Raw genomic sequence first — 72089 nt, forward strand, 5'->3', positions numbered from 1 at the left:
CCATGAGGGCCAGGGCTTGTGAATGTGCGGCTGCTCCTATCTGTCTATATAAGGCCTCCTCTGCTTAGTTTTCCTGGTCAGTTGGCCTGTAGCAGACCCCCACTATAATGTCACCTATCCCTGCCCTCCCTTTAATCCTGACCCTTAACTTCTCGGTCAGCTCCTCATCCATCCCCAGGTGGAGCCCCATCCACTCCAGCTGGTCATTGACATAGAGGGTGACACCCCCTCCTCATCTCCTCTGTCTGTTCTTCCTAAAGAGCCTGTATCCTTCCATTCCAACACTCCAGTCATAGGAGCCATCCCACCACATCTCCGTGATGTCAATAAGATCATAGCCCTGCAGGTGTGCACACATCTCTAACTCCTTTTGTTTATTCCCTATGTTATGTGCATTTGCATAGAGACATTTAAGTTGGGCCCCAGATGAAGCTGACTTACTGGCTGGAGTGGCTGCAATTCCTTTGTGATTCTTTTGAGGTGCTCTCCTGCTGACCTGTGATCCTTCTAGACCTCTTGAGGGAAGATCCATTTCCCCAGTTTGTCAAGATAGTTTTGAATTCCACTCCATATCCCAGTATGCTTGTACCCTCTCCTAAATTAGCAGCATCAGCAAATTCATTAGGTACACTCCATTTCACTACCTTTTAGAAAAATTCACAGATTTATCTCCTAATCCCTGTGTTTGAATTAATTTCTGTTTGTATAAATCCCGAGTTAAATAAGACCCCTGTTCTTTGAGAACACAATTTGGGATACAAAGATGAGAGAGGGACAATTTTTTTTTGAGAAATAGCTGAGCTAGCCCCTTAGAAACTGTAATTTTACTTGGAATGAACACAGATGTTAACTAAACAATAAATAGGTACCATCATAAACTAATCTTGTAGGTTTATAAATGTATATTCATATGTAAAACTCCCTGAGTTATTTTCTCAGGAAAAATACAAATTAATAATACCACCTATGAAAAATTTAAAGAAATCTGTCCTGGATATTACTGCCCGTTCCCTGACTTTTAATATATTAAAAGTGTCAATGCTTAACCACTTTAGCCTCATTACTTCTAGTCCATTTTAAACATTATGTCTCTATTCTTTAAAGTAAATATTAATCTATTTGCCAGCCTAAGCACAGATTATTATTTAGAGCTGCATTACCTAGGAAACTACTCTCTTTATCATTAAAGTCTAGTAAAGCTTTGTCTATAATATGGTCACAAGTTTTAAAATCACTGATTTATAGATATATACAGTTTGGGTTGTTGATGGGAAACTTCACTGTTTTCTTAATCTCTGGGATCCAAATTAAACAGGTTACTACAAATATATGTTGGAAGTTTCACTAGAGTCACTAAGCTTGCTCAATAAGTATTACCTACTGAGAACAAAATCAAGTTTAAAGAGAAATGTGTAGCCCTGAATACTCTCAGCTAGAATGTCATTTAAATGTTAATAATTAATTTTATACTTCATATTTAATGATAAAGTATCTTAGAAATTAGGGCACCCATTCAGGAAAAATGAAAACAAATAATTAAATGCATTCACAGGGATATGTGACAAAGCCAACAGAACATAGCAACCTCCAGGTACCAAGTTCTCAAAGCGTTCTATGAAGAGAAATATGTCTAAAGAAATTTTTTAAAGGATCTCAACAGGTCAGCAGAAACATAGTCCAACTGACATTTGATGTTTTCAAAAATGCTCAAAGGGTGGGGACAGACCACATATAATCTGTAGAATCCTTTAAAAATTTCCAAACCTAAGTGTTTTCCTGATAAGGTGATTGCAATTGAGCCCAAAGTATGGATGGGAAAAAAGGGAAAGAACAGTATTAAGGATAGGGACATGAATTACAATGAAAGTACTGCACAGAAACAGTCAAACCACCTTTAACAAAGTAATTTCAGAGACTGTGCAGAGACTGTGCCATTCCCAAGCTGCTCTGAGGCAGAAATAATTAGTATCATAATATTGTTGTACAGGGGCTAAACTAGTGTACCAGCATGGTATTCGACTGAGCTGTCCACTTGGTGCTGAGCTAGGGATTTCTAGCATGATGCTGCATTGCCAGTTATGGATATGTGGTAACATTCTAAATCTATGGGAGAACCAGCATCAAAGCCAGCTAATAAGTGGTTTCTGTTTTTAAATGTTAAATCCTACATTATTTCTACTTTTTTACCATTTAAAAGCCAACTGGCAACCTGTCTATGTGCCCTTCATTATATTCTACTTTTCATCTGAATAGAAGGTCAGAGAAAGATATTTCACAGAAAACAGAAAAATAAAGTTTTATTGCACTGACTTTATATATTTAGTTCCAAAAAAAGCATTATCGTCATGAAGAATAAACAACAGAAAGAATGTGCATTATGCAGCTGTATTTTAGTACTAATGTTTTTACAAAAAGTTTCAGTATTTGACTCATGAGAAAAAGATAAATATGTTATCTTCTAATCTTTAAATATTACCTTATATCTTTAGACTTCATGCCATTAGTAATAGCATTTCATTTCCATGTGTGGCTTATTTATGACATTCATTGGCATTTTTGTAAAGAACTAGTGCTTAAAATCTCTGATCACCAATACAATTAAATTCTTTATATGCGGGCCTCATTGTAATTAGGACAAAGCAAAGGGAAAGAAAACACCATTGGCTCGATCTGCTAAAAAGTTTTTTAGTCATTTTGTTTCTTTTGAAAAAATTAAAGGGAATAGGGTGTACTTAAAAAAAATCTTGGGGATTTGTTCCATTTTACTCTAAATCAGAAAATACTGCAGACTGATTTTCTCATGATCCATATATACTCTGAAGACAACAAACAGGTACGCAAAATGGAATCCCGCTTTTTCCTTATAGAAGCACTGAAATGGCATGCCTCAGAGCTCTTTTGGGTTGCATCCCTACTGCATTTCAGCAGGGATTTTCTGAAGTGCAACAGTCACCTGGGATTCTATGTACCTCACAGTCACACACCCTTCAGCATACAATCCGCTCTGTCTCAGATACACCACTGTAACCCCTTCCAATAAACTGTTCACAGAAACCATCTCCAATAAAGTCCCTAGTCTCTGCTCTGAACTCCCAGCAGCACATTTATCTATGTTCATTAGCAGAAAAACTTGGGCCTCAATTCCTGCCTCCCTGCCATCTATACCCCCTGTATGATAGGGCAAAGTACACCCAGTTTAAACACTCACAGAAGAACTTCAAGTGGTAAATACTAAGGGACAAGTTTGACACCAGCATCCCAATGCCAAAATGGTCACCACAGCCCGCTGCATTCTGCACAGCATACAGAGACCTTGGTGAGCTCTTCTACCAGAAACACATACAGCCGCACAGAGCCCTTCATAACACTTACATATACCCCAACACAGCCCAGCAGTGGGCCTGCCTTCTAAGCTGGAAGACTATATGACCCATGCTTTACAGCTGTAAATTAAAGGTAGCAAGGAATGGTACCTGGTCCCTGAATCCAACTAATGTGCAAGAGTCCATATCTACACTACTAAACTTTCTCAAAACAACCAACCTAGTTGGAAAGGACCTACCATCAACCCACTGTAGTCTTTGTATTCAGCCAGATATTTCTTCAGCACTATGTGTGCGTCAAGCTCCCCTCAACTTTTTATAAAAGCCACACATCAGAATACCCCACATGCATTTAATAATGTGCCGCATGGCAAGCCCTACCAAGACTTGTCACCTCCGTTGGATACACAGTGTCAAATGCCTCCTGCAGCTGCTGCTGCTATGCATCAAAAATATAACTTTGTCAAGGCCTTGTTGCTCCTAGTTTTGTTGTCTGGGTAGTTGCCTTGTCTTCTCAAGCCTCCTTGGCTACCCTCTTTAATAGGAAGAAAACCTCCATACCTAGTCTTGAAGTGAGGCCCTGCTGTGTGACATGAATATTTTCTAGCCAAAATTCTCCCTAGCTGATGCTGTCAACTATGTGAAAGTGGACAAGGGAGACTTACCTCAGGACCTTTCAACAGTCTCTCCCTCCCATAAATCGTAATCCATAGTGCTGGCTATTTCAGACCCTTAGACAGTGTCTCCATCGGTCAGATCCCAAAATAAGTAAAGAACCTAATTTTCACTCAAGTTGAGGTTTACAGGCCAGACTGTGTCACTAGGGTACATGACATTAACAACAAAAGCAGAAGGCACACACCCTCTCTCAGGTCCTATACCCAGGGCTGCCATGGTCGTTTGGAGGAGGAAACATCCTAAAGTCATGCCCCATGTGGGGGTCTGGGACAGTCTCCCAGCTGAAGATCCCAAGCATCTCGGAATAGTGCAGGCACATATGTTGAGCTGCATGAAAATAACAGTTGTGGCAGGAATTTTAATTTTTTAATCACATGACAGTGCTGTGTAACCTGCCTCTGCTTAGTGCACAGAAGTGTCTGATCATCAGTCTTAGCAGAAGGGGCAAGCCAGTCTTGGTATGGTAGTGATGGAGGAAGAAGAGTGATCTGGCCAGACCTGAACTCCATTTCTCACTGTTTCTTGCAGACTCTAAAGAGGGTGGTCATCTCCTGGCCTCCTCAGTACCAAGACTGTTCTTTTCCTGTCCAACTGTGAAAAATCAGCAGATTACTTAACAGCACTTCATGAGAATGGCATTTGTATAGAATGACGTCAAAGGTGCATCTGGCATGGTGTGGGGCACGGCATGAAGGTTGCTGGGATGATATTAAAGAGCCATGCCAGGAGCATGCCAAAGCAGCACAGCTTTATCTATTCTAGTAATTGAGAGTATTTTAACTGCCAAATCGTACCCAGGGAGGGCACTGGGGAGGGCTTGGGTTGGCACAGGCCAAATTCATGCCAAGAAGCATTCTGATTGTTTATTAGCACAGACAAATGTGTGCCAGTGCTAGAAAACATTAATGGTACGCTCACAGTCATCTACATAGACACACCCATGGCACACAAATAACTTAGGCCTACAGCCACAGGTCTTCTCCCATTTCCTCATACAGTCTCAAAGTCTTCATGTTCCAGACTTCATCTCCAGGTTCGTATTTCTTTGGTTCACTTCACACAAAGATTCCAGAGGTTTTACAGTTAACATTTAGGCAATTACACTACTTATCTAGATCTTCTCTCTTTCATGGCTTTTGTACATTTATTTCTGCTGGTAGAGGCTCTGAGTTTGCAAGTCTCATTCTGATCTAATGATGCATTCTGATTTAGGAGATAACATTTATATTTTTCTTCTCAATGTAGGAATGTATTTTAAAAAATTCAAGATGCAAATACATCTTTCTGTTCATTTTTTGGAAAGAGAAGAAGTCAAAGGTGCAGATGGAAGGACTAGGGAATTTACTATCTTTGCAAAGTAAAGTAATGGCGTAAAATTTGTCCCTGTAAAACCAGTGCTTTGCAATTACAAAAAACCTGCATGATATGTAATTCATAAACTGATCAGGTTTCACCAGAAAGCTGACCAGCGGGTTGCTTCTGTTATATTCCTCAAAATCAAGAAGCCTTGTCAATCCTGCCTCTAATGGTTAGAAACTGTTGTCTGAGGTTAATTAATGGCCAGTTTATAGTTTGCATTCTGAGATGCAATTCCAAGGTTTAAAATTATAAAAGTCAGTACTTCTTAATAGATTTTGGATTTTTCCTCCTGAAAAAAACTCCAAAGGAACCAGTATAATCCGTTTGCACACTGATTTATATACCACTCAGGTCAACAAAGGTACAGAAAGGATTTCACCCCTATTCCCATGAATGGTACCTGAATCCAGACTAATTCTGTTTAGTATCTACAACTAATTTAATTAAAGCATGCTTTAGTGATATTCTTGAACAGAACACACTGAAAATCTCAGTGCCTCTATGTTAGAGTAAATTAACATTATAGATTCATATAGCTACGCAGAGGTTACCAAAAAGTTCAACGTGAATGGTGACATAGCTCTAAAAGTGTAAATAACAGCCGGACTTTTGAGATTAGTGACTGTGAATAAATCAATGGTAGATTAAAACACTAAAGGTCTTATTCTAAGTGGGAGAAAATAATGTTTTACTGCCACCTGAATGCATTCCAATCTTCCCTTTTATATGCACTCATTAGATTTGGGACCTTTTTATTACTCAGAAAGAGCCATTTCAGTCACTTTTTAAAGGGCCTAAAATGCGTATATAGCTGATAGACCACAATGAGCTTTTTTTCTCAAAACATATATCCTACAGAATAAATATGTATTTTCAAAAAGGACCTAAATCTTTATCTACCCAGTTGACCACAAATTCTACAAATGTTATCAGTTCATATTCCACTAAAAGTTTTGCTCTGCTTTTTCAAGCTGACCATTAATACAATGCTTTCCAAATGAAAGAACACTCAGAAGTAAGAAACCATGCCTACAGTACATAATGCAAAAGAAAAACAGCCCGTTATATATAGGGGTTTTTTTGTTCCATTTTTTCTTAGGCTGCAGTTTAATGTACAAATGCCATTTATGTGTCATGTGTTTACTCTTTTTACTTTTTTGAATTCCTTCATATTCAGAGTTATGCAAGTCTTCCTTCAATTGGAAATGCAGATGCAGAAACACATAGCTTAGATCTTTGCAAATCAGAATAGTAGAAATATCAAAAATGTGGAACAAAAATAACTACAGAATTGTTATGCAATAAAAAACAGGAGAGGAATAGCTTCTCTAGGCCTTTAGAGCTACTGAGAGCTGTCATTCTCATGCTTTTAGAGAATAACTTTAAGTGAGAACTCAAGGCTGGCAATGCACAAATTGAAACCATAGTCTGGCAAGTGTCCTGACTTAAAAACTGTAGCTTATTCTCAGGTAACAGAATAGCCCTACTTTTCTTTTTGTGCACTTCTTAACCATGCAACTAAACAGGCAGGGAACAGCTAGCTTTTCCAGGCCTACAAATAAGTAATACAGAGGAAATACACCAAATTCTAAACCAGAATTAATATAATAAGCTGTTCTCCAGTGAGTAAGCTTTGGACCTGGGCATTGTGGGTCACAGAATTAAGAGTGCAGAAGAGAAGGCAAACCATTCATTTCTATACAGTTTCCAGAAGGTAAAAGCCTTCAGAGGGACCTTCAGAGGTCATCTAGGCCTATCCCCCTGCAGTGAGCAGAGACATGTTCAACTAGATCAGGTTGCTCAGAGCCCCGTCCAACCTGACCCTGAACATTTCCAGGAATGGGGCTTCCACAACCCCTCTGGGCAACCTGTTCCAGTGTTTCACCACCGTTCTTGAAAAAAACTTTTTCCTTACATCCAGTCTAAATCTACTCTCTAGTTTAAAACCATTACCCCTTGTCCTGTCACTAGAGGCCTTGCTAAAGAGATTGCCCCCATCCTTCCTATAGTCCCCATTTAAGTACTGGAAGGTCACAGTGAGGTGTCCCCGCAGCCTTCTCTTCTCCAGGCTGAACAACCCCAACATTCTCAGCCTGCCTTCATAGGGAGGGGTGCTCCAGCCCTCGGATCACTTTTGTGACCCTCCTCTGCACCCACTCCAACAGCTCCATGTCCTTCCTGTGCTGAGGGCTCCAGAGCTGGACGCAGCACTGCAGGGTGGGGTCTCACCAGGGCAGAGTAGAGGGGCAGAATCACCTCCCTCAACCTGCTGGCCACGCTGCTTTTGATGCAGCCCAGGACACAGCTGGCCTTCTGGGCTCTGAGTGCACATTGTTGGCTCATGTCCAGCCATTCATTCACCAGTACCCCCAACCCCTTCTCCACAGGGCTGCTCTTAATCCCTTCATCCCCCAGCCTGTCTTGATACCAGGGGTTGCTGAGAAGCTAACAAGGCCCATCAAAAATGGTTTTCATAAGCACACAAGCCTGTCACAGGGCTGACGTTTATAACTGTAGAACACAGTATCACTATGACGATGCACCTGAAAGTGGAACTTACTTAGTCTCAGAGGTCTGGAATGAATATTAAGCCTCTTCCCTCCTGCCAACAGTAAAGAACGGATCATTCTAATTAAAACAAAGCTACACATCTATAAATAATGAACACAAACCCTAGTAAAAATGTACCCATTATTTTCTCTCGTAGCTCTCTAGGGAAAGTGCAAGTTAATCAGAATTGCATTGTGTTTAATCATTAGGTTTTGTAATTCCATAGGACTGGAATATTTCACAGGAAATTTCAGTCAGCTCTACTTGCCTTGCACCAGGTGGTAATAGCATTTCAAAATTTGTTACTTATTGTACTAGTTTACATGTGTGAATGCAGAAGGTTATATACATTATCAGTGATCCTCGTAATAATTCTGTCCAGACAAGTCCTACTTCCAGTTCTTAGTTCTGCACTTGCTGTTCAAAAACAGAATAGAGATAATGCTTTTGCTGCAGTTTACAAGGAGAGGTGGAAGAAAGATAGAGACATTTGTATCTTCACCTCTTTCATTTCCAAAATAGTGTTTAGAAACTAAAATGCATATTAAGCTGCAATAGTACTGTAGTTTTCCTCATCTATGACTACAATCCCTTTCCTAAACTTCTTACTCCTCTACATAGTACTGTGTCATCCTTTCAGATATTTCATCTTTCAATTTATTTTAAAGTAAGGACTACATTTGAAAAAAAGAGCCCAAGATACACACAACGTATTTGGCAAATTATCTAAAAATCCATTTGCAAGTGTTATTCCTGTAAACACCAATGAAGATGCAAAACTTATCTGCATTTTTCACACCTACACTCCTATCTCACTTTTTAAATTAAACCCCACCCTTTACAGTGAGGAAAAGCTGCAAATGCACCAGCTATAGAAAGTGTGTTCTAGTCATAAATATTTTTTTTTCCTCCTCTTCATAAGCATCTCTGCTTCTGTATTTAAATTCTAGGTCTTTAACTTTGCTGCTGTACTTAAGTTTTTCTTCTTTTTGATGGATTGACGGAGAAGGCTTTCTGAGGTTTGGGTGAATTTCATGTGTATTTGTTCAAGTAAGGAATTGATAGCAGTGGTTAAAAATGCCAGGCACAGTACTAGCAGATGCTACACAAGCTTCCCTGAAGAGCTCTGCAAATGCATTTCAGTCCTGACCTGTAACACCCCTGCTGTTCTTGATCTGGGCCTCTCCTGTGCAGGGACTGACAGAAGTTATCTGGTATTGTGGCTCTGTGATTTGGACAGATAGCCACTAAGGACTAAACAGATACCCCAAAAGTCATCTTCCCTTGTTTGCTAAGCCAGTTTTATGATCAGATCTAGATTATGCAAAAGTTAATAGGCATTGTCACGAGTCAGTAAATATGAAATTGTTTTTCAGCATCTGGACAGTGTTTAAATGATAAAAACAATTGACTTTAAAGGTTATTCACAGACACACAGAAGAAAAATAATCCCATACCCCTCCCCCCAAACAGGAAAGGTGTTTGGAATTAAGGCATACAAAAGCAATATTTTTTCCTACAGGTATATGGTATTTTCACACTCTGCATACAAAATCCTTGTGGAGAGTTTCAGCTTGTGCTTACAGTTGACCCATCCCAAGGAGCCGCTGGTGTACCCGGGCTGTCTACCCAATGTGCAAATTATAAAATGTTTCAGATTATCTCCCAGTGACAGTAAAAAAAAAAAGTTTGACATGCTAGAAGCTATACATAAAGGATGTTTAATTAGATAGCATTACTAAAAAATAATATTGTCAGGAGAGCTAGTCTGAAGTGAGATGGATGGCCAAACAGTTCCTGTCCATTGTCTGTGAGACTGTGGAGTGCATCAGGGAGAACGCAGAAAATATGTAGAAACACACCACCAGCACATCTTCACTACTATAAGCTCCCATAATTCTCCTGATGTCAGAGCTATGACAGTCTACACCTGCTGAGGATTTGTCCCTCATGCAGTATGCAAACTACAGTGCAAGTCAGGAGAAAAAAGATGGATCCCCAGATGCTTATGTAAGCGCTCATTTACATTATTTCTTGAACTGCAAGTAAAGCACGTCTAACCTTTTGTTTCTATTATCTTGATAACATGGCACAGTTTTGCGTCTTAAGATATAAAATTTTATAATGATTTATCAGGTTTCAAAATCCTTAATGAACACACTGCCCTTTCTCTTGGGGATAATATTCTACTTCCACATTCAGGATATGAATACTACATTTCTTCAGATATTATGTTGATTACTAACTTACAAACCCTTGAAAATAAAGTATTTGCCAGCAAAATAACAACATACTTAAGGTTAAATTTGTGTGAACAGTGTCACTGCAAGACAAATTATGATTTAAGTACACTTGTTTCAAAATAAAGTATTAATGAGGTATTTATAGCCAATACCTGTATGGTGAAATACAGGATGCCACCATGGGTAACAGAGGAGAAACTAAATTCAAGTTATCAATTATTATAAAGTACAACAGCAAAGTCAACCCATAACTAGTGTTCTTGGTTAATCAATACAAATAGAGCAACTGTAGTAAAACTTACACTGGGTATCTTTCAATACCCAAAACTTTCACTGAGATGGCAAGAAATCCATAAGCAAGAGCTTTGTACCTATAACACTTCAGTAGTATTAATGGCAAATACAGAAAGTTTACAAAACTATTTGAACTCTATTTGTGTCCTATCAATTACATGCTAATATGAAAACATTTACTGTATTTTTTTTATAGTATAGCTACAATCAAATGTTTCAGGAAGTTACCTGGAAAATATACATCACGGAGTAAGTCTTTTCTGAATTACAAAAAACAATGTTCACAGAAAACATGGTAACATTAAATAAAGAGAATAAATGCATTTCTGCACTTAGAACATTATCTCATTTCCACTAGTTTGGGGCCTAGACAAATTCAGATAGCCTGGTAGCATTTTTAGTCCATTCTGATTACAATTCTTGTCATAAAAAGCCTATCAATATTTAAATACTTAATAAAAATCTCTGAAATATAGAAATACAGCTCTTCATAATAGATTCTGATATCTGCCCGTGTGTGGAAAGACAATAAAGTACAGAGGGCCATTTAAAACTCATAATACTTTAAAAGCCCATAAAGGAAGTTATGGTGGGCTGACCTTGGTGGGCAGCCAGACACCCACCCAGCTGCTCTTGCAGTCCTCCTCCTCAACACGGTGGTGGGAAAATAGAAGATGGAAAAGCACATGGGTCAAGATAAAGGCAGGGAGATCATTCACCAATTACCATCGTGGGCAAAACAGAGAAAATTGTGTTATTGCCATTTATAATAGATTGTTAGAAACAAAAACTGAAAGCTAGAACACCTTCTTCCCAACCCCCTTTTTCTCAAGCTTATGGTTGTGACACTTCACTAGTAATAATGGCAAATATGAAAAGTTTTCAAAACTATTTGATCTCTGCCTGTGTCCTGTCAATTACATGGTAACAGAAAAACTCCTTCACTCCTTCATTCCCAGCTCCTCTAGGAAGGGGGGTTGTGGTCAGCCCACAACAGATCCTCTCTGCTGCTTCTTCCTCCCCACATTTCTGCACTCCTCCAGCATGGGTCCTTCAGATTAAACCTGCTCCTGCATGGGGTCCTCTCCACAGGACACAGTTCCTGTCAGGAGAACCTACTTTATTGCGGGCCTTCCATGGGCTGCAGCTTCCTTCAGGGCATCTTCCATGTTCAGCAGCATGGATATCTGCTCTGGTGTGGTCCTCCATGGGCTGCAGGGAAACACCTGGAGCACCTCCTCCCCCTCCTCCTCTCACCCTGGTGTCTGTAGGGCTGTTCCTCTGACATTGTTTCTCACTGCTTGCTCTCACACTCTGCTGCACAGAGTTTTTTACCCTTTCTTAAAATATGTTTCCACAGAGGTGGCACCACCTTGGCTGAGGGGCTCAGTCACACCCTGCAATGGGTCCACTGGAGCCAGCTGGAGCCAGCCATGTCCAGCACAGGGCAGTCCTGGCCTCTCCTCACAGAGGCCGCCCCTGCACACCCCAAAACCCTATACACACGTACACCCTATACAGAAGTGAAAAAGCTAAGAAGATAGCATTTCCTTTGATCTCACTCACTTTTATTTAATAATGATAAAAAAAGTCACAAAATAAAAACCAAAACCCCCAAAAAAAACCAAACAAGACAAACCTTCTTTCTGACAATGCCTCCAACAACAAGCACATTTAACCAAAGCCTGTCTGTATCTTTTCACATGTAGTAAGCATTCAAAACAAAAAGGGACTTTAAGCCTGTTTAGCTTTTGGAATTACCTCCTAGCTTAGCTTTGTTAAGTTTTTTCCTTTTTTCACAGTTTTATTAACTCCAGTTTAGCTTTAGCCCTTTCATATCTTCCATTTCATCTTTGCAATCTGTAAAGCATGTGCACCAACTCATCCCTGGGTGGATTACAGACGTTAAAAGCTGTGAGGAAAAAGAACTACAATTAGCCAAGTGTCTTACCCATTAAGGTGTAAAAGTGAATACTACTACTGTTCAAGAAATACCTGTGGCATACGAGGTAGCTACAATACCTAACAACACTTGCTGTATCAGTTTTGTTGGTCTCCAGGTGACAGTGTTGAGAAGCATATTCATTTCAACTTGTAGAGCTCTTTATGAAAGCGAAGTGGACTGGAATTGTAAAACCACCAGTTTCTTCCAATCCTTTATCCAGAGGTTAGTCACACATGGTAAGAGCATTAAAAAGCATTGTTTCCATCAAAGTCATTAAAGAGGCAAGAATTAGGAACTACAGAGCATACAAATATGAAATCAATAACAGGAATACATAACTTGTCACCTACATATAAATTAATTTTACTCCTGATGTTACTAATCCAAAGAAAACACTGAAGTACAAATTTACAATACAGGTCAATTCACCTTATTTTTTGCTCAGTTTGTTACACAAATTTATGACAAACTTTATCTTACTGAATTGATTATACAGTTTACAAAATGACACGGGATCTTTATTATCTCTACATGGGATTTCCATTCAAAATGTTTTAAGTTAGAAACAGCACATTGCAGTCATTACTTTTAGATGAGTGTCCTTTAAGTCATATCTTTTGCTGTTATTATTAATTAGGATCTTCTGAACCATAAACTCAGTCATTCAGAAGGTTATGAAGAATTAGAAAATGATTGGTTAGACAGCTGGCAAAAGAATGTATTCCCCTGTCAAGCAGAAGCACTAATGCATTTATTTATCTTTAAATACATGACTTATTTCTAAATTACTTCTCAAATTTATACTTCCACTAATTTTCACTATTTATCTAGAATGAAGTGTGCTACATTATCTGCATACATATTAAATCAATCTGATACTGTCTCCCACTTCACTAGAAGCTAAGTTCATCTGAACTCTGCTTTTAAGTCACCTGACCTCATAAACTGTTGGTTCACAACTGCACGTCTCCAGTTGAGAAAAGATTTCTTAACAGCTTTGTGATACAGCAGCCCTGAAACTGGTTTGCTTCTCCTTTCATAAGTTATTTTCAAATGCACAAAAGAACTCCTGATACAGAATGCTGAAATCTCACTTGTATTTTGACTGAAAAAGAAAGCAAAACTCATGAGAAAATGAAGCATCCAGTTTAGTAAAGTCAAAACATTAGAAGCTACCTGTTAGCACATCTGAGAAGTAAGTAAATAAGTGTTTGCATTCAAAGTTCAATTTTAGCCTTTGTGAAATGTGCTGTAGGAAATGCTGGAGAAAAATCATCTGCACAAACTGTACAGAATATGTACCGCTTGAGAAGCGGCAGTGAAAAGTTTCTTGTGTGTCCAAATTCTGTTCTAGACAGAGTGAGATCTTGTTATTTTGAGACTCTGGATTTTTATAAAAGTGTATCAACATGAAGAAAACAACAACATGTTAAATATCATCATGGAATATAGGTGATTAGGACTTTTAGATGCAGGATGTTTACTGAACAATAGACTGCTAATATTCAAATAAATATAAAGAAACCATGGGTACCAATTTACAAAAGTCTAATTTACAGCAACAATTTAATAAACAAATACCAAAAAAGAGCATAACAAAGCTTAGACTATTGATCAATAGTGTTATTGTTTATTAGCCATCTGACAGACTACTTTAAATGTGCATGTGGCCCAACCTGTTATGTAATACCACTCAAACATTCAAATGAAAATGAAAAAAAAACCAATACCTTCACTTCTGGTAAAGCAACTATATATCTCAGAATTCTGAGTTGAAAGAACTAGAAGGCCAAATTAATTGACTACACTACTTAAAAATGCGTGCCTTGAAATAAACAGCAAAGCAAGAAACCTGTTTGAAAACTTCCATCTTTCGGGGTAAAACAGAAAACTCACATGCCTCGGTATCCATGTAAGAAAAGCCACAGATAGGATGCTGCAAGTAGCACCTGCAGCCAAGTAGAATGGCAAATGTTTTAAGACCTATCACTAAATCCTCATGTCAAGGCTTCCCTGCACTTTAGTCCTATGTGGGTGATTTGCAGGAATTCTTTAGCCAGTCTAGTGGGCAGTGTAAGAAAATGTTGATTTAATAATACTGAGAAAGGACAGAGTCTGGAGGCGTTAGCAGGGATAGTCTGAATATGACCTTATTCATTTTATCTCCTTACACACTCACCTGAAACACAGATTATTTTATTACCTTTATTATCTCATAGTGAAACATAACTACTTATGAGTTTATCAGACACTGCCAATTCCTTATGAATGACCTTTGTCCCAAGAGTGTTTCAAAACTAGAAATTCCCTATGGCAGAAATGGCAGTCTTGGCATAAATTTCTAGGAAGTACTAGAAAAATAGGCTTTAAAGAGCTGTGCCTGTATTTCCAGACAAATTTTGTACTGCTGATGAATTAAGAAAACGTAGAGATAACAAAACAACAGATGAAGGTAACTGGTTAAAGTAATTTATCTCAAAAGACAAGCAGCAAACACCGCATTGCTTATTCTATTTCAGAGAGGATTTGTCTTGAAAATCACCTTCTTTTTTCCTTACTCAGGTTGCTGGTGCAGCTGGAAACTCAGATGAAGAATTAGCTAACATACAGTCCCCAAGACACATTTGTTCAAAACCTGCTTCATCTTCAATGGACACCTGAGGAGAAACTAGTTAAAAGCTTGACAGATACAACACATGGCAAAGCATTTTTTGTTGGCAGTGCTTTAAATTGCTATGAGGGAAGGTGTATCAGTGAATCAGAGGTCAGCAGAGGGAAAAAAACCCTCTATTAGCTCCATGTTAGAAAAAAGTGTCAGATATAGAATCTCAAAAGTTCAGAAAAACACTAAATTTTCCAAATTAATTTTTAAAAATCTTAAGCAAATATTAGGTGTCTGTGGAAACATATATTCTATGAGTGATTTTATGTGTAGTAATAGTTTCACATCAGATCAAAGGACAGATTCTCCAACTCATAGTCTCTAGCCTTCAGAAGAGTCAAACTTGGAACACCATTCCAGAACAATCATCCCATAGATGCAGGAGAATAAATACGCCTATTTTTAAAATACAGTTTCATAAACTCATGAACAGGATTATATGATGTAGTCAGATGTGATAGCAGATGTCTGTACTTGATGACCCAAAGAATTCTCTTCAGTCCTGTTTCCTACATTCCACTGACATACATCAATGCAAAAAACATTCAGGACCATTCAAATACAAGTAGGTCAGATTTAATGAAGTATGAATTAGAGACTCCAAACAAAAAGGATGGCATGTTTGCAAAGCATCTTCAAGTACAACAGAAAAGAACAACAAAAAAAAATCAAATTAAACAGGATTGCCTGAATGACTCTATTATACTAGTAATAGCCTCTCCAATGTTTGTTGTTTCTTCTTAATCTTAGTGAAAGACATAAGCAAGTCTTCTCAAGCTGCACATCAAGTCAGGTGTTTCTCCTACTACCAAGATCTTCACTGTATTTAAAACCATTGGTCACAATCTGACTTTACTATAAATCAGAGGTTACTGGCTTTGGGGTGGCCTTGTACAAACAACCTTAGAATTGGACTGGACAGAAGACACACTTAAGTACCTTTCCAATATATAATAAAAATAAATAATACAAAAGCTTAAGTAGGGACTATGAAAGGGCCTGTGAGTGTGGGGCACTTAATTTTCTTTTCAATTCCCAGTCTTTCTTCCATAACCTGCTTCAGAAAGGGAATAGAGAAAGATTATAGGCATAAAATTCTCAGCATATTAAATAACTAAATATACAGTATCAGGTCCAACACATTTTAGGATACATAAAATACATTCTTGTACAGATGTTCTGAATCCTGCCCTTCCTCCCATGGGATACTGCCACGGCACCCACCCTGCAAGATGGAATCAATGTGCATATAGAAGCAAATACACCTCTTCAATTCCTTCTCCTGGATATGAAAAAGGCCGCAATAGCTAGAAACATGTCCAGAAAAGATGATAATCTAAAGACAAAAAGAAATGTCCTATTCTGTTCACAGTTGGATCAAAGAGCATAAGCCTCCTAACAAGGCAATCAGAACTGAGGGTAAACCAGGCATGTTTGGACCACCTCAATCCTGTTATTCTGATCAAAAATTCAGATTGTTCTATTTGCAGAACCCACCTCTGTGTTCCGGTTTTAAAATGTTCTTTTCGTGGTCAAAGATGGTCACTGAGTTCATTACCAGGCAGTTTCCCTTCTTTATACATATGAAGCAATGGAATGTTGCTTAGTATGGATGCAAGAAGTAATGGAATGGTAGGTAAAAAGGAATGCAAACGTAAAAGCATTATTTATTCGTTTTGATTAACCTGACCATGAATTTACCTGGGGCGAGGAGAAGACATCTAATTTGTATTACAATTCAACTAAAATTATTACTTGTCTTACTACTGCAATAAGCCAACAAACTTGCTTGAATCTCTTTGTACTCACAGGTTATACCCGTTTATGCCTGACAACAACCCAGTACACTTTCTGTTCCAGAGAGTAAAAAACTCCAAAGTATATCTTAAAACTCTTTTCATGAGACAGTTTGACTTATTCTCTTTTTGACTACTATTCTACTTCCTGCTTGTCAAGGCTTTCCAACTTACCTGAGCGCCAATGTGCAAGAATCCAAGCATGTGACCAGGTAAAAAAGCTGCAGGAAAGGCATGTGGTATTCTACAGCCACAGGACAGATACGCATGTATGTGCAGTTATATGAGGGGTATGCCTTCAGACTAGACAGGTCAATTGATGGACAGCAACCATACTGCCAGCCTGATGCCTTGAAAATGTACCCTCAGTCAACCTTCTTTAAGCTTGTTTTTCTTTCTAAGAGATACAGGCCTGGCTGTAGTGCAATAACCTGGCACCTTTCACTTCAGAAAGAGTCGCAAGTCAGAGAGATATTGTAGAACTGTGCTGGGAATGTGTTACAGTCAATCTCTGTGTCAGAGAATTAGGAGGTGAGGTGTAAAGAGTGAGCCTTACAGTCACAGCATGGCACCTTTACAGGTTTTTCTTCTGGAAAAAGATGAATGGTTATGAGCACCTTTCCTTTCTGGAGGCAAGTCTGAACAATAAAGCCTCTTCTCATATGTCTAACTCCAATCTCACACTAGAGAGAAGACCATAACTAATATTTTCAGTGAGGCTATGAAGACTCTATGCCTGAAAAAGGCAGGCTCCCTCTAAAAAGCATGATAGAGTAGGCATGAGAAAAGATTGGCTCTATTCCAGGTTCCTCTTCTAACACAGAGTTCATTTAACTTATTTATAATAGTATTACATTAAATCGTCCTGTAACAAGTTTGCAATGGGTATTTTAATGCAAAAGCAGGTTTAGTGTAGTGAGCTACAAGTCAAAAATATTCATCTTCCTCTCCTCATTAATCATAACACAGTTTAGATGCTTTGGCCATATGAGTGCTTAATAAAAAAAATATTAAAAAAAATATTAAACAGCAATAAAAAAAATCACAGGAATGATACAGTTTTAATAAATATTGCAATTTTTACATTTTCAAATAAAATTGATAACAGGTGTGTTCCGCAAAAACTGACACTTTTTTTCCTATGTAAACCTTTAAACTCTGTTGTCATGCAAGGACATACAATACTCCATCTTAATACCAATCATCACAATCTTAATTTATTATTTATATTAAAGGAAAAATATTTTTTAATTCTTCTACCTTAATCATTATTTTATGGAATTGCTACATAATGATTCACCATAATTTTTATTTATTTACTATGATGAAAATTTTCTACAAGCACAAAGTAATTATTTCACCTCTACAGCACCTTACCCAAGGATCTCAAAAAGTTATAAATTGTTAGCTAATAAATTCTAACAACAGCCCCATAATTTGGCAAAGGTTATAAAAGCATCACTTCAGCCACCAGCAAAATGCCTTATCCTCTGATATGAAATGCAATAGCTGACTGAAAGGTCTTAGTAAAATAATATTTTGGTTCTTTTTCTATCCTGTGCTCAGCAGTCTCTTATTATCCAGTTGTAGATTGTTCAGAACCTTACAAAATCAGATATTAAATTAATTCAGAGAACACGTACGTTTATGTAGAAGGGGTCAAGAAACACAAGTAGTTCTCTATACATATGGTTCTCTTCAGAAGGTATAGACTTAAAGTAATATAGGCCATGCATGTTTGGCCAGATGTCCTTTTCAAGTTACCAAAATTACTTAGCCATAGCATTTGTTACTTTTACATTCTGGGACCCTTTAGTGCAATTATCTCACTAGTAATTTAACTGCTACACCATCAACTTGCAAATGCTAGCTTAAATTGCTAGCACATGGCAATATCTGTAGGTTTACAAAAGACATGATAAGTCACATGCTTCTAGTAAGCACTTCAAAAAAACAGGTTCACTAAGCATACCTTTGTCACAGCTAATTAGAGAATCAACCACACAAAATAGAGGAGTGCAACAGATTACATTCTTGAACCATCCTGATTTGCCCTGGGTAAAAACCCCACCACTTGTCAAGAAATACGATCAACAAGACATCCTGTTTCTGTAAAAAAAAAAAAAAAAAACACACCATTAAAACACTAGGGAAAGAACTGTCTGCAAAACTATTCCCAATGTATCAAAAAGATGAGGTTTCTTATAAATCTAGAAGAACAGGTTAGAATTCTGAGTGATTCTGCAGACACTTTGTGGCACCACTGTAGCCACAGAGCAGTCACCAGCCATTTTAAATTATAGGCTATCCTGTAGGCCTCAGGTCTAGTTTACAACTACCTTCAATTTTGTTCCATGCCTAGATTTTGTATGAAACTCCTGAAACAACTGATCTTTGCTTACAAAGAGACAAAAAGCACAAATTTTTCATTTTGGACAAGCTGAATCCTTTGTGCTAAACCATGTGCTATGCTCTCTGAAGAGCATAATATGCTTTCTGAGAGGCAAAGGCACACAGGAGAAAGTTTATGACACCTTTGCTCATGCTGCATTTTGAATTTCTCTAATATAAAACAGCCTCTCAATGGTGTTGATGGACTGCACAAAGTTACAAAGCCACACAGACCCCTCCTTTCATTTTGTGTTCAGTCTCTTCCTTTTATTGACTCTCTGATTTGGAATTTTATGGAGAAACTGCATAGAACAGGTGATATGTATTCGTATAGCCTACTGCATTTAATTTAGATATTGTAGTTAACTTGGATTTTCAGATTTTGAGAACTGTATGACATTTAGACATCATGCTATTTAGGAATGCCAGACATAGGATGCTCCCTAGAAAGACAGTTGAGAGGTCACTAAAGCTTAATCAGTTCTATAATCACAGCGCAGTTCATTCCCTGAAAGAACTCATCCTTGTACCTTTTCAGCTCCAACAGCCACACACACAAAGATCAGAAGAATGACCTCTCTAGTTCACAGGTCAGCTCCTGGGCCAGTTTTCTAAAGCACTGTCAGTGTGTGAGCCACCTTCTAAGATCCTGAAGAACAATGTACAGGGTGATCATGAATCATCATGCCACAACTAGGTAAAAGACAAACAGTCTGAAGCAGGTGTGAGCAGAAGATTGGGGGGGGGGGGGGGGGGGGGGGGCGGGGCGGGGGAGCGCCAGGGAAGACTACAAGTGTATAGGTCAAAACGCATTTGCTTTCGCCTCTCTTTTTTCCTAAATTATTTCTGTTGGCAGCTATTTTCTGCTTTCCTGCTCCTTTGTGTCTCCTAACACACTTCAACACACATCTCATCGTTAAAAAAAACATAGAAAATCTGCAAAAGGACAACCTCTGCCTCTTTTCTGAAGGAATCAAGAAATACTTTTTCCCTCCACCCTCCAAAGAGGGAGGGAAGCATAGCAGTGAAGAATTTTCTTGACTCTTCTTCAGTCATTTTTCTAACATGCTGAAAATGAGCCTCCTGCTTTCATCTTCCCTGCCTGTACTCCTTCCCAATGTTTGCTTTGTTCTCATAAGACGGTGCATATCATTAACAGTCTTTAATGGACTTAGTATTTTTTTGAAATTTTTTTTCCTTTCAGTGCTGCAGTTTGTACCTGCAGCTGCTTACAAAGTATTTCAAACAACCTACAAGTGGCCTGAATGATTCAAGATTATGGGTAAGGGCACAGAGAGCCTTTCAACTCTGTAAGACAAATTAAAATGCATCATGAGATGATAGTGATGAAAGCCATAGGCAATTATGTCCTAGAGTTTTATATGAAACATATGTGGTGTGCTTAGTGATCTATTCCATATTGAGAAACCCACTACATGTGGCACTAGTTAACAGGAGCTGGCAGTCTGAAGAATGGTTGCAGAACCACTGCTTTATGAAATGAATTGCTCTTTTAGCCCTGGAAGAGGTTCTTTAGCTCAGAATTTGCACACTACTTAAAGATGTGTTAGGTATGGCAAGCCTTTATGCAGAGTGGTAGGATGTGGACCTTAACCACCACTGCTTAACTCTTCTCTGGTGCTCAGAGATCTCTGTGAAGTTTAACAGTAGGAATATTCATAGTAGCAGATGGTCTGGATTTTAACTACACAGAGCATGGAGTGGGAGGGAAAGGAATAACCTTTACTTTCACTGAAATAATCAAACAATATAATAAAATTTAGTCAGAGTATTATTTTCTTTCTTTTTTTTTTTTTTCTAATTCTGCTTCCTTCTTTTTACAAAAGGCACTGCCAGAAGGCAGCCCTGATAGCTGGCTCCAAGAAAACAAAGGTGCCAAGACACAGGGAGAAAGGGGACCTGCTCTTGGACTGTATCTTGGAACATACAAATACAACTTGTGTGTGCTCAACCCATCTGGCCACAGGTCCCTTACAATTATCTTTCCTAACAATGTTGTAGAAGTGAACACACAAAGAATATACCGGTCCCTGGCTGGTTATTGTTACCAGCCTTCATACTATTGTTCTGATGTATGAGATCCTTTAGAGCTGATGTTCCCAGACCAAGGATATTGGCCTCTGAAGAATACCATAAGAAAACAAGTACTCCATGTTGCCATACGTTTCACATACCCTCCAACTGGTTCTGGGCATCTGTCTTGCTTCCACCAGAGACCCTTTAATTAGCTGAAAGACAGTTAATGAAGTATTAAAGGGAGCCTGGAATGCCTCATATCAACCAGTACAAAGACAAAAATAATCTGTTAATATTTTAGACAACTTTGCTCCTAATTTCTTATTTCTTATTTCATATGCTTCTGGAATCCGAAACTAAATACAGAAAAGGAACATCATTCAGAGGACAACACAACATTACATGTACTTGGACACAAAGGGAGAATGAGGATCAAACCCAATAGATCAGAATAACCACATTCAGTATTTCAAATTATGAAGTAATTTTAAGAAAGCAGAGTACTTTGTGGTCTATAATCCTATGCATCACCTGCCCTTACATTTCTGGTTTTTATTCTACCAAATGTTCCCTGCAGATATGCAACACCTGCACTGTAATACCCAGTAAAAATGAGATTCTAATGGAAGCTTTATAGGTAAACTCTAATCACTCAGTGATTATCATCTTTCATGCAAAGTGCCTACAAAGTTCAGAGCACAAAAGGGAATAATACCTAAAACTATCATAGTAAATTAAATTATTTTTTGCTTCCAGTACTCTAAAGAGTTTTAAGCATATTTTAGGTTTGCAAGAATAAACAGTGACAACTTGTTTTTTAGAGGATTTAGGTAAAGAAAGCTATCATAAATCCACCCTGAGTCAGTCAGCTGCAGACTCAGACATTCAGAGAAATGCTCTGGGAAACTTTGAATGCTCCTTGAAATGTTAAACATATAAGGTTCCTCAGACATGTTTTTTTGGGCTCCTGCAGAGCATGTAAGTAGCAAAGGATTTCACCCCCTTTTTTGCTATTCTTGGGCATTGTGCACCCTCTAGTGGCAAAACCCCCGTATCTTTAAGTATTCAAACCGTTTCACGGCTTTACTGTCAATGCAAGCACGACCTTTTATTAAGTGTTTTTTTTACATATTTACTCAGATATATCAGTTTTTCTTTTACTTTGTGCCACACAACAGCTGAACACATTTATATGAATTTTTAATTAAGGCATTAACAACTTGAGTAGATTGCTATTATTATTACTGACGTATTATTGTGCAGGTAGTACATGGTTTCATGAGAATTCTGTTGTAATCAAGGTCAGTCACGCCATCTCTACATTAATATGATTCTTATTAACCAGAATCAATAAACAGCTCTCTTAGGCACTTGAAATCTCAAAGCCCAGTCTGCAATATCCCTTAGCTTAGCACAATTTTAATGTAGTTTGCACGACATTAAATATGGTTTTGTCTGGATTTTCAAATGTAACTAGAACACAAAGTAATGATAACCAGGAAGACCAAAAGTTAGAGAAAAGAAGATAAAAAGAATCTAAAATCACTGGCCAAGAACTAATCCTAACCATACAAAGAAAAAACCCCATGACTATACCTTAAAAAGTAGTTGTAAGCAAATTCAGGATTCTGGATCTGGATTGTCTTTATAATAGTTAAAATGGATTACCATTAAAACCAATGTACACCAAATCAAACATTTGTATAGAATTTACAGAAAGGGGCCTGATCCTAGGCTCTTATAGGTAACATTTTTCTCTACAAGTCAATATTAATTTACAGATAGGTCACTGTTAAACAGACATGCTACACCAAATAGGGCTAAATAAAAACGAAGCAAGATTTTGGCAACAAGGATAGAATTAATCAGCTTTGTAGCATATGTTTGAAAAAATGTTCTAGCAAATACCACATGTATTAATATTGTTAAAGCTGTTGTTTAAGTATTATAGCATAATTACTTCACATACCTGAAATTATGAGCTTTACTTGTACCTATTATGGTCCTAAAAATAATCTACAATCTCTCCCCTTTTATGCGTGCTATAACATTTCTAAACTTCTACATCTGAGGAAACTTTAGCATATAAGCTCTTAGGCTCATGAGCAAAATTCTTATACTTTCAGACCTAGCTTTCTAGTTCCAATATCTATCGAGTGACTTCTTTGCTGTAAAATAAACATTTTTTAAAACATTTAGTAATTATTGCTTGTGCCTTTTTTTTTTTCCCTCCAAACACCTCACCTTACTTGGGCCTTCTTCCTCAGTCTTCCTGTAATCAATGCAAACACCTAACTCAAATTTCTTCATGCTTTTTAAGCATAACTGGAGATTATGCAAATATTCACTGGGTACATTAACTTGTTTTTATCCTGATACTTCTCCTCTCCACCTTATGCTCTCTACAGTAATGGGAGTGAAAAGTTTTCCCTGGCAAGTACTGGTTTGTGTCAAATTTCAATTAAACAAACCATCTGAACTGACATTTTGAAAAGAAAGAGTAAATCACACTCAAGATCAGGTACTATACAGATGACAAATTTAGAACTAATGCATATACACAAAGCAAATGCATATCATACATAAGTGAACATATAGAGATAAAACACACACACATTGCTTTGCTGCCCTTCAGTCTATTTTGCTTGCTTTGTAGGATGAGAAAGGCATCAGTTCCTCTGTGTTGTGCATATACAAGCATTCTTGGTGTCACTACTTTACACATACACAAAGACAGGTAAATGCACACTCCCTAGCTTTGGTATTGCGAGCCATGTATTTTGCTACAAAATTGAACTAGCACATATAATGTCAAAAATTGATTTGTTTATACACAAAATCCTTTTATCTGGGACGTTATTTTTGTTTGCTTTAATCTCTTCAGAAATTGGACTGATCCACTGGTTTGTACTCTCTCAAGTCTCATGAGCACCCTCTACTGCGGTTCTCCTCCTGTGCTGGCAATGGTCAACAATCATTCATATTTGTAACATCTCCCCTAACTTGTCTGAACTCAGACAAAACTGCATGATTAACCATTAATTTTTTCCACTAATTCATATACACTATTTGTTGCTGGGATTCCTTTGACACAAATGGGTACTAACATCCAAATCTCTCATGCATCCCAAACATCAATACATACTGCAACATGCATAGCATAGTACTATCACACATGTTTTATACTTAGGTTACACCACCAGTTTTACGTGAGCTAGTTCACATACTAGCTGTCTAACTGCAGCCTTGCTCATAACCAGCCAGTTTAACCTAGCTCTCAGCTTGGTTTTGCTGCTGCAATTAAGGGTTTATTAGTACAGAGGCAGATATTTTAAAAGCTTAGGAATACCTTGAAACCAGTATAGGCAAACTCTTTGCCTGCTTGAAAACATCACTAAAGAAATGGGTAAACGCCAAGAGGTGCTGACTGAAAGCAATCTAGTATTTTTGTGAAAACCTTCACGTTTCTTAAACACAACATAATTTTTTTTTTCAGATTTTTAGTTAAAACACCTGAAATAGCTTAAATCAAAACACAGCATACCCTGCTTTCTGACTTGTTATATTTCATACAAGAAAAGAGTATCTCAGTATCTTTTTCTTTAAAAAGTAATGCATTTGTATATTTTGCTTTATCTTACATTTCTGCCTTTTAAACTCAGTGTCAACTCAGTGGAGAAGCTAACAAATATAGATTTAATTATACAAAAAAGATGCTTTAACTGCAGTGCAAATTCAATACCAAAAATCCAAAGAAAGCACCGCTGCTTGAAATGTGTACAAATCAATTCATTATATTGATTTGAAAAGAGCTGTGCTTTAATTTAATACATAGATTACCAAAGACCAGAGTTGATAAAGTCCTGTATTTTAGCGGGTAAGTTTTACTGAAAAACTGATCATCTGTAAGACACTTATTTAATATCTTTTTTTTTTTCTCTAAATGACGCAATCATTAGGAGCCCCTTAAACTCTTATTGCTAAACATATTAATCTGTCACCTACTGAAAATTGGTAAGACAACTCTAATTCAAAGCAGAATATTAAGAATCAGCTGAGACCTTATGAAAACCTTGAAAGACTGCAATTCAGACATTATATTTTTATATTATATCTTTTCTCAGGCTTTCTTCAACCTTCTTCCTCTTACTAAATGAGGCAGAATCAAGGCAGACTTAGTGGTCCATACAGCTGATGACATCAGGAAGTCATATGATTAGACAGACCAGAAACAACAGGATCTAATTCACTTCTTACAATAAAACAACACTGAAAAAAGTTCATTAACATACATTGACTCTACACCAGTGCCATAAGAATGCCTATGATTTCTGAACACAACATTCTAAACTCCATTTGTCTTACCTTTGAATTTTTTACTAGTTTCATTAATTTTATCTTTTAAGAAGCACAGTGGGAACACTTCACCAATATACAGCAGGCTTCTGCAGAAACCTCAAAATACTGCTTGAGAAGCGTGCCTGGGGACAGTCATCAGCTATAACTGGTCTCATGCTCTCTGCAGCTAGGATCCTCCCCCTCTCTACTGCTGGAATTATTTTTAGGCTAATTAACAGGAGAAACACAAGCACACTGAACCTCAGCAATGTCATCTCTAGCTGCACTGCTCCTTGTGAGATGCTAACCACTGGCGGAAGTTAAAGCTGCCATAAATAGTAGTAAATTGCACCAAGGGCCAATTAAGTAAAAAAATAAATAAACCAGCTTAGCAATTTGTTCTGTAGTTAAATGTATAAATGTAATTTAGCACAACAATATGAGGGAAAGACAAAATATGGTCTTTAAAATAAACTGTTTCAGCAATTTTTTAAAACGCTCTTTAAAACACCAACAGATTCATAGGCTTTGACAAAGAGCATTGCGTTAGCAAAGACATGACAAATCTGTAATAATGGCTTCAGAATTACCATGAACTGTGATGTTGGCATGTCTGAAATTTTGTAACAATACTTATTTCATCAGTTTTTGCTTTCACTCATTTTTTCTATTTATTCTTACATGAACTGTATACATTCACAATTCCATCTAAAAGCAAGCACAGAATAAGCTTGCTATGTCATACAACAAAATACAATCATGCTTACGAAAGTAAGTTCACAAAACATTCTAATTCACATTTTCACCAGGAGAAACCTCTTGAAACAAGGCTGTGACCAATATCTCATTACTATTTATCCCAAAAACACACAACTTCACTGATTTTGTGGTATTTAACTAACTTTCTGCTGAAGAGCTGACCCCGTACAAACACTGGTTGAATACACACACCAGAAACAGCTCTTGCTAGCACTGCCACCTGCTGTTGATGTTCATTTTCTTTCCTGCTCAATAGTTTTAAAACATCAGTTTTGTACAGCTCATTTCACCTTGACCATAAGAAAGACATGTAATAAACATTGATTTTTTAACCATTTTAAGCACCACTCATTGTTCCAGTTCCTCTTGGCAGCACATGCATAATTAACTTCTCATGCTTTTTTAAGCACAAGGAATAATCACAATAAAGAAGCAAGACCTTCTGTCTGCTTTGGAGGTGTTTGTTTAGGAGGTGTTTGTCTGTATATGTTTCTTAAAAGGTTAACAGAGTAAAAATTAAAGAATAAGTCAGCTAAAAATTTATTAAAATCATAAGTTATTTATGTTTTTAAACCCCACAAACCCAGCACAGGAGTTCAAGACATGTTAAAAAAGTAAGTTATACTATTCTTTAGAAAGTAGACCTAGATGTGTTGTGGGGTTTTATTATTTAAGTTAGGCCTTCAGCTTTATAGTATCAAGACAATGCTGAGAATTTAATCTGTGGGGCCATTATCCAATGAAACAGAGACTTATGTGTTTCCTTTGCAACTGCCTTTGGAACTAAGTTTCTGTGTAGACAAAAATGCAGACAAGTTAATTTTATTCCTGAAATTCAAACTTGGCACATGTACATTCTTTAGTTTTATATATCTTTTTATATATGTGTTTGTGTGCGATTTTATATGTTTATTTACATATACATTTATGCTTGATATAGATATATATTTAAACATATAATACAGCCCTAAAGCAACTAGTAAATTTCAGGGGATAGAAGCTTAGCCATGCTATCCTGATGGTTGGCTTATACTGCTGCTCAGGAAAGGAAGGGAAATCTTCCTTTTCCAGTGCCTGGTCTTGAAGGCTCAACTCCAGGAAAAAAGATCATCACTAAAAATGTTGACAAGAAAAAAAAGGTGGACTGTGGGATAAACAGCAACTGACAATCTTTTGAGGCAGATTTAAGGAATCAAACTGAGGATTTGTTTCTACTCTTTATGGCAGTTCTTTCTTCTAGTCACTATGCTGATTGTAAAGAATCCTTTAGGTATACTACTTCCCCTATACAGACCACGAATTGTAGAAAGCCAGCAGAGGGGCTGGGCTGACAGAACAAGGACACTGGCAACATTAAGACACTACAGGAGTATAAATTACATTTGTTAAGAAAAGAGTAGAATAAGCAGTCAATACTGTGATGACAACTTAGGTTCAACAATTTCTTACGGAGAAGAAACAGAGGAGAATATGACAGAGTTGTACTATGTATGGCATGAAACAGGTCATTGAGAAACGACTGTTCACTCTCTTCTCATACAGTAAGAATCAAAAGAGAGTACTATGCATCAGGTCCAAAGCAAAAACACCACCACAAGAAAAGAATAGTTTTTCCAAACAACTTGAAGTTAAGCCACAGAGCTCCTTGCTAGAGAACGCTACAGATGCAGAAGTTAATAATTCAGAAAAAAAAAAATCGAAACCCTTCCATTAGGAAAATTCACTGTTAATAACTCCCAGTGCCACAACTAAGGTATTCTGCAAATTATTAGAAGCATTCTTTAACACGATGGGATATGTTTTTAATCACTGCCAAAGAAGTGACAGACATCTTGGACTAAACAAACTGAGCAAGCATCAGCTTGAAATCAAGAAAAGCCAAACTATCTGAGAAGAGTAATAGAATAGGAAATTACAACAGGAGGTCAACAAGCAGGAAGTAGCAATTTGGATAACTACACCGAAGGCTTAACTGTGATTGGGTGGGAGAAAAGTATGGAAAGAAGTTGGCGTAAGATGAAGAGTAGTGTGAAAGAAGAAAAGAGTATAACGACCATGAGATGTATGGTAGGAATCCAGACTGCAGACATAAGTAGATCCAGGAGATGGGCCAAGGGTTTAAGCTGGCAGATACAAAATTATGTTCCACAACGGCTACAGTAAGGGTACGTGGAAGGTAAGTGTCAGGGTATCTGGTCAAGGACCTTTTTCAGTGCAGCAAGAGAAAATGAGAAAAGGAGGAAGCCACAAACAGGAACATACAGGGACATAAACCTGATGGACAAAAGATGTGGGATGCAGTGATGAGAACCAAACCTGGTCAGTCACACTAGTTGGTAAGGGTATGTGAGAGTGTGGGAATCTTTATTCCAGCAAGGTTATCTTGACTGTGGACCCGGTCAGTTGAGAATCCAAGAAAAAAATAGAGGGAAGACAGAAACAAAAATATACAAAGACACACACCTGACAAAGCAAACATGGAGACAATGACAAGAAAGAAACTTTGCCAGTCACGCTAGCTGATGGGCTATCAAGAAACTAGAGCCGCCACTCTGACAAAGATCCACCTGGACTTTGCAACTGCAAACCCTGCGGTGCTGAAGAGTATCTGTATCCTCCCCAAACCTGGTGTGCATGGGGGGTGTGTGTGTAATCACCAACAAACTTCAAGCTAGACCAGCCAGTCAGTAGGAAACCCTGGCTCAGGGCACGGGGGCCAGGCAGGCACAGGGGCCATGACAGTACTTGGGGAATCCATGAACGTGCATGTGCTTGTGAACCCAGAGAGCATCTGTGCGTGCTGCACTAGTGACCTTCTGTCTCAGCCAGCCCGGGAGGAGGCAGGGGGCTGGGCTGTCAGCCCTTGTGTTCGTGTCAGCCCTCTGTGAGGGTGCTGTGGGAGGCTGCACCCCCTCTGAGGCAGTGCGTGTGACCAGTTGTAACTGTGTCCTCTCTGTGTGTGTATGTCTCTGGGACAAGTGCTCTGCTTCTTTACTAGTTGAACCTACAAACAGGAGAACATCACCCTCATCCCTCAGCCTGGGCAGAGACCCTGGGTCCCAAGCCTGGGCTCCAACAGCTGGGCAGAAGAAGATCTGGGCTGAAGGAGGCAGCTGCACTCCCTACGTCACTTAACAGCAGTAGCAAGCAGCTCTCCCAAAACTGAATAAACTATTTCCCTGTTTACAGAGAGCACCCAGTGACAAAACTCTGTTTCCCCTCTTTCTGATGCCAGTCCATTCAATTATCACTGACACCTACAAAATTAGTTAAGTCAGCAAAAATCTTTCTGGTGGACCTTAAGGTGCCAATTCTACTGCTGAAAATACAAACAGTATTTTTTTCCACTCCTCCAAAGAAAAAGTAAGCTGAACCTCACAAGTTTCACATATACATACAAAAACTCAAAAGAAACAAAACCTGTCATAAGATTTTGAATATTGCAAAGTAAAACACTAAAGTTTGAAAGTGTCATAATTAACGCCAATTTAATTCATCACATAGATGATAACAAGACTCCAGTTGATACCATAAATCTGCAAATGTAAGCACCCTCTAAAACTCAGTTTGTAGTTTAAGAAAGCAGGCATTCTTTATTGCGGCACCAGGTGCGCAGGGGATCACTCCTCCTAGCGTGTGCACCGAGTTGCTCCACTACAGGGGTTATATGCAATCAAAATATACATATTCATTAGATTTCTAGGAGATTATTATCACATTCATACTATTCTTGGAACTCATTAATATATGCAAATGTCCTTAATGCGTGTGCATTCGTGTTCATTGGTGGTCGTCCAGGTGGTCTTCTGGTGGTCGTTGATAGTCTCCCTCACCGTGTCTGCTGGCTGAACTCAGTCTCTGCTCGGTTCGTTTTTGCCTTGGTTACATAATTCTTACTGATACTAAACTAGCTTATTCTAGTATATTTCCCTTATTTATTCTACTCAAGGATACAGTGTCTCCAGACCCCCTTCCATCTAATCTCATATAGCAAGGTCTAAGCCTATCTTATTCGTAAAGTATTCCAAGTATTCCAAAACTTAGCTATGTTGTTCCATTTAGAGGGGGCCGTATGTTCTTTTGAAGCTGGCATCAGGTATCACAATAACATGACCACATACTGCTTTTCATGGTAGTATCTTTGTCCATGTACATTCTCTGTGTTCTGGGAACAAAATGAGGTTTTGTTTTGAAAAGAGAAAATAATTTGCATGTTGCCTGCCTCTTTTATTTTGGAAATAGATGGTGAACATGATCAAGGAATTAAAGCACAGAAGAAATAGTTTTATGAAAGCTGCTTTAGAAAGCTCAATCTTTATCCCTGTATTGATTCCACCATTTGCCATGGATACCTAGAAAGTCTGTTTTTTCCCAACACAAGTAGAACTAGTTTCTGTGTTAAACTCTGCTTTAATTTAAGGGGAGTCATCCTCTGCATTCAGAAGTTGCATGAAGGCAATTATAATAAAAAACATATATATAATCCGTTTGCAGGTATCAGCTTCAGTTTAAAAAACACCAAAATACTATTATGTTTTTCAAACTAATTCTGGGCCTCAGCTAGCAGTCTACAGAATGGGGAGAGTAACCGTTCTTTCAACTCAAAATTGCTGCAAGTATGATTTCACTAATCATGAAGAAGCATTTGTAAGCTAGACACTGACAGATTATTAAAACCATTTTTATTAATCGACCCTTATTAAACAATTCAAACACTAACTTAGCCACCACCTGAGAAACCTGAGAAACTAAATTATCCTGTCTAGTACTCAGGGAGCCATGCTGCCACATTCATAAGCAAACAGTTAAATACAAGTGCTTAACAAACAGAAGCAAATTAGAACAGGGAGAAAACTGAAAACACAAGAATAGTTTGGAGAAAACTAAAATATCTCCAACTGTCAGCCACAAAGCACATATAATAATCTCACCCATACCCTACCCTCCCATCCCCACTCTTGAGATTCTACTTCTTTTCTCTGTAGCCTTACCACAGTTTATCAGGTTCTGAGAAGTCCAGCAGATTATTATACTTTAAACGTTCTTGCTGCCTTCTTTGGGGTTACACTTTGGGTTAAATGTTTCAACAGTACATTTTTATTGCCTTCACCTTTCTCTGATGAGTCAAGATTAAACAACTTAAGCAAGGTGAAGGAGAGAAAAATGGGGTAATGGTCAGGTGTTCAATCTCACAAATGAGGCAGCTGGGACCTTTCAGAGCAGTGATCCCTTCGAAAAGCTGCTTGCTGAAAAGCTAACACCTCCCCAGCTGACAGTCCTGATGATCATGCTCTTGCCTTGCATTCCTTCACATCATGCATACAATCTCTGCAAATTTAACTCATGCACATTTATTAAATTTCTGCACTCATCGCCACCCCTCCATTACATTAATTGTTTGGGGAAAATTTGCTTCATTATATCACAAACCATCTACTTTTCAGGAACACATTCTGAGCACATTGATACTGCTGCATTCCTTTTATCTTGTCAGGCACAGCTTATATTGCAGTACATATCACAGCTGAAAGAAACTTCCTGTTAAAACAGCTTAGCTGACTGAAAGCATTTTGAGTTGAAAGAACTCTTACTGTCCCCATTCTGTAGACTGCACCGGGCTAGTATTAAGAACACCTAAGAGCATTGGGGTTTTGTTAACTGAAATTAACTGATACCTGCAGATGGATATTTTTTTTTTAATAATAATTATCATCATACAGCTTTGCTACAGATCTTTCCTAAAGGAAGTGAAAATTCCCACCAAACTGGCTGCATCTTTACAGCATCAAGAGACTTATATTTATACCAATGGACCCTAGACCAGGCCCTTTAGCATTTGTCCAATTGGTTCTCAAGGACTGGGATCAGGGAGATGCTTGGGAACAAAAATTTCCAGTTATATTGTGCCAAATTCCTGGTTGGAAACACCAAAATGGTCTATTCTGGAATGCTGCAGTGCCAATTCACGAAACCTTGTCAGATAATACTGATTTCTGCTTGTCTCATAACAGCCTTGAATCCCTTAAGTAAGCTAGATATGTATTAAACTTTATTTTGAGGCCCAGAAGTGCTAAAATCTTAATTATAATGCCCTGTACACAAACTAAAATGTTCTGCAACACACTCCTTTCACATATCCACTGTCCTACTTTGTTTCACTTCTAATGAACAACTTAAAATCAGAGCTGCCTCTTAAGCTTGATCTAGCACAGTGACTCTCGGAAAAACAGAGCCTTCGTACAACATCTTAACATACAACAAATTAAAAGGAACGAATTAAGTACAGGCCCAAATAAAGAACTAGCAAACCTTCTATGATATTACTACTGTTTTACAGTCTGAAAAATATTAAAATAGATTATACTTGCATGTAATCTAGCAATTCACCTAAATAACTAAGCTAGCCGTTTTCCTTAGCCCAGAAAGAACTGATAGGTATCAGAGTCTTTTCCAGACATCACCCTCAGCAGTCTATTAATTCAAATAAAAAGACTTAAAAGGTAACTCAGACCAGAGCTATACTGCCTGATAACATAGGCTTGAAAAACAGATACCTCTTTTCTACATACTCTTCTTTATACTAAAGTCAGTGCCAGAAAAAAAATCCATTTTTCTTCCCTAGAATTGCACTATCAGCCCCTTTCTTTACATATTTTAGCTGCCCAGGCAGAGCTGATCTTTGAATAAGGCTTGTTACGTGGTCAGCCAGCCCAAGACTCCTGAGGCTTAAAAAGGCAGTCCGATCTATTGAAGTCACACCACTGGATTAAGGAACAGTTACATTCTCTTCACTCTTGTATACTGTTGGGTTCCACACAACTTGTGGCTTCTACAGATGCAGCATCTTTGTAATGCCATCTGCATACAGGGAGGTGATAGGTCTCTCAGACTGACAGGTCTCCAAGATCTCATTTAGTAAAGGATGTATAAGGACAAAACATTGCAAGTCTCAGAGCCATCTCTCCCCGGGTGCATAATCCTGAAAGTATTACAGTGTCAGCCACCTGAATTCTCAGGGTTAACAGCAACGCAATCAAAACATCTGCATCTCACAGCAAGGTCTGATTACCCTGACCCACCAGGGAAAAATACTTACTGCTTGTACGTGAGGTGTGACAGTGTGAGTGAATCCTCAAAAAAAACTTATTCCAAATTCAGTAGTTCATATTGCCATTTATTTTTGCAGTCATCTTCTAACTACTAATTTGGAAGAGACACACAAACAGGCTTTGAGAGTATGAAACAGTAAGATCCTAGAGATACTGCTTCCAGGAATGTTCTGTGAGGGAGGGTCACAAGTCATACATTTGAATGATATTTTTCCTTACATGTACCACATGTACTTCAGACAAAGGAAGTTCAGAGTATTCTCTTCAAGTTTCTTCCTTTTAGTTTGTTTTTTTTTTAACCCTCCAGGCATTTGGAATCCCTGAACTGCTACATGCTCTGGTACAATCTAAACTTACAGTAGTTTCTGGCTCAGAGAGGCCTCTTCTGCAACTTCTCCACAGTAACACTAAGAGCCTCTTTTCACAATGACTGTATATTGCTAAGCTTTTGCAGGTAAGGTTATGAAACAACTGGGGATCAACACTTCTCTTCAGACTGCTTCTCTCCCACTTGTACTATCATTTTGCCGTCTTTTAGGCTAACAGGAGCAGTACTGTCACACTTCTTTTAGGCACTTCAACTCTATTTTGCCCGCATGCTGCAGTGCTCCCAATGGCAATTTGGTACATTCTTTATAGCACGTGTGATTTCTTTCTATAGGCTGCAGCACAAAATGAATAGGGCATCAGGGCATTTAGATATTACTCCCTGTTTGCTGCCTGCAGTAATCAGCAAGCATTTGGAAAAGACTATCATTAGTCACTATCAATACAGAGCCACCAGAGCCTCTTTCAGGATCAGAGTAAATTAGTGGCACAGCATCCATTTCCATTCTTATCTGGACAACCTCACTCAAACTCCAGAAGCCTTACAAATACACCTTCACAACAATGCTTCCCACTACTAAAGAGCCAGCAGACTCAGTCAAGTCAAAACCTATACTGGACACTATTTATTTATTTATTTCAAAATTCAAGAATCATGGCACACCCATGTCCAGTACCACTTTAACCTTCTCAGTGAGCTCTACTTAGGTGTTGAATACATCAAAGGAGGAAATAGCTTTTAAAGCAAGTTATCATTGCATACTTTAATTTTAAAGAACCATTAGATTGGTCTTCAAAAATTCATTTCAGTGATTAAATAAAGTTCTACATATTCACAAGAATTCATAACATTTTATCCATCACAATAACTAAACCTGTTAGCAGAACTAGAACATTTTCAAACTCATAAGTTGGTATGTTATGAACATTTTAAGTTCCCAATCAATTTTTTATTGTAGTCACTGATACTTAAAACAAGGGGTACTACCTTAATTTTGCAATGATGCACTGGGAGATGGTGCAAATTCCATTTGAGGTACTTAAAATTATGCAAGTCGGGTGCTGCTGACGTGATGCCAAGACACAGAGAATGTACCCTCTCATCAGCAAGAAAAAAAATTGCTTCCTTTAATCATTTATTTCTGATCATACATTCCCAGCCTTCTGCAATACTCCTCATGATTCAAAACTGATGCTGCCCTTGAGTAATAGGTTAGCACACACAAGCAGCACATGAACAGCGTAGCATAATCCCTGTTATTTTGAGTATTGTCATTTGTGTGGTACACAAATTTGGAAAAGGCACATGATGGGGGTGGGGACACACAAAAATTCTGAAATCTGAAACCACAAGGCTGCAAAAATAAGTGTCCTGCAGAGCCTACACTTTGGAGTGTCACCAGTTATACTCTGACCATACTAGCCCTTGACACAGAACACATTAAATGCTATCTGGTGAGGACCCACCTGTCTGGTGTGGACTTTCAGGTGAGTATATGTTGAAATTACAACCAAATCAAATTTAAAAGGACGGGTTAATGTATATTTGTTTAAAGAAATGCTATTCACTAGGAAATGGACTGCACAGTAACAAAAATCACACAGAGAATGGGGCAGGACACACTTCAGTTCTGAAGTTATTTAACAGTAGGATTTATAGCTCAAAGGCATCAAAATCTCAAACTATTTCCATATTTCTATATAATTTCAAACATGTGCCTAGAAAAAAAATAGCCTTCTACCCACAGCTTTAACAAAGATTAACGCCTATATGTATATATATGTATCTCCAGCTAAAGCTCAGTTTCTAAAATAAAAACTCGATGAGTGGGCACATTACACCTTCTGAGTTCCACGTTTAAAAACAAGCTAAGGCACAATCATTTTATTTAGTAGTTGAAAACACAGTGAACAATTTAAATATAACATTAAACCAGAGATCCTTATGAGTTATTCCCGTTCAATACAAATGCAAGTGACAAATCCGAAAATGTAATATAGATGGAAGAACTCGATTTAGCTTAACCTGCATGTCCCACTTTCAGTAAGTGCCATGAGCTTTGCAAGATTTTCCTGCAGCAGTACCACTGTTGCGTTTTGACCTCTCAAACACTCCTTTTTTTTTTAAGCATATGAGAAAGCACGTGGGAAGAACAAAAAAAAAAACCCAAGCTATAGAACTTTTAGCGTAACAGCTTGAACTTGTTACAAAAATTACATTTTCTAAAGAATATGAACTTTGCTCTATTTCAAGGAGAATCTTCTTCCAAAACGGAATACAAAAGAAGCATAAAAAAATATGCATTAGTCACCTTGTGCTGCACTTCTGAAACAGGTACAGAACTCAGAAATCTAAGAACAAGAATTCTCTGTCCAAACAGCTTATCACCCAAGAAGAAAATCATGGTTCATATTTTGCAAATTGAGAAAGCTTTCCATTATACTAAAGCTGACAAAAACCCTTTATGTTTGGAAAATAGGGGAGGGGGGGAGAAACTCTGAAGAAAGTTCCCAAGCACAGTTTCCTCAAAGTGACTCTTCCTCCAGAGAGGCAGAGACAGAAGCTTCTGTAGGATCCAATATATACGTGTCTCGTATGGTCACAACTTATTTAAGGCAAGTTAGAGGAGAAGCAAAAAGGGGAAGCTGGAGCATTCTGATGGCAGTAATACCCTAATAGCACAAAGAAGATTTCACATACCTTTCACATACAATACAAAGTCTATGTACATTTTGTTCAGGAGTTTAAAGGAAAGAATCCTCCACATATCTATCTGCTGCTGAAGTCAGTGTCATGCTAAAAGAGATAACCTGACACCCATATACAAGTAGAAAAATTCTAAGACAGAAAATTAAAAGTTCTAGCAATACTGAAAAGTACCACTGATTTTTTTTAACCTTTAAAAAAGTTTATTACAAGAAAAAAAGCCTAATAAAGTAATCAAATAAAACCAGTTAGATGCTCATCTGGAATTCCATTTCACCTTGTACATGCCATAGATGATAAAGGTACTGCCAGAAGCACCACCAAAGATACTAAAAGCCTTCCCAAACCATACATGATCTTTTAGTCTCTAGCACTTGTTTGACCTTGTAACAGGATACAGTAACTTGCTGATCAGTGCTACAGTACCAGATTTTTTTTTTTATAAATATATAGATCTATATAGAGATAGAACTAACATATGTCTCATTTTCTATATATATATATATAATCTATATATATCAAAGCTATTTTCTTCTTCAGCCATCAATCATCACAGGAGGAAAAAATTACTTTGGAAATCAGCTATTGAAGGGCTGGTGGCACCCCTTCACCAGGGGGAAAGAATTGCTTACCAATATATGACCCACATCACAGAGGATATGGCTAGCTTCCAGCTGAGTGAGTAAAATTAAAATCACATCAGTTACCTTTTTCATTGGTTCCTATCTGGAAGAACACTCTTTATCAGTTCTTCATGTGTACTGACTGGTTTGCATCTGCATTGTTTCTAAGGGGGGTTTTATCTCACATGGCTGACCCTCTGCTGAAGAAGCTTTTATGAAGACTACAGAACTTAAAAACACCAACCATGGACCTCAAAGCTTGCTTATCAAGGAGTTATAAAGACCACGCAATACATGCATAAACTTTGTACTGTCTATTATGTTCAACAAACGACTTACTATGCTGTATGAAAGCTAACTTTTAATCATGACTACCTAAAACAAATTTAGAACTGCACATGCTGCAAAAATTACTTACATAAACTTTGTAACTTACAAAAATATTTTATTGAAAAATAATATGCTGGTTTTGGCTGAGAAGGGGTTAATTCTCTTTGCTGTAGTGCCTGTGGTGGTCAGGGACCTTTCCAGCTTCCCCCGCTCTGCCGCGTGGCGGGGGGCTGGGAAGGGCAGGGCCACGGCCGGGGCAGCTGCCCCCGCTGGCCAATGGCACGTTCATTCCGTACCACGTGATGCCGCGACCAGGATATCGAGGGGGGGCAGTTGCGGCTTGCGAAGGCGTGGTGTTGGGTGGTGAGCGGCTGCGTTGTGTGTGTTTTTTGTGGTTCATCCCCCTCCCCCCCGGGTTTTGCACCTCTCATTGTTTCCCTTTCCTTTGCATTTTTGTTGTTGTTATCATTTTAGTTATTAAACTGTTCTTATCCCAGCCCACAAGCATTACCGTTCTGATTCCCTTCCCCATCCCGCTGGTGGGGGAGTGAGCGAGCGGCTGTGTGGGGCTCAGCAGCCGGCTAAACCACATCAAATAACAAGTTCCAACTTATTATTAGGACCTTTAAGAATTAAGGCTAGTTTAAGATTTCCTATCCATGACTACATGAAATATAGCAGTTAGATGCACCATTACTGGGACTGACATGGCCCAGTCACAATTTCTCTCCTCCTCTTTGCTCAATACCAGATATGCATGGCACTATGCTAATATATGGATTTGGGAATACATTATGTTTCTTAAGACACCAGGAACAAAAGCTTTCGAGTTCTGGTTTTGAAGACATGGTGTTGAGGAAACTTGAAAATGTGAATACTCCTAACTCAAAAATTCCAAAGGCAAGCAAAAAGAAACCCCAATATTTTTGTTTTCACGTAACAATAATTTGAAAAGAATAGGGAGTTTTATTCTCTAAAACTTCAATGCTGACATCAGGTCTTGGGACTACCAGGTGCTCAGGCTAAGGTTTGCCAAACACTCACCAGAGGCAAGCACACCGAACAGCAGTCCCAAGTTCATTCCCTGGGACTGACTTAGCCTTGATTTCCCCAAGTTTTTCCTAGGCTGACAGCACACACTGAATCTTCTGGCCCGTGTAATCAACTTCCCTGCTAACCCTTCTCCCCCACCACGGCACCTCATTTGCTCCACTTTTCTCACACCTAATTGTGTATTCTATTGCTGCTTGGTTCTGCCTTCCCCTACCTCAGGGAAGCGAAGCTCAGAAACTGCGTGATCGCTTTGCGCAACCATCAAACTTCCGGCTGAAAGACAAAATGGTTCTTTGCTCCTTAACCGGCCCCGCCAGCACCCGTGTAACGGCGGGAGGCTGCTACCGGCGGTAGCGCGCGGCTCCGGCTCAGGCTCAGGCGCCGCTACCGCCAGGCGGCAGCCAAGGCCTCCGAGCCGAGCCGAGCCGAGCCGAGCCGAGCCGAGCCGAGCCGAGCCGAGCCGAGCCCAGCCGAGCCCCGGCGGCCCCTTCCGCCGGCCGCAGCTCACGCCCCCCGCCGCGGCGGCGGAGCAGGCGGATCCCGGCTCCCTGCGAGGCCACGCCCCCCCCGGCCGCTCACAGGAACGGGGCTGCCGCGGCGGGGGCGGGGCGTGCAGGCCGTCAGGCGGGAGGGAGCTGCGGCTGGTTTGTCATCGTTGTGGGCCCGGTGGGGGAACCGGTGCGTGTGTGTGTGCGCGCGCGCGCGTGTGTGTGTGTATGTGTGTGTGCGTGGGCGGGCGTCGCGGAGCGGGCAGCACCTCGCTGCGGCGTATGAGCTCCCGCCGCGTAGCGCGGGTGGCGGGTGGCGGGCGGCGGGCGGCGGCGGCGGCCCTGCCCCGGGGCGGGCGGGGGGCGACGGGCGGGCCCAGCAGCCGCCACAGCCGCGGCCTGTCGCTGCGCGCGCAGTCCCTCAGCCTGCACAGGGACTCGCCGTCCCGCCGCCGTTTGCCGTTGTTCCCAAAGCGTCGGAGACGCGTTTCTTGGAGTTTTGTACTGTTCTGGCTTCCGTGTGCGTCGGTGTGCTTGGTCGGGAAACCAGAACGTGTGTTTCACAGTCAAATAAGCTTCATTTTCATGGCAAAATCTTTTTTTCCTCAAGCCTCTTTAAACCTGGTCTTGATTATTAGGCTAAAATTTCACTGTATTTGGAGATGTTTGGGACTAAGATTCGGCTGGGAATGACAATGTCATGCCAGTTATAAGAATTTGACTGTTGTGGCCATACTTTCGGTGATAATGTTGGTTATCTGTATAGCATTAAACTTAATTATTTTACTTAAATCCTTTATTAATGGTAGTTTTCAGGTGGGTTTGCTTTCTTTTTTTAACTTAGTTGACACAATGACAGCCTTCGAAAAGAACTTCCGTCAGGACATGATTTCCCAGCTGCATAATTTTGCTGCTGTTGGAGATGCAGCCAAACTGAAAGCATTGCTCGGTCGTTCTCCATCACTTATCAATGCAGCTGCAGGTAACGGCTGGACTGCCCTGATGCATGGTGCCAGAAATGGGCACCTTGAGGTTGTGCAGATTCTTCTTGAAGAAGGGTAAGGCGTTTTGTAGATCCCATTGAAAAGCTCTAACGTGAACCCCTTTCTGGCCATTTCAACTTGATCTCAGAAAACTAAATTCTCCTGACAGATGGTGGAAGACTTTTCAGGGTTAAAAGGAAAATACACTGGTGAAAGTATACTGTCTGTTTATAACTGGATTCTGCTGTTGCATCATGCTTCCCATGTTTGTTAAGAAACTCTTTAAAAAGTTATAAGCATCTCTAAAATTATTCCTTTGATCTTCAAGGATCTATTGTCAGTCCTCCCAGAGATCCTCTCTGCACCCCTAATTACATAACCAAGAAAATTTAGTTCAGTCTGTGGTCATGAGTAATCTCAAGCACAGTATTCCACAGCCTCCAGTGATCATCATCCCACCCTTTGGGTTTTTTTTCAGTCTACCCAGATGCTGCGCCTTCTTCTGGGGCTCGGCACAGAGCATCAGGTGAACCACTGTTTTGTATTGTAATTGGTACGTTCCAGCAAGTAGAGGTGTATCTCAGAACCAGATTTGGTGGATTGAAATCGTGTGTATTCAGGAATCTTTTGAGGTTTGGGGGAATTTACCAGTTTGGTAAATAGAACAACAGGTTTTAAAGTTATGCTTCCTGTAAAGAAAGAGTGAACATCCATTAGTAAATGTCCTTTTCAGGGCCGTTCTCTTAGGCAATTGAATATAGTCCTTGAGGTGATACTGTGACCTCATTGGTCTCAGTTATGCTTAATCATAATAATAATTATTTAGACAAACACTATTGCAGGATACATAAACATTAATGTCTCTGAAAGTAATATTGCATAACATCGCAGATGCTAATCCTGGAAAGCTAGTCAATTTCTTTCTATATTCATCTATGTTTGAGAAAAGCTATAGGAAATGTTTGTAGGCTGGAAAAAAAGATCTTAGTGATCTAAAGAGTTTATGCTACTTTTGTAGACACTGCCTGATCACAGTCTGCACGTACCTGAGCAGGTAAGAGGGTGGAAGAAAAAAAGAAAGATTTTTAAGATTTAAGAAATCTTCTTCATTAAGAAAAAATGAAGGAGACTGAATCTTTAAAGATAAATGGGCAGCAGTAGTTTCTTTTGCACCAAAAACTTGTAAATTAAGTTTTAAATGCTTTTCTAAAAGGTGCTCAAACTCTCTCAAAAACTGTTCAGGTTAGTCTAAAGTATCAGGTTAAAACAGTCTTGCCTCTGGTACACTTACCTGTACATCAGCAACATGAATATACTGGCATCTTCTGGTTTTAAAAAATGATGAGTCTGGCCCAACACCTGCTCTATAATTTCTAGTTTACAGTGAAATTTCTGTTTCACTTACCCACTTGAGTTAAAGTTGAGAAAAAATAAAAGTGCATTGTTTTTTGACCTCCCAGTCAATCCCAACGTATTTCAGATATTTTAATTTTTTTTTTCTTAATATTTAAATACATATCATGAGGCAACGTTTACTCATCTGTGTCATTCTGCAGACAGTTTTTGTAAAAAAGAGATCCCTACAGGGACCAGCACCACAGTTGTAGGGGTGCTACTTCTGTCACTCAGCAGAGGTTGTATTCGTGATCCTTATTTAATGGTAAATATTTTCTTGTGTTTTGATGCCGCTTTCAGTAGCTTCTAGAAAGTAATGCTAGTTAAACTTTTTTTTTGTTACTGGTTCCTCAGAAGAGACCTGTAGCCTGGCTTTCAAAGTTCTATCTGTAAATGATCTTAAGCCTGATTTTTATTTATTTTTGCATGATGCATTGTGTGGGATTCTAATTAATTCATAGCTGTTGTAGTACTGCATGAACCTTAGTAAGTGATGTCTGGAGTCAATCTACAAAAATACGGGATCCGGCCTAGCAAAAGTAAAGTATGATTACTTTTCATTACCATAATGCTAAGTATTTAGCCTAAAGAGTGCCCCAGTATAGACAGAGTGTCTAAAAGTTCTTGGACCTTAATAGTATCATGTATTTGCTGTAAGAATAATACAGCATCAGGACTCCCTAAACATATTTAGCCTTATAACCACTGTTCTTTTCTGTTTGTCTAGGTGTGACAGGTCCATGGTTAATAAATCAAGACAGACAGCTCTCGACATTGCTAAATTTTGGGGATACAAGCACATAGCTAATTTGTTGGCTGATGTGAAGGGTGGGGAGAGACCTAATTTTCTGTCAAATGAAGTGAAAGAATATGAAAACTATTTCAGCTTGACACTTCTGGACAGAAGGAGTGATAAAAGAACAGATTCCAAGTGGCTAAGGAAGAAACAAAGCCATCCAACTACAGTATACATCGTCTTTTCAAATCTAAGTCCTTTGGTTACTTTGGGTGGGGGGACAGAGAGCTCCCAGCAGCCACAAGTAAAGCTTTGCAGGCTGTACCACAAGGATGTGGAGCAAGGCATTAACCAAACTGAAGAAGGCACCTTGATTTTTCTTGGAGTTGAACTTCCATTCCACATGAACCTGCTGGCTGCTGGCAATGGAAAAGTTCTGCAAGAAGATGAAGAGGATGAGTTAGTTGCTTGGTTTGCTCTTAGTGTAGATTCGGCTTCTGCTGAGAAATTTAAACAGATGCATGAGGACTGTTACTTTCTTCACCCCCCAATGCCAGCACTACTGCAGCTACCTGAAAAAGAAGCTGGTAAGATGCATAAAATTCAGCCATTATCAAACATGTAATCAGAAAGACATGCTTTGGGATTGATGGAGGTATAATGCAAGGACAAACCACTGCAAAAGAATCTGGTATTTCCGGTGGCCTTAGAAATATTTTAATTTTAAAAGCCTGTCTGTGGTTTTGTGAAGAATTTTGTGGGTAAGAACATGTGTGGTTGCAAAGTGCTAACACCTGCAATGGCAAGTATTAGACTGTAAAAGCTATTGATCATCATGGTTTTATAAATGGTGCTATTTAAATATTAATGCATATGCATTAATGTTCAAAGATGGAAAACAAATCTGTCATTACTGAGTTTTTATTACAAGATATGAAACTAAGTCCTTAATAAGAGTGTGTTGGGTACTCCCTCTTATTAAGGAGGAAACAGTGTGAGCAAGCGTTGGGAAGTCAGGATCTCAAAGTGAATTAATTTCATTATGGACATGTTAACAACTGCTATTGTAGCAGTTTTGCTTCTAGAAGGATAAAGAGCAAGCCTGACTTGTACCTGAAGTTTAAATGGAACAGTGCATTATTATGTCAATACCTGTAGTAGCCCTAAAACGGTCAGCTGGAAAAGGTGTGATACATAATTCTGGCACTTTGCCCAGACAAAGTAACTTTACTGAGAAATGGCTTACACTGATCCAGATGAGTTTGTTTCTGAACGCATAAATTGGTCTGTAGCTGCATGGTACTGTGTTCTATTGCATGTGCTACGCTACAGAGAAAAAGGTCTGGATAACTCATACTGCTCAACTTCCCTTGTAGTAGATTACAATTTAAGCCATAGTCTTATTTTTATGTTAAGCTTTACTACTTGCTTTTTCTATACTGTTAAAAGCTTACATGAATTATTATTTGATTTTGTGTATTTTCCATGTATTCTTTTAAAGGAGTAGTAGCCCAGGCTAGGTCTGTTCTAGCATGGCACAACCGCTACCGATTCTGCCCAACATGTGGGAGTGCAACCAAGATTGAAGAAGGGGGTTACAAGAGAACTTGCTTAAAAGAGGATTGTCCCAGTCTCCAAGGGGTTCACAACACATCATATCCAAGAGTTGGTGAGAATATTGTAGGATAAACTTGGCCAAAATTGTCTTGTTTGTACTATTATATACACTTATTGTATCAATTCAATGTAAATCAATTTCTTCTTAATTACTTCAGCTGCTTGCTTCTGTCCTAATTCGTAACATACTTGTTTGTAAGCATATGTGTGTCTCAGCTCTACTTAGGATTAAGTAGTTCAGGCTTCTCTTTCTTGCCAGTAAGCTGTGACAATACCAATCTTTATTTCAATGGAGTAATATCAATTACAAGTTCCAACAACATAAATGAGATATTAACAATACGAAGTGTCGCATTTTACATTTCCCCCCCGCATGTTGTTTTCTTACTGTATGCAAGCCCTCTGAGCTTGAAATATCTCTGCATAAAATTTGTCCCTGTATCAAATTTCTGATACAGTGCTCCTTTTCCTGTAGTGCCACTTTGAGTGTATTAGCCATCTTCACTGGCTTTCTCCATACGTTTTCAGTCGCAGACTGGCAGGCCTATTTCTACTAAAAGTTTAAGCTCGTATTGACAGTCTCCTATAGCTCCTTTTGTTCATGTGTTGCAAAGGAAGTGTACTATGTTATTGATGGGGAAACAAGGGAGGAAGAAAAAGCTTAACCTTTTTTTCCCTGGATGATTTGGTGACTCTTCAATCACCTTACCTTCCCCTACCCTGTCCTCTCTCCTGCATTTCTAGTTCTGGATGTCTGTGTTTTGTATTTCTGAATTTCATGTTCTCTTACATGCTCTGGTTATATCTTTGTAGTAATCAAAGCAATTCTGCCATATTTTTCTGGCTTATGGACTGTAGTGAAGCTTGCTAAAATACTAGTGGATGTTTCTTTATAGTCTCTAGCACAACGAACATAGAGAAGGAGTGGGATTATATAGGAAAGACTAATGAACCAGCATTTTCTGCTGATGCCTTTCTCTGAAGAAAGTTTACATGCAGCAGCACTGCGTATTCTGCACTGTGCCATGAGCAGATATTTTTGAGCAGGACAACAGTCTTTGAAATTGTTGTTTGCAGTGGTTGCTGAATCAAGCCTTTTCATACAGGGAAAATACCAGTGTTTTGAACAACAAAAAAACCTGAAAAACAATAGCAAAAGAAAAAATATATAAAGGCAGAGGCAGATAGAATTAAACACAAAACACTGAGATAACGTAAGAGCTAGATAACAATAAAAAAGGGGAAAAGATCATAGATGAGCTATTCACAGAAAGGCATGATAGAAAGAATGATACCAAAAAGAGAAATATTAAGCAAGAAGGAAAAAGATACATAAAATGATGAAAGAAAAAGATACATAAAATGACTAGAAGTGAGAAAGTAGATGAAAGTGCAACATCAGATGAGAGATTGATAGCAAATAGTCAAGAAAGTCAAAAGTGGAAAGTTTAGTCAGTATTTACATTATAACTAGAGTATCTGGGTCGTCTTTGGTATTTCAGTCAGAAGGACATTGTTCAGTCCTCTCTGTGTGTAAAGGAGGTGACAGTAAATTGGTTTTGCTGCATAAATTATTGCTATCTGCTGGATGCATAGCTAGGTTAGTATTGCTGATACTCTTAACAGATTGTGTGCTTTGGTTGCAGGTAATTTATGTCCTGCATTTCAAGCCTTCTCTAGTAAACTGCTTCTACTAAGCATGTGTGTTGCAAAACAAAACAACCAGGTATATTGCAGAGAAGAAAACCCAAAGTGAAATAAAATAACAGCTTGCTCTGGGCATCTACATGATTCTGATTTCAATCACTTATAGGTATCTTATTTGTATTCACATGTATTGGTATCAAATAGGCTGAAATTTATCAGTGCTTTTAAGTCTCTCAGATGTTGAAATGTATTCCTTTCATGTCACTTACAGATCCTGTTGTGATAATGCAAGTCATTCATCCAGATGGGAACCACTGCCTTTTAGGTAGGCAGAAGAGGTTTCCCCCAGGAATGTTTACCTGTCTTGCTGGATTTGTAGAACCTGGTGAGTAATTTAATTTTCCCTTACCATATGCTTTTTCTCACATATCAATATTGTACATTGAAAATTGTATAGAAATATGTTCAATGTTATGTCAAATAAATGTTTTTGCTTCCTGTTAGATAAGTTGTTGTAATAAATATGCCTGTTCTGTACTTTCCAGCAGCTGATTTATAAAAAAGGCAAAAAGCAACTTGAATAAATGTAATTTTAAAATGGTTTTCTCATCATGCACTCTTAAATCACATATTTGAGTGAAAAATCATTTTAAAACACAAACAAGGTCCTTTGGTGATACTTAGCAAGGATTTTAGCATAGGAGAAATAAGAGTTAAAGCATAACTTGAAGTTATAGTTAAGCATATGCTTACATGTTTAAGGATTGGTTATATGGAAGATAAGCAGAAATTATATAATTTTTAAAGAAAAGTAAAGAGATACTTTGCTAGCTGTATTCGTCAATAACAGTTGGAATGTTACAGTTATTAGTAGCTGCAGAATAATTTGTAAAACATTCTTATATTTGGAATACCTCTTAATCACAGGTGAAATTAGAGTGTGTAACTATTTTCAGTAATGTGTGCAGGTGAAATAGAGTGACAGCATGAAAAAGTTGTATTCAGTTATCATTTGAAAAAAGTCAAGATGCTTATTTCTTTGCTCCTTCCTTTCTTCTGCTGGCCTTGTTATTTTCTGATACTGAATTCAAGTATATGAACTGAAATTTAAGAGTAGCTCATCTTACTGTCAGCTTCTAGTCAGCTTAACGTAGCTGAACTAAAATTTCTATCTCTGATGCATGGACTCTCTAATGAACCTGTAATGAGTGGTTACAACATAGTGCATGTAGGCATATGTAAGCCTATGACCATCAGCATTCCACATATACATCTGGCAGTTTTCCTTGAGTGTGGAAGTAAAGGTTTCCAATGCAGTTTAAGCTTGGAGAATTGTCTGTACGTGTTAAGGCAATGAAGAATGAGTCAGGCAAAGTGAATAATAAAATGCAGAAGTGTATGCAAGTCTTAAGTCTCTATTTTTCTTACTATTTTAATTTTAAATACTGATTTTCAAGTTGTATTACATACTGTTAGAGTCATACTGAAAATCTAAAAATTTACACAATGCTATTTATAAATTAACAGATCGGTATTTCAAAAGTAATTAAATAAACCAATAAAAAATTAAATTTATTTCCTACCCAATTTTTTATGTTTTAGGTGTGGTAATAATAGTTTGTGTGTATGATACATTATCAATTCAGAAAATAGACATCATGGTGGAAAAATAATACTCTGTTTTCAAAGTTCCATTTTGCTTTGGTGGCTAGTTTCATCTTATTAGACTTCTGTATCTTGTACTTAAGGTCTGTGCCCTCATCTGTGGGCAGACCTATAGATCTCTATAGATAATTGTCTGGGGCAGTTTCAAATCTTTTGAGTCACTTTAAAGCATAGAATGTAATCATTGCTTGGAGTATTTTCATCAGCTGCTTGTTCTTTGCCCTTTTTGATTAGGCGAAACAATAGAAGATGCTGTTCGAAGAGAAGTAGAAGAGGAGGCTGGAGTCAAAGTTGGCCATGTTCAGTATGTCTCTTCTCAGCCATGGCCAATGCCCTCCTCCCTAATGATTGGCTGCTTAGCTGTTGCAGTGTCTACAGAAATTAAAGTTGACAAGAATGAAATAGAGGATGCCCGCTGGTTCACTAGAGAACAGGTAAAGTTCAATTTAATTTCCTTCTTGTATTGATTAGTCTGTGACTGTATCGGTTCTGGCATACAACAGATACTTGGGTTTTTTCAGCAAGTTGAATAAGCATGTATAGTCTCCATTTTATCATACTACAGTTGCATTGTATTGTAATTGTATATTACAGACAACCAGAGAAAGGCAGGTATTCATGGTAATTTCTCAGTCGTTTTCAAGCCCATTTTATGATATTTTTGCCAGTTAGCTCTTCACCTTTTACTTTTGGGAGATACCCAGGTTATTGTTATTTTAACACACTTTCTTAGCAAGTCTGTGCTTTTCATTCTGGCAGAAGTGGTATTTACAAGCAATCATCAACTGAGTTTCTCCAAACAAGCATGCTACCAGATTTGCTGGCGGGGGGAGGTTTAGGTAAAACCACTTGGAATTCATTAGTCTGAACATCTTTTTCCATGCAGTACTATTTTAATACTGTGGTATTGAATGCAGTTCATTATGCATTAATAGGAAATTCTACACTAAGCCTTCCTGACTATTTAAAATACAGTCTTATAAAAGAGAGGAGAAAAAGACTTTCGCAGAAGGAGGCTTAAGTTCCCAAGTGGAAAAAGGAAAGATTGCTTACATAACATAGTCTTCACAGGTTTTTCCACAGGCTACTTATGAGCTAAACTTTTAATAATACTGTAGTCCTGCCTAGTAGTTGCAAGTAAACTCTGTAAGTCAATTTGAAGACAAAGTTAGACACCCATAACCTCAGTCTATTCCTGACAACACTGAGAGCATTATTTTAAATTAATACCAGTTCTGAATATGGCTAGTCACGTGCAGATTGGTCTAGAGTTGGAAATAAATGTACTTCAGAAATGTAATAAACTAAAAGTGTGCTGCTGTGTTTCTTGCAACTGCTTCAGAGTACCAACAAAACACTTTTCCTTCTGCTCTACGTGTGGAAAAAAAAAATGTATGGAACAGTGTAGAGCACCATCTGGTGGTCCTTACCGTAAAGAGACTTCACAAAAACCTTAAAGATTATATTAACAGTCAATCTCCACAGCTGTATTAGAAAGAAAGTATTGTTTGGGGCATGTATGAGCTCAAAAATGTCAGAATTCTCAGAGAGTCCTGTGTAGTATTTTCTCTGCATGTGTCTTGGAGAACCCCATAGTGGTTCTTTAATAGCTGTAGTAATGGTAGACTGATGGATCATCATAGTAAGATAATTCCTGAATAATACAATGTTAGATTCCTTATAGTTTATAATACTATATTCTAAAGAAAAAAATCTATCTTTATTGCAGGTCGTGGATGTTCTTATTAAAGGAAATCAGCGTTCGTTCTTTGTACCACCAAGTCGAGCTATTGCACACCAGTTGATAAAACATTGGATCGGAATGAATGCTAATCTTTAATTCAAATTGATTTCTTTAAGACAAATTACTTATTCTAGTGAATGCTAAATTAGGAATAAGTTAGAAAGAATTGTTTATCTAGTAAATATGCAACCATGTGAATTTTTGAGCCTTTCCTTTGGTTCCTGAGCTAAACTATGCAAACCTTTGTAGGTTTATTCAGGTCTGAGTTAGAACTGAACAACCAGCCAGTGATTAACCCAAGCAAGCAAGCAACAGCTAGGTAAAATTGGAACCTTGTGTGCACAGGCTGCTTTTTAATTTTAGAATCAAACTATTATGCCTTTTGCTGTTATGCTCTTATATGTTTGATTTGGTCTTTCCTGTCCCCCAGTATAAGGAGTCACAGCATTATTGGAAGGCCTGACCTCACCTGCTGTTTGAACTCTGTATTTCACAGAGTCACAGGTTGGAAGGGACCTCAGGGATCCCCGTATTTACATCCTCCTATTTTGTCTTAATTGTTCCTTTCTCATTTTTTCCTATTGCTGTTCTTTAAATTCTGCTTGGCTCAAAAATCAACATTCAGTGCTGAAAGTTGTATCAACAATGGTTATTTTTAAGCTAATAGCATACATAAATGGTGCATATGTAGTCCTTTTTATCTTTTACATTCTTAGCCCTCTGAGCAGAGTATTTACCCCTCCACACTGATTTGGCCTGCACTTACCCAATTGTACATCAGCCTGAATTTAAGGGTATAACACAATACTTTGTTTACGAAAAGGGTATTGGAGAACCATCCTAAAAAGCCTAAATATTAGATATTTTTGTAAGACAATAATGTACTTACTGACCCTAGGCAGTCATTTATTTCATTCTCTGATAATTAGGAATGGAACTGTAGAGTAATGGAGGAGAAAAGTAGATAAATTAAACAAGGCATAATATCTCCAAAATACATACAGTTTTTTTATGGAAATGGAGACACTAAGATTGTTACTCTGTTAGGAATATTAAAGTTGAAAGAAATATATTAACCCAGCTGGGAGACTGGGAAAGCGATATATGAATTAAAATATTTACTTATGTATATTTAATTCTACAGTTCAGATTTGTGCATTAATTTATTGTGTTATTGAAAAGAATTTTATCTTAATATTCTTTCAAAACGGAAGGTTATAAAAGTATACTGGTTTCACTATTAATGTCGTTACGTAATGGTTCAGTAGTCTGTGATTATGCAAAGGACCAGAAGGAAATACAATGATAGTCATAAATATTAACTTACTGTCATATGGTGATTTGTTTATTCAGAGTAATTTGAATATTTTTTAAATCAATTAATGATGTCAGATTTGTTTCAAACTTCTCTGTAAACTGGAATCAGTAAAATGTTTTACAAATCCTATTACTTGGGTATTTTTTCCATCCAGTGTTATACTATGCTCAGCAGTTTTTATTTTTTGTTTTTGAGGCAAAACTTTAAAACAGGAAGCATTTCTGACAGACTTGGATCAGTTGACAGATCATTACATTGCTTCATTCTCTCCATTGTTTCAGCTATGCCTACAAATGAAGAAAATGGCATTATCTGTTGAGCCATCTGGAAATGAGAAGGAAGCAATACACTGCTTCCCTTAAAAATGGCTTTTGCAAAGAAGGGGGAAGTATGAAAAGCTGTCATGGGCTACAGCTACCAGCAGGGTGGCATGTTGTCAGTGGAATTAATCTTTAAAAAAACTGTGGGACAGAAGGAAGCCCAGTTGCAGGTTATTCATACAAGGGACAGCATGCGAACAGTGTTGGTGGAAGCTAAGCAATGGAAGGAATTTTTAACTAGTCACATGATGATTGCATATAAAGAAACATGAACAAGGAAAGAGTGGCAAGCAGGTAGAAGAGGCAGGATAAAGCAAAGAGCAAATATAGGTAGCGTAAAGATAAATAATTTATCACATTGAGGTAATTAAAAATACATGTGTAAGACCCATCCTAATATTAGTTTTTCGTGAAGGAAATTATGGTGGGTTGGTATAGAGATGGCTTTGTAACTGTGAAACTCAGAAGAAAGTATCCATAACTGATACTGGTATTAAGAATCAGATTATTTTTTAAATTGAAATCTGTATAAACAAGATATATCTGCAATTACATTGCTAATAAGTAATTTGAAAAAAAATCATTTTACTGCATGGAAAAAGCAGAAAAAGGATAGTTTGAAAAAGAAAACAACACTTCAATAAGCTCTGAGTTTGGGAGTAATATTTTAATGATCTTTCAGTTCTAATAACTTCTGGTGTTGTGACAGTTTTTCAAAAGCTAAACCAACAGTCTGCTTTAAGCTTCCTTTTCATTTTCTCTCCCCAGATGAACCATTCACAGAGAGGATGACAAACACGTCTTGTTTTAGAAAACTAACTTTTAATTTTAAACTCTTACTGAAAGTGAAGCTTCTCCTGGATCTTTGTTGCTTAATTTGACCTGTTTGTAGGTAATAGGATTGAGCTTTAGTTTGAAAATACCTATGCATAGAAATTTTTTGAAGGGTAGTTATTGTTTGCAGATTACATATGAAATATCTAATTGAAGAGCCAAATGCTGCAGTTATTTAGCAGCTAGAGCAACTTAGAAAAGTGCCAAATTAAACTTAGCAATAATTAAATGGAGAGAGTAGTGATTCTGACTGGAATGTGGTCAGGGCAACACTTCCTTAAGATTTGAGTTGTATACCTTATCGAAACGACTGCAGGTCTGCAAGCAGGCTATTTCTTACTGCTAACTTAATGCAGTACATTAAGAAAGTAGTATTCCTTAAACCACTAAAACTGGAGGGGTTTTGTTCACATTGTGAAATAATGATCTCTTACTCTCCTCTCCCTTGCTGCTTCAGTGGTACCTGAGCAAAAAGGGTACTCATTACATGTAGATGTACAAGGCAGAAGATTCTGGAGATGCCTTTCCTCCCAATTTTCTTGTACAGTAATGAGAATTAACTTCTATTCAGTATATAATTTGTAAATATTCTGTATTCTATCTGTTTTTAAATTATAATAATTTACAGAGAATAGAAATAGTAATTTTATAAAGTGGAAAAAGAACAGATGAGTTTAAACAAAAAATTGATATTACTAGCCAAGCTCTAAGCTCATGTGATATAATGACATCTCGTGTAAGATCACGTACATAGAATACTGATCAAGATATTTTTATGACCTTTGCATTGGTCCCTATAAAGGTACTTCTTTTATATAATTTTTCATATTGGATATGTATAAACACACGAAAAATGAAATCATTCCAGTGTCGATACTGTAGCATGAACACAATATTTTGTGTTTTGTGCGGCAGTATTGCCAAGTAGGTAAACGATTATCTTGACTTCTACAACATGTGAAGGAAAAATGGGTGGATGTCAACAGGCTGATTAAAGGTAGACCAGTCATGATGCTTCATGGAATTAAATATACTAATCAGATTTTGAGCTTAGGAGACAGAAATAGAAAAAGAAGTGGAGCAAGACTGTGAACAGCATTGCTCCCTCTTTTATCTTTAATTTTAGTTAGGTAACCTGATGAAGACTTTTCAGACAAACCTAAATTCCTGTAAAGCCCTAGTAGTTGAGTTGTTATTTTTCTTACCTGGTTTAGCTGTTAAGAGTTAAGTAACTAGTAGTGTTTTATTGCTTCAGTGATTGGAAGGATTTATGTGTACGGCATATCATTGCTGACTGGGGTTGATAGTACAGAAGTAGGTAAGTCCAAAGGAGAAAAAAAATTTGAACTTGTTATCCTATTAAGCCTTAGCAAGACAGCCAGCCCGTCCTTTATGAGCTTAGAAAACCAAACTATTCACAGAGAGTCTATAATAGCAAGCATCTGAGGAAAATTATTATTGGCTCATGGTAATGGTAAGTATAAACTTTTTTTTTTAAATGACACCTGTCAGGTAGTATTCTGTAGGTACTAATCGCTTTAACTCATCAAGCTTTTATAAAATATGGCATTTCTGCACAATTTTTACACAGTAGATACAGTTTAAAGAATTTCAATTATAGTTCAGTATATAGGTTAGTTTTCTAAATAAATAAGAATGATAGTTTCCTAAATAGAAGCTATTTTTCAGATGGATTTCTGATTGTGAGTAAATAAGGTTGCTTTCCTAAATGACAGGGATTTCTAAGATGGAGTTTTGATTCCTAAGACTGTATCTGTCATCTTATTTTAGCATATAGGGACTTAAAGTATAGCAGCAGATAAGTTTAGAAATTAAAGCCTACCTGAGTGAACTTCAGTTTGTTATTTGTATTGTCTTTCTGCAACTATTATTTCAGTTATGGAATGTGAGGAATGTTGTGGTAAGACTACAGGATTATTAGGAAGGAATATTACACATTTTTGGGTGGAGAAGCCTACAAATTCAGTTTGCAGCACTTAAATAAGCCTGGAGAGTAGGTTTTTCCTCCTACAGTTTCATCATCCTGCGTAATAAAACTACCTTTGGTAAAGTACTTTCTTCATTCTCTTTAAGGAGAGAAACATTCTAACACTGGAGCTCTCTCAGTTCAGTGAAGAAATGTAGACATTTTCTCAACACACCTGCTAAAACTAAAAAAGAGCGTATGAAATATTAAAATCCCATTTTTTGTCATTCTAAACCCAAATTATCCATAATTTATACAGTATAAATTGCTCTTCTGGAGAAAGTGACACTGGAAACTTCATAGTCAGAAAATATGATATCTAAGTTTCCCCATTTTAGATGCTGGAAATTGCATCATAGAAGCTAGGATAGGGAGTTTTTATGCCCTTAACAGCATTCTATGAGAAATGAAAGATTTTTCTCACTTAATTGTAATTTATATTTTGTGGTCACAGACATTCTCAAAATAAAAAGTTTCCTCATTTTCAAAGAAAATTGTTATCATGTGCAACTATTGCTCAGGTTTCTTTTGGTGAGCTGAGTTTTAGGTGTAATAAAGATTTTGAACTTACGTTATTTCTACTATGATGGATGAACAATTCTGATGCTCAAAAAAAATTGAGTAATTCAGCTTGACAAAGAATTGTGCTTCATTGACAGTAACATCTGTGACTATAGAAATTATATTTCATTATTGGAAATGGTTGCGTATTATAGTGAGCTCTCTACTGATTTCACAACCAATTGCCACATCACATCTGAGGGGTATTCAGCTTACCTGCTGTCATGTATGATGCTGACAAAGTATGAATTGCATTCCAAAACAGGAAAAAAAAAGTTACTAAAATGCAAGGTAGCACACCAAATATCAGAATGACAAACTCACTGACAAGAAAAGGGCTAATCCAGCTAACATTCACATTAGCAGTTTTGCCTTTGGTCTCTGAAAGAGGAATAGCAGAGGTCCAACAGTGGAAACAGAAGTGGCAATTCATGGAATTTTTTTTAATATATTTTCAGAACGTTTGCTGAAGACAAAATTATTTTATCCAGTATAACAGAGGTATAATGCACAATAAAATATGTTCTTTATGCCAGTTTTTTAAAATGTTTTTACATATGTGATTACATGAATATCCATTGCATTAAACTGATACCACTGGAAAAATCTGAACAGTAATTTGAAATGTTAATGATATAGTACTTGTGTTAAATCATCACATGATCTCTGTGTGGACTGTTTACAGCACAGAAGCTGGTTCTCTGTTTTGTTGCAGTGGAAAACAGTGCATAACTTTAAATGAGGGTAGAAATGAACAATGCTGATGCAGAAATGAGACATCTCCAAAATATAAAATAAATGCTTATGCTTATTAATACATTATTTCTTCTTGTTGTGGCAAAAGCTCAAAATAATGAAAGCAAGATTGGCTTAGTACGTGGGCAGCAGCTTTACAAGAAAATGAGTTTGATATGGGGCTTTGCAGAATTTTGAGAACTGAAAGCTGGACCTATGACTTGTCTCCTCCCTAAAAAGGCGGAAATCCTTGTGCATATACAGCCCATGGTACCTGAACTATTTTTACTATGAATTTGCTGGCACATGCGTTCTCAGTTCTCAGTTAAAATAATCTTGAAAACATTTGACTGATTACTTACTACTTTATTAGCCTTCTTTAAAAACTAAAGTGAAGAGCACACTGCCTATGGGGAGGTATCTGCAATATAATAGCCACAATAGTATACCCACTATTCCTTTAAAAAAGATTGGTCAAAACCTATTTAACACTTTGTCTGGTGTCACTTGTTGCTTTTAGAAGAATCCAAAACCATGCAAGGTCTAATCACGTGGGGTTTGGATTTCCTGAATATGCTCATTTATGGTACAAGTGATGTTCTTAGTTGCTTAGGCAGGAACCTTCCTTGGCAATCAGAACTGCAGAAATATTATTGACTAGTGTTTGCTATCTTTTTATGATCTGAAATAGCAAAATCCTAGTTCAGTGTGTTCATTAAAAGTCGCACAGCAAATTTAATGAAATAAAATGGTTGATCACTGTCCTAGTACAATACCTGTTGCAGATTAATTTCACTTACCCATGCTTTTCTAAGCGTTTCATTTGGATGCATTGTTCTCATAGCTATTTGGATACTGCCAGATAACTACTGACTTCCATTTGAATGGAAGCTGATTCTTTGCAGCCACGTAATTAATGTTTTAATTAATTTCGTAAAATGCTTTAGGGTCCTGTTACAGTCCCTGTAAATGGCTGCCTGCTTCCCTTGTTCTAGACATTTTGCAGAGACAATTTTAAAGACCAGTCTTTTTGGAAAATATATAGAAGAAACTAAATGAAAATAAGATACGTACCACCTGAGGCAGAGATTAGGAAATGCTACTAAGACAGGCATTTTTTATAACATTGCTTTCCTTGTACGTGTTTGGCGTAAAATACATTCTTTGGCAACAGTACTGCAGAAATGGCTGTTCAGAAAGGATTCAAATAATATAACAGTGAGAGCTGGATAAAGAGATTTGGAATATCTTTGTCGAAAAAAGGGCAAAAACAGAAGGTACTTGGATAAGACATACCTGAATGAGGTAAATAAGAGGTGAATCAATGATGAGCCGGTTTTGCCAACTCCGTATGAAAGCTACAATGGTCTCGTACACAACTCATTTTAATGGCATTGTCTCTGTTAAAGGTATATGATCTGTGGGTCATCTACCTTATTGCATAAAAGCTAACAAAGGTAATGTGCTACAAAACAATCAGTAAGGAGAGTAAAAAGAAGAATTCACAAGGAAAAAACAAGCTTTAAGAATAGTTTTAGAGGAGGAGAGGAACTAAGCAGTGAGAGACTGGGCCAAACAGTTGGTAAGTTGAGGAGCAAAGTCAAAGAAAAGATTAGTATGGAGTAGAAGAATATCGAGAAATACGAGACACAGTGGAAGTCAATGAGAACAAAAATCAGTGTAGTTATCTAGGGCAATGGAGACAAAAAGTAGGGTTCTGTGTCCAGAGGGAGGAAATTGGTGTGGTTGAAATACAGAAGGAAAGAGGAATAAATGGTTCTTTTTTCAGAAAGGCTTGTTGAGGTGCTGCTCTAGTCTGTGAATGGCATAGGATTCAATGGGGAAGTGTTCAGTGAGTGCCATTGAATATGTTTATAGCCATGCCCTCTACAACATAAGATACTGAAATTATAATAGACATACCATCTAAAATGGCAATTAATATTATCCTGAAAGAACATTAAATATTTTGCAAAAGTATTGTGTCACAACACCATTCCAATTATACATTATTAAATATTTTCTACGTATTTTCCTTTTTTTAGTTTGTCTTTTCTCCCAATGTCTCATCATTACTCTATAGGTTCACTGGACATGCTTGTTTACCAAATCTAAGAACACACCTTTTCACATAAAATCTCAATTATATAAATATATAAAAGCGAAGTACAATGGCTCCTGTATTTTCAATTTTATTTCCAACCATCATTTTTAAGGCAACTTTTCCTGCCTAACAAGATGATCTCAGAGGCATATGTTAGAAAAATATTTTGTTGCTTTTATTTTGACCAAGCTTGTCATTACCTGCATTATAATGAAACAAATACTATTACGGATGTTATACATGGTGAAAATGAAAGCATTCTAAACAGCTTTAACTATTGTTATCGCAGACAGCAATCTTTCACTCAGAAATGCCCTGCAGTCCTGATGCATACAGCTAATCCTTACTCAAGTCAATGGGTCTATTTATGTGACTAGGATTGAAGGTGATGAGATCCCTAATTCTGTTAGCGCATCTCAGCTGTAGGACCAGCAAAACAAGAACAGACAAAGACAATGCAAGGAAAACATGCATAGAAAAGGTGAGTGAAAATCAAAGAACTGGTGCTTCTTCTGATGTGGTAAAGCTTAGAGAGGAAAGCTTAAACTGACCTTTAGAAATGTAGTAGAAAACAAACAAAACTATTTGCATCATAGAAGTTCTTTCCAAGGTTTACCTGAAAATAAAGAGATCAACAATTTAACACATTGCATGTATGGTTAAAATCAATAATATAAGAAGATTGGCATCTGAGAGATAGTAGTCTTAATCACAAGTGCAAACAGTCGTTCTAAATTATAACTTTGATCTACTAACTACCAATTACAGAATTAACAAAATAAAACCCCAAACAAAACAGCTTAATCATCCTGTTCACCTAGGTCTGGCATCTAATTTTGACCACATAGCAAAACCTCTATTCCTACTACTATGAGCAACCTTGACCTGTGGCTATCTCTACTGACGATTTCACTGCTGCATGCTCAGATTATTAAGTTTTAGAAGGTACTAGATCATTTTCCACGATCCTGGCACACAGAGGTCAAACACTGTCTACCTTCAGTACTTCCAGATTGTCCCATGCCACTAAATGCTAGTTGAATAGTAGTAGAGGTAGTGACGGTCTCAGACCTAGAATTTGTTCTGGAAAGTTGTGTGATGTTTTGCCATGACAAAACATACATTACAACTATGAGGAGAAACTTAAATTAATATGATTTTCATTGAATCAATCCATAATAATTTCTATCTCCTTAATATTCCAGCATCCTTCTTGCAGTGTTTCCTCATTTCTTTTTGGTATTGTTCAATGTTCTTTTCACTTTTCTACTCTTCCATCCATCTTGAACCATGCTAACCTTAGCCCCAAAGCCATTGTAATTCAAATCCACTGCACATTACAGTCATGGCTAGTATTCTTCCCTAAAAAAATGCCTTAAACACTTTATGCACTAAATATATTCCTGGCCTGTAAGATGCATTCAGATCTTCTTAGTCAAGAGTAATCTGTAGTGCATGCAGCTGAACAATTACCCATGAAATGCAAAGAGATACTAGAGTAAAACAGTCAGCTTTTCTTGATCTGCAAATAATTTAAAACAGGATTTTAGCACTGAATCTTAGCAATCTGTTTTCTATACTGAGATTAACCATTTCATTACTGACCATAGGACAGGGAAAAAAACATGGAAGTGGGTTCCTGGGGAAAGGCAAAAAACAGTATAACAAAGGAAATTTTGGAAAGACAACCATAAAGGTCAAAAGGGGAAGGGGAAGGGGGAGGAACTGAGTGTGTAGCATCTTCCTTAGGTTGATTTGAGAGAATTCCTTGAAGTAAAAATACTTTCTCAATTACAACTTAATGAAATGTAACTGAAACATCAAGTATCACAATCAGATTATGGAGCTGTGTTAGACCGTTGTTCTTATTGTCATAAATATATGCTCCAATATGCAGATCTTACATAACATAAGACGCCTCTAAATATGAGTTTGGTACTCTTAGCATACTTGAATAAGAATATCTTTAAGAGAATATTGATTTTTACCTGGAACTGATAGGCACTGCCTCATGTCCAAAACTACAGATAAATATCAGTTCCAGTTCCTGCCTCTGTGTCCTTTAAAGCCTGGTATTTGGCTTTAAGATCATTCTTCCCACTGAGAACAGAGCTCAGCTGGCAGGTTTGGCTGTCTGTCAAGCTTTGACTGAAGACACCTGGAAAAAACAGAGGGGTATAGTTTCATCCTGAAAATTGACAATATAAACATTCCCAGTGTCTGCTATGAAAAAAATACAAAACATTCTCAGGTCTCCCTATAGTGTTTTTCAAAAGGATGGGGAGAACACCTGCATTTCTGCAGCCAGCTAATGGATGTGTTAGTGCACTGGCATATTCAGTCATTTAGCTTGACACCGAATTAAAGTTTTCAGAAGTAGAATTAAATGGCCGTGTCTTGAAAGAAGAATTTCTTCCCAGTTATTTGGCTAGCTATGTATCACTGCACACAGTGACACGTAACATGAGTCTTATAATGTCAATACAATAATTTAGAAAGCTTTATCCCAATCCTCATTTTATAACAAAGTCCATACATCCCATTACACCAGGTAAGTTAGCAGCCTGAAAAATTCACTCACGCTCTTTCCACAATGACGTATTTGATGTACTGATGAATGACCATCTAAAGATGATTATAACACTTGCAGTCAGTTGATTTCTCCCAGCGTAACTCTACTGATTTTCAAGACTATCCCAATGAAATATTAGCAGTTCAGATACTTCTAATTTCAAACAATCTGAATTATCTTTTCCAAGGTAATTCAAAACAAAATAGAAAATCTTTGGATTAAATAAACAGAAGCAAATCTTAACACATTTACTTTTTTTGGAAAGTTGACTATTTTCAATACTGGGGGGGGGTAGAAGCAGTTTTAAGTTTTGGTCAGTTTTCCAAGGAAACATCAATCCCAGACAATGCTACCAATTCTAATTGGTTATATAGCCTCTACATAGTAACACTGCTGCATGGGATGCAGACCTCTTCCATCACTACCATGCCTTCAGTCAGCACTCAGCCCCACGGCATGGTAGGAATGATAGATGACTTCTGGATTTTAGCTAGCCTCAGTCCAAAATAAATTTAAGGTCTCGGTTCAGTGATCAGCTGCAAGAAAATTGCTAACTAAACATGGATGCAAAGCTGAGCTCCCAGTTGATGGTTTAGGGATTCTTCATTTGTCTCAAATTATAAAGGACACCAATAGTAGCATCCATAATGTTTCCCTTGGCCTGAGTCTTTTTTGTACTATGTTTCTCAGGGCCTGTTAAATTCAGACAGTGAAATTTCCTACAGGCCCATGGAGAAACACAATTTTTTAAGTTTTTATTTTCTTGATTTAGTGAAAAGAATTGTATTTTTAAATTTTTAAGAGGTTTTCCACTGCTATTTAGTTTTGAGTTGAGTATGACTTCAGTACTAAGCCAGCATTAACTGTTAATCTTATATTCAACAAGTTCACCTATGAGATGAAAAAAATCTGAGTCTAATAAAATTTTCTTCTTCCCACAAACAAATGCAAGGGACAACCCAAACTGTGAGATAAATGTTAGTCTTGGTTTGGTCTGCATGCAGCTCAGTTATGTACTTAGTCCCACTTAGGACTTTTATTCTCTTATTTTAATTCTGAAATTTTCTCAAGGAAAAAACCACAATGATTATATAAGTATTCCATTTTATATATATATATATATATATATATATATATATAAGATTGAATTTTAAATGAACGATTAAAGTATTAATCCCTAAAAATCAGAATCAGTTAAAATCATAAGCTGGAAGACGTCAGCCACGGCCCAAATCTCCCACAGACTTCAGAAAGTATAGGTTCAGGCCCCACAGCTAATATCATCAGACCTTGATTTTAATGTCTTATTTAGAAACCTCTGAAAATTTGGTCCTAAATAACCAAAAGAAGAAAATAGATGCATTAGTACCTGCTGTAGCACTTTTCTATTTTTCATTATAACTAGTCAGTTCTTGTACAGGAGAAAAGCCAAGTTAAAGATCCTGAGAGAGTTAGAGAGAAAAATTATTCCAGAGAAACTTTCTTATTATCCAATGTTTTCCCTCCCACACAGAAGAGTGGAACCCAGATGCTCTCAGTTCTTAGAAATGAGTAGAAAAAGAAGAAAAAGCTGCAAGGGCAGAAAGAGCTTTGATTCCAGAGAATGTAAGTTTACAGAAATGCTTAATTTAAAGTAAAAACATCAGAATTATAGGTGGTTATTCTCCATTTATTCATCAAGACAGAAATCCATCTTTGTGCCCAAAGCTGTTTGTCAAATTGTAAATATTTACACTCAAGTGTGGGTACATACAGGTAATGTCTTGATGAGGCTAGTTGTTATATTTTAGTAGAGATGCTATCCTACCTATTTCTGGCAAAGTCTTTCCAAAGATGCTGATGTTTAATTGCCTCAAATTTTCAGCATTCTTGCTGTAGATTTCTCAACGCTGTCTAGGTTTAACAGCTTGTTCTAATCCTGCTTATGTAGATGTCACTGTGAACTGCATTTCTCTAGTGCACATGACCTATTCTAAAAAAAGCACAAGCAAGGCAGAATTTTATGTAATTGTATGAGCGCCATGAAATCTTGCCCAGTACAGCTCCCGCCAGGAAACTATTTTCTTCTGCTTCAAACAGGGAGCTGTGGCTCACACCTCCTGGCAATGTGCCACTGATCTGCTCTGTGATTGTGACAATATTCATTAATCCCTTTGTTTGCTCATCTGTAAAAGGATTAGAAAAGTCAAGTTCCATGTAATTTACTGCAAAGTGCAAACATGCAATGGGATATTGATTGTCTCAGTGTGTTCACAGGAATGAAATAAATACTGAGAGGAGTAATGGAAGTAAAAAGGGTAGATCTTTCTAAATGCAAATAGAACACCTTACCACCTAACAACTGTACAGCTTTCTGAGAAAAAAAAATGTTAATATATTAATTTTGTCTAATCAGGGTGAGTTAACATGGCCTACCCTGTTTATCTGACTTCACATTGCTTCAGATAATTAAGACAAAAGAAGTTAATATTGAAATGAAAAAATAATGTTGTGGAAAATACATTACACTTTAAAGATAAAATAGGCTTTTTCTATGAAAAGTGCTTCAAAGCTAATCATAAATTTGTGACACTGCTTACAAAATCATGGGAAAAACATTTTTTCTTTTTTTCACCTTAAATCAGATGAACAGTTGTCACCCACTTGTAAATGCCAGCAAAATGTAGGAAGCCTTGAAAATAAAGCAGATGAGGCTCTGGCTCACTTCACTGAGCCACTGGATGTAAAGGGTACTGAAGAAAAAGGAAAAGCTCATGAAAACAAAAATCAGAGTAGCTCAGATGCATCTGAAGATAGAGACCTTGATAACATATCAGACAGCGAAAAAGAAGGAAAGAAGGAAAAGGATTACCCTTCTCAAATATTGTCTCCTCAGCAAGATGAAATCCTAGCTACAGTGACTTTTGGTGAATCAGAGAGCTCATCCGCAGGAAAAATTACACTGTGGAGCAAGCCAGACTCTACAGAGTCTGTTAGCTTGGCTACTGGGAAAATTACTGCAGAAGTAAGATATGGTTCTTTTAATGTAAAAGTAGAAATTAAGAACGTTTCTTTGTTTGATTCTGGAAAAAACCTTGTAGCTGAAAAAAGGAAAAGTTCAAAGAACAATAAATGTTGTCATGAGAGTCAATACCAGAAAAGAGAGTGTTCAAAATGTTCAAAGTACCAGTGTCCTTCAGCTGACCATTCAGCAGAACACAACAGGAAATATAAGGGATCCTCTAAACATAAAATTCAAACTGCCATCAACAATAATGCCTCCCTGAAAATGAACATTGAAGCAAAGGAAATTAAAGTGGAATATACTAGCAAAAAGAAAAATCTAAAGGTTAACATCAAACCTGATGAACAGGCACAGAGCAAAACCTGCAACAGGGAACATGAAGGTACATACTGGAGTGAAACAGATTATTCTGTAACAGAGGCACCTTGCAATACAGATTGTAAATCACCTTTTAGTGTCCATGAAGAAGTAGACCATACATTCCCAGGTGGATGTACACTTCTCCCTCCACCTAAAGAGTTTGCTGACTGTGACAAAATGTATTTGGATACAATTGCAGAGGGAGTATCTTTGTATCCTGTTAATGACAGAAAGGAATCTGACAGCCTTTCTACAGCCTTGAGAATTTGGGAGGAAGAAAATTATTTCTGCAAACATAACAAAAAGGACTATGAAGACCACACCAATGAAAAGGAAGATTTTTCAAAAGATAAAATACTTTTCTCAAAAATAAGTAATACAAATTGTCTTGTAGTTAGTAATAGCTTGAATAACCCAAACTCTGGGAAGAAGCTTATCAGTAACAACAATGTATTAGGTCAAGAAAGAAATAACTGTGATAAATGCAGAGACACAGGGCAAAAACCAACAAGAAGGAAATCTTTCCCAGATACTACCCTTGATGTACCATCACCAGTTCACCCTAGAAGGGATTCTGGCTTTTATTCATTGCCATCCTTAAAAGTATTGCCTAAGGAGACCAAAGCTGGAGACACCTGTAACAGGAGCTCACACATTCATACCAGCTATACAGACCTTTGTAAATGTCCTGACTTGAACTCCTCACTGAGAAGTTTGAGAGGTCATAAGTCTTTGTATCAGTATGCTTTCATGTCATTTGATCATAATATTACCATTTATCCATCTGAGCCTGAAGAAAGTGTAGGTGACACTTGTTTATTGAATGACTATGCAGACTACGTGGGGCAAGGTGAAGAAACAGAAGAAACATTAATGGAGAGTATTCATTCCAGTGGTACTATAAATGAGAAAAAAGAAAATGGGCATGCAGACCCTCTGAGAAACCTAGATATATGGGAAGAAGGCTCTGAGTCTACCAAAGATGCTTTAGAAGAAGGGAAACCGGAGTACAACCATCTAGAAAAGCATGTTGAATTGCAGAATGAAGCTCAGTTGGTACAGGTCTCTCCACATTATAGAAGCCCTTTGGGTGAATTTATTAATGACAAGGGAAGTACTAATTATGCATCTACAGACAGTGCCCCAAAACAACTTTCAGTTCTACAGCAAAATGTTCACCCACCCTCTGCAGATCCTGAGGTAACAAGGAAAAGGAGAGGGTCAGTAATGACTGTGATAACTGGAGAACTAGAACGAAGATTGATTCAAGGCGACAATAAATTGATACCTGATTCCTTCAGCTCTGCAGCAAGAAAAGAGCCTAAACTTCCTTGTGGTATAGAAGAAAAATTCTTGCTGTCACCCTTGCCATTAGATCCTGAGGAGCATGACATAAATAATGAATCTGAAAGCTTTTCTGAGATACAAGACCTATCTGGGAATACCCTTGCTGAATCCAATGGCCATAATGATTCAGCACAGGCTGCCATATTATCTAGCTGTTCATCATATACAGAAAAGAAAGAGAACCTCACAGAACCATCAAATGTCAAGGAAAGACCAGAGAACTTTTGCAGTAAACAGTCAACTGATGATAGCTTAACGAGAGAGCCTGGAGCACATCAACTACCTGAGTTAGCCAAATCCAAATCTGACGAAGTTGAGAAAAAGATTGAAATGAAAGAAGATTTTCATCAGAATGCAGATATCCCCCCATCATCAGTAAAACAGATTAGTCAGAAAGGTAGGTGTTGTAAGACTTTTGGAGTTAATATCACTTACATACCTTTTGCATAGGTGGTTTAGTGCTTTGGTGCCATCTTTTTTTTTTGAAAAATGGAAGTATATTATAACTTTACAAAGAGACGATATTGGTGTGGTCGGCCATTTGGTTATAACATGCAGTTACCATGTTGATGATCCTAGAAGCCACCTTGTAGAGCCAAGTGACATAAATACAAAAAATAAAGAAAATTTTAATGCAGCTTAGCTAAAGAAGTGGGTTTCCTACATTAAAAAGTCAACCCATCCCATTTGGTGAGAGAAGCAAACACTACAAGAGGAAGGGGTATTCTGCAGTTGCCACGTGACATGAACTCAGAGCTCTAGTCAGTGTTTAAAACCACATAAATCTGTTTCTGGAATCCATTTTATCTAAGCAAATACTGAATTCTAAGTACATCTCAGTCCTAATTCTGGCTGAGGCTTTGTGTGTCATGGAATGACCATAGTGGATCATTTAACCTTCTTTTCTCCTTTTTTTATATAGTTAAGAAAACTGCATATGAAAAAGCATTCTTTTTAGTAGCTAATCTTTTACAAACTTTCTTGTCTTCCCTTCTGTAATCCATGTACCCATATCCATAACTGGCCATTTTAAAGGAGTGTTTCAAATCATAAAAATGTAAAGCCATACTGGGACACTGCACACTACAATGTAAGCTTTATACATTGTGAATATGTACACACACACGTGTGTGTGCATGTTTGAAATATCACCCCAAACATTTTAATTTACATTTTAATTTTTTAATATTAATCAAGATATATGCAAATATAACTCAGATTGTCCTCTCCAGAAGAGAATGTTTCTAGCAGGTTTGGAGGGTAGGAGTTTTATACTGTTGAAAAAATACATACTTTCTTATAATGGGAAAATATCTTCAAGGATTTTAGTAAAAAAGCATCAGAGAAGTTTTTAATAATCTTTCTAGTTCACAATAGCTGCAGAAAATACTGGTATGTCTGTCTTCAGGCTGGAAGGATGTCCCATGAGGAGCAGCTAAGGACTTTGGGCTTGTCTGGTTTGAAGAAAAGGAGGCTGAGGGGCGACCTTATTGCTCTCAATGGCTTCCTGAGGAGGGGAAGTGGAGAGGGAGGTGCTGATCTCTTCTCCCCAGGGATCCAGTGACAGGGCACCTGGGAATGGTTCTAAGTTGTGTTAAGGGACATTTAGACTTGACATTAGGAAACATTTCTTTACCGAGAAGGTGGTCAAACACTGGAGCAGGCTTCCAAGAGAGGTGGTCGATGCCCCAAGCCTGTCAGTGTTTTAGAGGTGTTTGGACAATGCCCTTCGTAACATGCTTGAACTTCTGGTCAGCCCTGAAGTGGCCAGGCAGTTGGACTAGATGATCATTGTAGGTCCCTTCTAATGGAAATAGTCTATTCTATGTCCTCCAAGGTTGTCTTGTTTGGCACTGGTAGTGGAGATTTCAAAAATACCTGAAGTTTATATAGGCTACATAGATATACTATATATATACATATATAGCTATATAGATCAATATCTAAAATACTGAAATAAATAGAGAATTAATTAAATTGAAAACTCTTTAGAACAAGGTATGGGAAGAAAACACTGAAGGAAGCCTGCATGCTCAAAACCTTTGACTTCTCATACATTAAACCTCGGTGGTTAAGACACTGCATGGAAGTGAGGTGTAGCTATTTCCTACTTTTTTATTTTATTCTCTCCTCTTCCTCTTTGTCCCTTGCTAAGAATTATCTATGTGTGGTTTTTTCTCTCACCCACCACCTCACCTGTTCTGTAACTTTGGACCTGTTTTGGTCTATGGTCATATTTTGATTTTCCATCTGTGTTATTCTTAGCAGTGCTGTGGAAATCCTACCTTAAATGAGTAAATGTTTACATCCAGAAAGAAGTATAACCATTTAAAGTTTTAAAACTCATTAGTACAAATCAAAGTCCAATTGTAATATGGGAATACCAACCTTCGTAGCCAAGCCATCAGGCACAAAGGGCAATGTGGTACTTTGTGTGCTTGGTAATTTAGTGGTGCTGGAAAGGAAACATGCATTTTTCAACAAAGACTGAAAGCATCTAGAAGAGAGGAGAAAAACAGATGCAAATGTTGTAAACAGGGTGAGGGAGAGGAGCTGGTGTTGTGGGCACTTATTTATTATCAGAGGGGCAAGGACTCATGCAGAGGGCACTACAAAGGCACTATAAGAAATCGGGTTCCTGACTCTCAGGAATAGTCAGCTGCCTTGGAAAAGGGGCTCAGTGACACAGGTCTGTGATGGAGATCTGACTGAAGCCAAGAAGCGGCTACTGAGACAAGAGAACAACCCCCAAGGGAGCCTGTTGAGGCTGGGCTCACTTTCTCCCTATCTGCCCTTGCCAGTGGGTGCAGCTGCATTTTCGGAACAGACTCTAACATCAAGTCTGTTTTCCAACTGCTGCATTAGCTGAAATAATACAACAAATAAATGTATAGTGCCCTATCTAGAAAGACACCAGAAGTAGAAAGGTATAGCCTCCTTTTATCTGCAGTCTGTCTTACAAGGTTTCTAATGTTTAAATGGCACTTATGTATGTACATACTAACCACTTTGGAAATGTATGAGCACTTCTAAATAAAATCCATGAGCAATTTATGTATTTCTGCATAAAAATAGTGCCATACATATGGCTATGTAGGTATTTAACTACAGATACAACTACCACAAGGTAATCACATGTACTTTTCTCTGCATTAAGACCTCAGTAAGTCTAAAATATATATTTTATTAATATTTTCAGTATTATTTGCATTTTCCTTTCTCTGTTTGGTTAGGTTATTCTTGTATTTAGAATGTGGAAGTTTTAAATGGTATAATTGCTTAAGTTATCATACGCATTCCTCACAAACAATGTCTGGTTATAATTTAGACTTGAAATCAGAAATGAATAAAACCAGAAAGCTACCTTTGATGAAAGACACCAGAGCAAGTGATAGTTCCCAGGAAGAAGCGATAGACCAGTGGGCCAGGAGACGGAAACAGTTCAAAGACAGCAAAAAATGCAGTTCAACTGGAGGAAGTTCCATAAACAGCACAATCACTGAGGGATCAAGTAAGTACATTAGTCTTACAATTGTATACTTTCTCTTTTGTGTGATTGACATTCTGACAGGGTTTTCAGCTAAGGAAATTGATCTTCAGTTAGTTCATAACATAAGTCTCTGTCTTAGTCATTATCATGAGCAAGCATATTTTGTTCAGCTGAACTGTTCTCACTATGGGAGTTAGTATCCTCTCTTTCATTACAACCAAATGAAAATCCTCTAGGCACAAACAGATAATCACTTACAGCAGCAGTTTTGAGTGTGTAACAAAAATCATAATCCTGATGCTTACTTTGCTTATGTCAAAGCCATGGTGGGCTGGGAGACCTTCTCGCCTCACTAAGATAACCACCTGCTCCAATTTTTATCTTCAGGTTTGTTGCCTAGATTGTCCTTCAGTGTCCCTCCAGTTACAGGAACAGTTAGTCTCGTAACTATCTCATTAAGAAATCTGTCACCTTGCCATATGCTTGATCCTGTACCAAACTCATCAGCTTAAATCGCATGGGAAGGAATTTTAAAGATTAACTGCTTAATGAATTTACATTTCATGCAGATGGAGTCCCCAGGCACGGATTACACAGTCTAGCAGAGAACATGTGTGGTACTTCTTCCTTCACACTGTCTTTGCCTCCTATTTTGCTATTTTAGTAATATAAGAAGTGCTTTGTACAGACGAAGAAATGTGCCCTTCCCTGTGGAAATATTTTGTGATATAATGTTTATTTTTGGAGAGGGAAGTTTTATTTGTAGATGTATAGCCTCCTTTTTGAAGAAGGTTAAATGCAAACCTACAGAAGACTCACAGCTGTAAGACTTCGGTGCAGGCCCAATACAAGATAAACTGTAGATATGTTCTATCTAAGTATGTTCTACTGAAGAGGTAAGTCCTACATTAGTAGGGCCTCAATTCAGTTGCCAGCTGGGACACAAATCGAATTCTGAGATACGGAACCTACAGGGGACTCATGCCTTTCTGAAGCAGTAACTGGACAGCAAGTGAGATACACTAAGGCATCTAATACGGTACTAGCCACTGATGTTCAGATAACTCAGTCAATCCCTAAGTTTTTAATGCCTGTTAACAAAGCAGCAGGGATGACTGACTTAGTTCACATGGAAACGAAAAAAAGGCTTTTATTGGTAGCAGTTTCCATTCTTCGCCCCTAAGATAGATTTAAGTCCACAGCAATGAGATTAGAAACTGATCATGTCAAACCACCAGAGCTCAGAAAAACATATCAGGATAACATAACAAGATAAAGTGTTCATTGATTTCAGCAGGAATGTCTCTTGAATATAGAGCTGGACCATAAATTTTATTAGATTAGGCACACATTTTCATAAAGAAAATGTATTACAGAAATAACAAAACAAAAAAAACCAACAACCAACCAAACCAAACCAAACAAAACAAACAAAAAAAAAATTACAAGAACTAGAATTTCTTTCCCTGAGACAAAGCTTTTGGTAGCAGCCCATGGCATGAAGCTGAAGTGGCCTCTAGAACAGGTGAGTGAGCAGGCAATCTGTCACAGATCCTAGTATCTAGTCATTTTGGTTAGTATGCTACCGGCCTGCTACTTCTGTCTCTTTTGATTTGGTAGCTAGGCTGTTCCCTGGTGTTTGCAGACTTGAGACAACTCTAACTGATAGTTAGAAGCACCAGCTCCATACATGCTTAATTCCAGCAGCTGAGAAGAACATAAGTGCAGTTTGTTCCTGACACTCATAAACTGCTCAGTTTGACATCTGTGCCGAAAGATCAAGGAGGAGAGAGCTGAAAAGACATTCAAGAAATGTCTTGGCATAATTCCATAAAACCAGCACAGCAGCATTTATTTCTGTGGTTTTGCCTGTTTATCACAGTATAAGCTCTACTACAATTATAACAATTCAGTATTAAACTGGCAAAATATTGTGCTGTACTGAATTGCTTGGTGCTAGTCTAGGTTTTCTTAATTTATAAATTTATGGTCTCAAGCTAAGATGTGCTTTAAACCTATCAGCCTAGTAGTATTTATTTATTTGTTTATTGCTGTTTTTTATTTACTAGTACCTTTTCATACAGTTAATAATGCCATTTTTATACAGTTAATCATACCATCTCATAATTTCTGTGTAATAAGGGGGAAGCCAGTGGATGTGGAGTATTTGTCTATATAGATACAGTTAAGCAGACTGCTGAACTGAGAAAAACCTGCCAGATATATTTATCCAGGAAGTAACTTGCTGAACAAAGCTAAATAAAGGTTAATTTTTACCTTTTCTGTTTTGAAACTGGAAAGCCTTCTGCATAATTGCCACATCAAACACAGGATAAATGAAGCAAGCAATTCCTTTCTCTAGCTTCTCTAAATCTAGCTGCATTATACCAGGCATTTTGTACTGAAAGGAGCATGATGTTTTTTTCCTCTCAGACAATTTACACTAAAGCATTTTTTCAGTCTATCTGCTAGCGCAGCCTCTGGTGGTTTATACTTTTATATACCTTTCACCATCCAGTTTTAGCTTTGAAGTCCCAGCTCCCAGTCTGCTTCAGAAGTTGTCAGCCTTTTTCTCCACAGTCAAACTGCTGTTCATAGCTTGGGTGTCACACAGCCAGCTGCCTGCTCTTCTACCTCCTTGTGAGGCTGAACATTAACACTTTTTCCTTTAAGCAGAGAATGAGAGCTCTCCTCTAGCTCCATGTTAAACTCAGTGACACAGTTTGGCTCAGTGGACTCACTGCAAGACATTGCAAATGTAAATTAACATCAAATACGATTCTGAAAATTCTCATGATAGCACACGTAACATCATAGAAATACTCAACAGCCTAGGACAAGCCAGAAGTTCTATGTAACAAAAAAAAAACAACCAAAAACTAACCAACCAAACTATTCTTTCCTCAACTCATTTTTAATAAAACTAAATACACACATCTGGAAGAGCTAAGATTAAACCAATAACAAATAGTGTCATTATTATGTGAGTCATGCCAGTTACTTTTCAGCTTCTCATTTGTCTTCCCACATGCACTGAACTCATACGAAATTTCTAGAAAACTTGGTTTCCTGATCAAATGGGCCACGTATGAAAGCTTAACAATTGGCTAAAGCCAGACTTGTAAAAAGCTGCAGCTCCTGTTTTGCCCATTTGCATTAAGACTTCACTTGGCATTCAGGTTCAATATGCAGTAGCATCCAATACTGTGAGCTTGTATTTGGACATCTTTGAAGACTGCCCCTTTTGACACCGTAAGTTGGCAAATATAAGCACCCTCTAAAACTCAGTTTGTAGTTTAAGAAAGCAGGCATTCTTTATTGCGGCACCAGGTGCGCAGGGGATCACTCCTCCTAGCGTGTGCACCGAGTTGCTCCACTACAGGGGTTATATGCAATCAAAATATACATATTCATTAGATTTCTAGGAGATTATTATCACATTCATACTATTCTTGGAACTCATTAATATATGCAAATGTCCTTAATGCGTGTGCATTTGTGTTCATTGGTGGTCGTCCAGGTGGTCTTCTGGTGGTCGTTGATAGTCTCCCTCACCGTGTCTGCTGGCTGAACTCAGTCTCTGCTCGGTTCGTTTTTGCCTTGGTTACATAATTCTTACTGATACTAAACTAGCTTATTCTAGTATATTTCCCTTATTTATTCTACTCAAGGATACAGTGTCTCCAGACCCCCTTCCATCTAATCTCATATAGCAAGGTCTAAGCCTATCTTATTCGTAAAGTATTCCAAGTATTCCAATACTTAGCTATGTTGTTCCATTTAGAGGGGGCCGTATGTTCTTTTGAAGCTGGCATCAGGTATTACAGCAGCAAAATTGCAGAACTAAATACAGTCATTACAAACAGTTAATTAAGAAGTTTGTGGCACTTATTCCATACTGACTAGCTGAGGTCTGTTATTCTTCATGCATTTGCCCTACTGACATTACTTTTACTTGTTTTATCCTCATGACAGTAAATTCAGAGGATACTCGGTCAGTAGACCTGGGACTACACTCTGAAAATGAGGACAGAGGGTTTTATACAGAAAACTTTCATTCTGCTTCCTGGGTTTTCAGAGGAGATGATGTCTCTCCGGATAATAGTCCTAGGTGTCTCAGCAAAAGGCCTAGACCAGTGGCAAGTAAGTTGGCTAAAACAACAGGTAATAAATGTCATAAAACTGTATTTATTTGGGGCACTCTGAGGATTCCTGGGGATCAGCATTTTGCAGAAGAGATGCTGGATGCTTATGCTGAAGACGGGAAAAAGAGCAACCCAAGAAGATAAAAGGTTATAAAAAATGTAAATAAGTAGTTCTTATTTAGCTATTGTCTTGCAAAATTTCATAATTACTTGACAAAACTGATACTGGTAAAAGGTCATAATTAAACTCATATCTTGCTGCATGAGTAGGGTAGAGCAGGAGCAATGTAGTTTCATAGCTTGTTTCAAGCATGGCAGAATCATAGAGAGTTATTTGTAGACTTAAAGTATTATGATGGTCATAAAATCTGTTCTCCATCACGCTTTCAAGCATAGTAGATCCAGAAAGAAAATAATCAAGTTTGCTCTGGGCAAGAAGGGTTGTTCTATTTGTGGTTTAAACCCTGTCACAAAAACAGATACAGTGAACAACTTTTGCAGGGGTATGGGAGG

General features: G+C 37.8%; 1 protein-coding gene and 1 long non-coding RNA gene across 3 annotated transcripts; one reads left to right on the forward strand and one right to left on the reverse strand.

The window, feature by feature from the left end:
- Positions 1-16192: 16192 nt before the first annotated feature.
- On the reverse strand, positions 16193-39116 carry LOC142050064 (uncharacterized). Its single transcript, XR_012657908.1, has 3 exons — positions 38739-39116; positions 21437-21490; positions 16193-19890 (listed from the first exon to the last, which is right to left on the reverse strand). It is a non-coding gene; the product is annotated as an uncharacterized LOC142050064 (long non-coding RNA).
- NUDT12 (nudix hydrolase 12) lies at positions 39005-50246 on the forward strand. Of its 2 annotated transcripts, XM_075078391.1 has the most exons (7): positions 39005-39202; positions 39857-40070; positions 42118-42713; positions 43628-43795; positions 45662-45775; positions 47290-47489; positions 48785-50246. In XM_075078391.1, the coding sequence occupies exons 2-7, from the start codon at positions 39865-39867 to the stop codon at positions 48893-48895; spliced, it is 1395 nt and encodes a 464-aa protein (XP_074934492.1). In that variant the 5' UTR covers positions 39005-39202; positions 39857-39864; the 3' UTR covers positions 48896-50246. The 2 variants fall into 2 exon arrangements, with proteins under 2 accessions (XP_074934492.1, XP_074934491.1); XM_075078390.1 differs by lacking the exons at positions 39005-39202; positions 39857-40070 and adding an exon at positions 40127-41049.
- Positions 50247-72089: the final 21843 nt, after the last annotated feature.

The sequence above is a fragment of the Phalacrocorax aristotelis genome, chromosome Z (genome assembly GCF_949628215.1).
Source record: "Phalacrocorax aristotelis chromosome Z, bGulAri2.1, whole genome shotgun sequence".
NCBI lineage: Eukaryota > Metazoa > Chordata > Aves > Suliformes > Phalacrocoracidae > Phalacrocorax > Phalacrocorax aristotelis.

Coding starts and splice junctions, on each gene's coding strand:
- NUDT12 (XM_075078391.1), top strand. CDS start 39,865: ATGACAGCCTTCGAAAAGAACTTCCGTCAGGACATGATTTCCCAGCTG. Junction 42,714..43,627: donor GCTACCTGAAAAAGAAGCTG/GTAAGATGCATA, acceptor ATTCTTTTAAAG/GAGTAGTAGCCCAGGCTAGG. Junction 43,796..45,661: donor CACATCATATCCAAGAGTTG/GTGAGAATATTG, acceptor TGTCACTTACAG/ATCCTGTTGTGATAATGCAA.